General features: G+C 43.7%; 2 protein-coding genes across 2 annotated transcripts in view; both read right to left on the bottom strand.

The window, feature by feature from the left end:
* LOC120929497 (retinol dehydrogenase 16-like) overlaps positions 1–20,104 on the bottom strand; it is a 23,852-nt gene extending 3,748 nt beyond the window's left edge. Inside the window, exons 1-4 of the mRNA XM_040340980.1 lie at positions 19,755–20,104; positions 14,403–14,736; positions 11,158–11,416; positions 3,924–4,087 (exon numbers count right to left, since the gene is read on the bottom strand). Coding sequence (XP_040196914.1) covers positions 3,924–4,087; positions 11,158–11,416; positions 14,403–14,715 — 736 coding nt within the window. The 5' untranslated portion in view covers positions 14,716–14,736; positions 19,755–20,104. The remainder of the gene's footprint in view (positions 1–3,923; positions 4,088–11,157; positions 11,417–14,402; positions 14,737–19,754) is intronic.
* Positions 20,105–43,439: 23,335 nt separating this feature from the next.
* Positions 43,440–53,910, bottom strand: LOC120929496 (retinol dehydrogenase 7-like). Its single transcript, XM_040340979.1, has 4 exons — positions 53,570–53,910; positions 50,467–50,725; positions 45,805–45,968; positions 43,440–43,873 (listed from the first exon to the last, which is right to left on the bottom strand). The coding sequence occupies exons 1-4, from the start codon at positions 53,880–53,882 to the stop codon at positions 43,656–43,658; spliced, it is 954 nt and encodes a 317-aa protein (XP_040196913.1). The 5' UTR covers positions 53,883–53,910; the 3' UTR covers positions 43,440–43,655.
* Between the last annotated feature and the right edge of the window lie 18,179 nt (positions 53,911–72,089).

The raw sequence follows: 72,089 nt of genomic DNA, 5'->3' as shown, positions 1-72,089 counted from the left end.
GTCTTATTTTTAACCTATGGTTAAATAACCTATGGGGCACACACACGATCGTTTTGACCGATGAAAACGGTCCTTCAGACCGTTGTCCTCTGGTTAACCTATCATGTGTACAAGGCCTTACTCTTGTCTTTTCAGCTGTCAGTATTCCTGGTTGATGGAGCAGCATGGCCAGTAGTGAATTTAGGTTTTGTGCTGCCCTAGGCCTGACTAAACTTGTGCACCTCCTAATTTAAATATGACCTGCCCCTTCCTGTCAAGGCCACACCCCTTGCCATGAATATTTCGAGTGGGGACACTAGTTCTGAGGAGGGGGGGCAATGGAGTCCCTTAATTTGAATATGACTATGGTACAGCAGAAAACATATAGCACAGAGAGGAAGGTCTGTTGTTCAGGATGATAGGACAAAATTAACTAACAGTTTAGTGCAAGCCGGCGGGGACTCTTTCCGTGCTGCCCCCCTGCAAAGTGCTGCCCTAGGCCTGGGCCTTGTAGGCCTAGGCCAGGATACAGCATTGAGCACGACTAAATCTATGTTACACCCTACTGATTTAACTCCTACTATTAGGATCTCAACGGTTCCTTTCCATACATATAATCTGTTGATGGATTATTGTGGAACTGTTTTGGCTTTAATATCCATCTTGGCATCAGCTTATTGCCTTCATTGATTTTCTGGACTTCAGCGCTTTTGGTGTTTTTTATTCTTTTTACTTTATGACATCATTTTGGCCTAGGCCAGAAACCAAGAGGGAACTAAAGAAATTTAAAAAACGTTAAAACAAGTAAAGATAATATACCTTCCTATCCACAGTACTTACTGATGCTAGCAGCATATGGATTAAAGATAGTTAAAGTGTTTGTTAACCTCCCTGGCGGTATGATTCTTTCAGTAAAAACATGCTGAAAGCGGTACCATTATTTGCAAGGAAATTTGGCGTTTTATACTGTAGGCCTGTAATTTTTAGGAATAACTCACTTAAATCTGACCAAACAAGATTCTAATAGGCATCCCGGGTATGACATTTTTTTAAAAACAAAATTATAAATTATAATATAATAAATAATTATAAATAATTATAACAAATAATAATATAATTATAATAAAAATTATTCAATAATGTAATCAAATTAAAATCACTGAAATTTGCTCAGTTGCAGAATTGTTGCTGTCATTATTTTTTTTTTTTTTATGACGAATTTCCCCACAAATCGCTATCGCACAATTCTGCAAGTGATTATAATTTATTATCGCTGTTTTTTAGCTGATCTAAAACTATTTTTGACATAAAGGGACACTTTTGGTTGCTATGGACAATCTACAGTTTGCAGGGAGAAAGAAACGTTTTTATTATATAAAATGACATGCATGACACTGGACAGACCACTAGGGACAGGGGGGGTGTGTTTTTTTTACATACAGTACTGTAATCTATAAGATTACAGTATACTGTATGTAAGGTGTTTGTTTACGTTTTTGAATTTGGCGCCGTTCTCCGTCCCCGTGCGTCGTAACGTCGCAGGGAACGGAGATCGGCGTCACACGGAGGCACTATGTGAATCGAGCGAGGTCCCGCTCGCTCACACAGCGCGGTGGCATCGCTGGATCCAGGGACAAGGTAAGTAAAAAGTGCCTGTGGATCTAGCGAGGCAAGCCCGAGACTGACTCGGGGTTACCGCTCGCAGCAGGAAAATCTAACCCAGAGTCAGTCTCGGGAACACCGCCAGGCAGGTTAAGGTAAAAAAAAATGTTTCTATAGTTCCCTCTGATATATAACACTAGGCTCCCCAGTGGATGTCATTTATAAAAATATGCGGTACAATAGCTTTTTTCAGATTGCTGTTCAGTCGACTGCTGGTTTTCCAGCATGCATAAACACGGGCAGAATGTCGGACGTTTTTTTTAACCGCCCGTTGTCTCCCAACATCTGGCCCGTGTGTACCAGTGTGTACCCCATAGAAGTCAATGGAAACAAAGATAATTTGTTCCGCGTTGACTTCTATTGCATGCAATACAGCATGTGGCCAGAGGTGGGGGACAGCTCGGCTGATCTCGGAAAGGCTCGGAAACACTCGGGAACGGAGTGTTTCCAAGTATTTCAGAGTATTTTCAAGTATTTCCGAACGGCTCCGAAACGTTCCCGCACCTCTGTCCAAATGGGGTACTGCACAACCCATTAGCTTGAATTCTTCTTGTTTTGCGAGACAACACTGACAAACTGAGTCAGAATTTTTTTTTTAAGTTTTCGTCTTTCAAAACGCTTGTTAACCGCGTTACTCGTAAATCAAGGTTCCACTGTATTCATAAATACAGAGCTGCAGTGCAGTTCCACCCAAAAATGGAACTTCCACTTTAAGTGTAGGAGACCCCCTGACATGCTACATTTGGCATGTCAGATTTTTTTGGGGGGGGGGGGGGGGGGGTACCCACAGTAACAATGCCGGCGCCGCGGAGAGGAGAGGAGCGGGGCTTTGTGCACCCGCATCGCTGGACCGTGGAACAAGTGAGTGTCTGATTACTAAAAGTCAGCAGCTACTTACCTCCTCTGTGCATATGGTTTTGCACAGAGCAGCCCCGATCCTTCACTTATCAGTTCCGTCTTTGCTGCTCCTAGTCCCTCCCTCCTTTGAGTGCCCCTCAGCCAACAGCTTATTATGGGGAAACCCAAGCCAAGTAAGAACTCTGTGTATCTATTCAGACATGGAGCCCCAACCCCTCTCCCCTGATCGACTAACTGACTTTGATTGACAGCTGCGAAAGCCAATAGCGCCACTGCTCTGTCTCAGCCAATGAGGAGGAGTGTACAGGATGGCTAAAGGGGATTGTGGACATTGCTGGAGAGAGGAGCTCAGGTAGGTAATTGGGGGGTGCTGGGGGCTCTGCTACACACGGAAGGTTTTTAATCTTAATGCATAGAATGCATTACGTTCTAAAACCTTCCGCCTTTACAACTCCTTTAACCCTTTAATCACCCCTTCCCTGCCATTGTCATTTTTACAGTGATCAGTGCATTCTTTTTAGCATTGATCACCGTATCGGTGTCACTGGTCCCCAGAAAGTGTCACTTAGGGTCAAATTTGTCTGCCGCAATGTCACAGTCCTGCTAAAAATCGCATTACCAGTAAAAACAATTAAAAAAAAATAAGTCTATAAATCTAACCCACAGTTTATAGATGCTATAACTTCTGTGCAAACCAATCAATACACGCTTATTGGGATTTTTTTTTACCAATACGTAGAAGAATGCATATTGGCCTAAATTGATGAAGAAATTATTATTTTTTTGTTTGTTTTTTGGATATGTTTTAAAACAGAAAGTAACAAAAGCAGTGCCATATAAAAGTTGAAATAACGCAATGCCATATTGCAACAAATGGCCTGATCAGGAAGGGGATAAACCCTTCCCGGGGCTGAAGTGGGTGAAGTATAATTGATCGTTTTGTTGTCGTGCCTCCTCCCTCCCTCTTTTACAATTGGACATAAAAGTATCTTTTATGTCATTTATCTCTGCTGCAAAGCTACACTTTCGCATTTGTCACCTATATGAGAATTACATTTTTTTCCCCACCTTCCCGCGCATGTGCAGATGTGCTTCAGGGCTTTAGGTTTGAAGTAAGCCCTGTGGCACATCTGTGCATGCGTGGGGTCCCCCATCCATCTGCAGAAGCGTGGGGTTTCCCACTCAAGGGCAAAGATGGTTATTCGTGAAGTCCCAAACCTTAGCCATCTTTGCATATGCATTGGAAATCACCTGCATGTGCGCAGATGTGCCAAAGGGCTCTTTCAGAACCCAAAGGCTGGGCAGAGACATCTGCGCAAACAGCATAATGGCACCACAATTTCCACTAATACTGAATATTATGGAGATTATAGCTTTTTGATTGAAGCTAATGTTCGTGGATTTCAGAGAGTAGTTTCACTCACCTTTTCTAAAATACTCTTCTCCATATGCTTCTCGGACTTCTTCAGAGGCTTTCTCCCAACAGATTTTTATATTTTCTTTTTGTAAATCCGTGTTGGTTATTTGTGTACTGAAAAATCCAGGTTCAATTATGCTCACTTTCACTCCAAATGGATGCATTTCATTCCTAAAAAAAAACAGCATAATAAAAACATTCTACTACTGCACTTCTGGAAAAAGAGCATAGCACTACCCCCGAAGGAGCTGCTGGTTTGTTTTGGGTGGCATGTTACCTCTAATCCTTCGCCATCTAGGGTATACGATGAGAGTTGAGGAAAACTTCAATGTCCACACTTTAGGCTTCTTTTTCTTTGCTTTATTTACCCAACGTGGTAAAAGGAATAAAAGTAGTAGTTGAAGAGTTGGAAGGGTAATAGGTAATAGGTTCAGGTGTGTAACTTTTGTTCGGAAGCACTCCTGCTTCCAGCAACGTGGCTTTCGTCGCCACTCTAGCCAGAGTGGGTACTGTGCACCCAGGTAGGCCTCTCTCACTAACCTAGCAGCCAGGATGTCACACAGAAATTTAGCAAAGTCTCTGCCACAGACCTTGCCAAAGGTGGAGATATATTTGGTCCAGAATCCTCTTAGGACAGGATTAAGCACCCGGCTCTCTCTTGAATAAATTCTTGTGAACTCAGAACTGACAGGCGACCATCACTCAGCCTTTCAGTAATAGTGCATCCTTCGATGAAGTTTAAGGCCTCTCCTGAGATACCAGCCTCGTGCTCGGTGCTCTCCCAGACAGGTTCTTCATCGAGTGGTTTCCTCCCTCGGGACGGACAGCACAGAACCACTCTGCAAACGTAGACCCAGTCTGACTACCAGGCCTACTTAGTAGATCACAACCCCGGACCAACGTAAAAGGGTGAAGAGTATCATAAACATGTTGTCTCTGCATATTGCTCTCACCTTTTGGGCTATGTACCTGCACTTCTCTATGTCTGATTGGGGATGACTAAAAACTAATTTGGAAGAGTGGGGATACAGATATAGGGGGCACTCAGACCAAAGAACCCTGGTAATGCCCAGTAGTGATGAACAAATTTGTCTGGGTTCAGTTCATGGGGTGTTCATCAAAATTTCAAATATAAATCCAAATGTAGCACCCTGGTGTTTAGACAGGGTTGCTAACAAATTTAGTTTGTAAGGAGGTAATTATCCTGGTTAATTGTTAGAGATCAATTGATTCCTCCCTAAATTCTGGAATTGCTGCACCTTTTCTCTTCTGTCACTAGGTGGCACTGTGGCTGGTGACATTAGATTGACGGCTTAGCAAGGTCAGATCATGAATGGATGGGGTGTCTCAGCCAATTGGTAAGAGTTTCTTTAGTCCCTTGGCAGGCTGGAAGAGCCTATTTATTTTAGTGGAGTCAGGTGATCAGGGTTCTGTGCCACCTGGACGGTTGTCTGGGTGGACGTGTGTTATGTCGCCCCGGGCTGGTACTGCAGGATTGGACGGGGAACCAGTTGAGTTCGGAGGTAGAGGGGAAGTTGTTGCCACTAAGGGACCAACCACCTTGTTACTGGAGACTATTGTGTATCTGAGCAGTCTTCTCACCAGCCGGGGACGGTGAAGAAGTGGGAAAGCATCAGCAAGTGCCAAGCCAGGGACCCAGCAAGATAGCGGGGATGATGCTTGAGGAGTGTACAGTAGGATAGCTGTGGAAGAGCTCAGGGAATCCAGTGATAACTGGGATCTGGAAGTCTAGTGAGAGACTGGGAGCTCAGTGAGTGAAGATCTACAGTGAAATACTGTGAGATAAGTAAAGGACTGTTCTGTGTTATCAAGAGTTATGTACAACTACCTTTAGTGACTGTTGCAAGATTAGTTGCCATAGGAGACAGTGGTCCTAACTATACAAAAGTGTTACCCGGCTGGAGACCTTTCACTGTATATAGCCCCTCTACCTATAGAAATCTCGGAGTCTGCCAATTACCATTGCATCTACTCAAGGGTGTTCTGGCCCTAACCCGCACTCCCACAGTTCTGTTAAGAGACAATAAATCTCTTGTTCGCATTCAAAAAGTGACTGGTGAACATCATTCTTCTTGCATCACACCCACCATGCCTGGTCACCCATTCTACAAGGAAGGATGTCAGCTCTCCCTAACCCTTGAGGTCACCATTAGGCCTCTGGGGCCCCAGGATCTTGCTACACGAACCTTGTTGAAGTCTTGAGGGCAAATATTAAAAATCAATTCTGATAATTTTCAAAGCTAATATGAAATATTATCTGCATATGTCAAAAAAGGGCATGAGGGTACTGCCATGGGGGCACATGTACAAATGCAAAAAAGCTGTACAGCGAGTTGAGGGCTTACCTTTTAATGTAACCTCAAGTGTGACATGGAACAGTATAATCCTCATAGCCAGCGTCATTGACACCATATTATGGCATCACATAGTTTGCATGTGTAATTGAGTTTATTTTTTTTACATTACTACTTGGCTTAAATACAACAATGCCGCAATCTGATTCATTAGAGCTTAAAAAGTGGTAGAGAATGATGAGAATCCTGAAGACACCGCTGGTGCGAATGACCCAATTCCACCAGAGGGAGAGGGAACAGACCGCTCCGTGACTCTGCGTTCCCGTATGGAGCAGCGGCTGCATTCTACTCACTTTCGATACATTAATGAACAGCTGTATACATCAGAGAGTCAGGCAGCTGTACACCTCTTCCAGGGTGATCCTGAGGCCTTCACCATCTATCACACGGGATTCTCCCAACAGGTCCAACGCTGGCCCGTCAATCCCATCACCGAGATCATCAAATATGTCAAAAACAGGCCAGCCTCACTGGTGGTGGCAGATTTTGGCTGTGGTGATGCTCAGCTGGCACGCAGTGTTCAAAATAAAGTTCACTCCTTTGATCTGGTGGCTTTGAATGATCTTGTGACTGTGTGTGACATGGCGCAGGTACCGCTGTCAGACGAGATTGTCGATATCGCTGTCTTCTGTCTGTCTCTGATGGGGAAAAATCTCAGCGATTTTCTAAAAGAGGCAAATCGGGTTTTGAAGATGGAGGGAGTGCTATTGGTTGCTGAGGTCAGCAGTCGGTTTGATGACGTCAGGCAGTTTCTTCCTGCCATGTCACAGTTGGGATTCAAGTGCGTGAATAAGAATACAGACAACAGTCACTTCTACCTCTTTGAGTTCAGCAAAAACCGCTTGGCTCGCGATGCTTCCAAACATCCAGGACTGCAGCTCAAACCATGTCTGTACAAGAAGAGGTGATTGGCCAGCACCCCTGGGACACTGGTAGTGATTGGCCATCCCGGACATTCGGGACACTGGAGGTGACTAACTGGGACATTCAGACACCTGACTTGATGTAGCTGGGGCTCCTGCAACACTGAAGATGATTGGATCATTGGATGGGCCCCTAGAGATAACGGAGGCAATTGCCTGTACCCCCAGAAGACTGGAAGCAATTGCCCAGGACCCCCAGAAGACTGGAAGCAATTGCCCAGAACCCCCCAGAAGACTGGAAGCAATTGCCCAGCACCCCCTATTCGACTGGAAGCAATTGCCCAGGACCCCCAGAAGCCTTTAACTGTTTAAATACATTTTATTTTATACAAAAAAAAAAAAAAAGTGGTAGTAAGCCTAAATTGAACAGTGTAAGTAGCAACCACAACAGATTTAAATGCTATGGAAACATAAACAAAAAGCACAAGTCCTCTACAAGCGTCCTGTAAAGTTTTAGGATAAAATGTATACACTGATACAGGCTTAGGAAAAGTAAAACAAAGTGGTTTGACTATAATGCTAGAAAGAAGCATCTACTGTGGGTCAGAAGTTATACCTTCTACAATCTACTCCCTATGTGGCAATACATACTACAGGCAGCATGGGAGGGGCCATATCCAATCACAAAATGCCACGATGATGTCACCCATGTGATAGGTTTAGGAAGAGCTAGACGACAGACAACTTGCTAAAAAAAAAACACCATGAAAGGACAGCATACAGGCGATATTCGAAAAATTTGAATATCGTGCAAAAGTTCATTTATTTCACTAATGCAACTTAAAAGATGAAACTAATATATGAGATAGACTCATTACATGCAAAGCAAGATAGTTCAAGCCGTGATTTGTCATAATTGTGATGATTATGGCTTACAGCTCATGAAAACCCCAAATCCACAATCTCAGAAAATTTGAATATTGTGAAAAGGTGCAATATTCTTGGCTCAAAGTGTCCCACTCTAATCAGCTAATTAAGCCATAACACCTGCAAATGGTCTCTCAGTCTGGTTCAGTAGGAATCCCAATCATGGGAAAGACTGCTAACCTGGCAGTTGTGCAGAAAACCATCATTGACACCCTTCATAAGGAGGGAAAGCCTCAAAAGGTAAATTCAAAAGAAGTTGGATGTTCCCAAAGTGCTGTATCAAAGAACATTAATAAAAAGTTATGTGGAAGGGAAAAGTGTGGAGGAAAAAGGTGCACAAGCAGCAGGGATGACCGCAGCACGGAGAGGACTGTCAGGAAAAGGCCATTCAAAAGTGTTGGGGCCTTTCACAAGAAGTGGACTGAGGCTGGAGTCAGTGCATCAAGAGCCACCACACACAGACGGATCCTGGACATGGGCTTCAAATGTTGTAATTTTCTTTTCAAGCCTCCTGAACAACAAACGTCAGAAGCGTCTTACCTGGGCTAGATAAAAACAGACCTGGTCTGTTGCTCAGTGGTCCAAAGTACTCTTTTCTAATAAGAGAAAATTTTGCATCTCATTTGGAAACTAAGGACCCAGCGTATGGAGGAAGAATGGAGAGGCACACACTGCAAAATGCTTGAAGCCCAGTGTGAAGTTTCCACAGTCTGTGTTGATTTGGGGAGCCATTTTATCCACTGGTGTTGGTCCACTGTGCTTCATTAAGTCCAGGGTCAACGCAGCCGTCTAACAGGAGATTTTGGAGCACTTCATGCTTCATTCCGCAGATGAGCTCTTTGGGGATGCTGACTTCATTTTCCAGCAGGACTTGCCACCTGTCCACACTGCCAATAGCACCAAAACCTGGTTCAATGACCGTGGGATTACTGTGCTTGATTGGCCAGCAAACTCGCCTGACCTGAACCCCATAGAGAATCTATGGGGCATTGTCAAGAGAAAGATGAGAGACATGAGACCGAACAATGCAGAAGAGCTGAAGGCCGCTATTGAAGCATCCTGGTTTTCCATAACACCTCAGCAGTGCCACAGGCTGATAGCTTCCATGCCACGCTGCATTGAGGCAGTAATTGCTGCAAAAGGGGCCCAAACCAAGTACTGAGTACATATGCATGCTTATACTTTTCAGAGGTCCGATATTGTTCTATGTACAATCCTTGTTTTATTGATTGCATGCAATAATCTAATTTTCTGAGATTGTGGATTTGGGGTTTTCATGAGCTGTAAGCCATAATCATCACAATAATGACAAATAACAGCTTGAACTATCTTGCTTTGCATGTAATGAGTCTATCTCATATATTAGTTCCATATAGCCAGATCCATTGGTCTTGTGTTCCAGGAATTGGAATGGAGCTTCTTTGGCGGAAATACCCAACAGGGTGTCCGGAGTCCGTCACCTCTGTCTCAAGTCCGGGACAAACAGGCAGCATCTAATATAAAAATCAAACACTGCAAGTGTCAGATGGGTATGACAGAAGTTCAGATAGGAGGAGGCACCCTCAGAGCTGAGACAGAGAAGGTTGAGGCCATCATGGCCTGGCCTACCCCTCAGACCAAGAAGCAGGTTATGTCATTCTTGGAGACAACATAGAAATATGCACCCATTGACTTACAGCAAAAAAAAAAACTAACATTCAACTGGCAGACATGATGATATTGTTCACAGGGAATACTGCCTTTTAAGTGACAGTAGAGAAATCAATGTCGGTAATGTTTTAGAAAGGCTGTTTCTGAAGCATAAAAAGAATGAGAATGTCGTGGAAAAATGGATGAGTGAGTGAGTGAGTGAGAAACTTATATAGCTCAACACATGCGAACTGAATCGCCTCTGGGCGCTTAGTATCCTTTCCCTACTGTACTTTTGCCCTCAGAAAAGATGGGTTTTGAGTTTTTTTCTGAAGGCCAGGTGATTCACCTCCAACCGGATGCTGGGGGTAGAGCGTTCCATAGTCTAGGTCATGGGTGCTCAACCTGTGGCTCTCCAGCTGTTGCAAAACTACAAGTCCCATCATGCCTCTGCTTTTGGGAGTCATGGTTGTAACTGTCATCCTTGCAATGCCTCATGGGACTTGTAGTTCTGCAACAGCTGGAGAGCCACAGGTTGAGCACCCATGGTCTAGGTCCTTGGATTCCAAATCTTCGTTCTCCTTTGGACTTGTATCTGGCTTTGGGTATCTGGAGTAGATTTTGGTTGGTGGATCGCAGAACGCGATTGGGGTTGTGACATTTTAATTTTTCTCATAGATATTGGGGGGCATTTCCTTGAACACACTTATGTGTCAGACAGAGTGCCTTAAATAGTGGACCCTTGCATTTTGGAGAGGGTTTGTGCCCTTAACAAAGCACAGAGTCTAAGCACAGACACCAGATCTTCACCAGAGCACCTCAAAAGGAGTGATAGATTTTACTAGTGGTTGTATCGGGTTCTGGCTCTCAGACTGACCTGTACAGAAAAAGAATGTAACCAGGTTGTAGTGGAAAAAATGATGGATAGTGGCCCCCCATGGTATCTGCTTGTGGGGAAGGATGTGAGCCCTTAAAATGGTAGCGACACAAAGTCTAAGCACACACACCAGATTTTCACAAAGCTCTGTGATTGGTCGCAGTGATCACACGAAACAGGGCCAATCACAGCAGGCCTGTACCATGTGATAGCTGTGGTCAATTTACGAATGTACGGATTTCGAACAATCGAATTTTCAAATTTACAATGTTACGAACTTTCAAATTCCCGGATTTAGAATTTTTTAAATTTCAAATTTCTGAAATTCATAATTTTTGTTTTTTTAAACTTACAAATTTATGGATTTCTGATTTTGGATTTTCGAATTTAGGAACTTACAAATTTATGAATTTTGATCATAATGAATAACCCCCCCTCAAAAAATGAAATTTTTCGGCAGTGCACATCTAGGAGAATCAGTGATTATATACAGAAAAAAAGAAGGCAGCTTTATATTGATCTACATTCATAAAATGGTGAACAATATTAAAAAAAAGTATAACGTCTCACCGAAGACTGTCTGAAAAGCATTCTATTCCATATTTGGATATGCAGTATCCTCCACCACAGATACTGATTCTACCGGCCACACTGCTTACATTGACAATTCTCCCTCTTGCTTTTCGGATCAAGGGCAAGAAATGAAGTGTTACATCCACGGCACCCAGTAGATTTACATTTATAACCTTCAAGAAATCATCTTTGGAAAGCCATTCATTGGGGCCTGCAGGAATACCAATGCCTGCATTGTTCACCAGGCCCCAGAGACCTGCAAATGAACATTATCAAATATTGAGAACATTAGGCTTATAGTTGTATTTAATTAAGATTTTGAATTGATGATTATACAATTGTTACAGGTAACACTGCTAGACGGAAAGATGGAAGATGGTGGTGTTTTATATACTGTACATGTAAGTGGGTTAGCTTGCTACTTTCATCTTTCTAAAACATAACACCTTCAAAAGTATTTAAATATTTAAAGTTAAGCCTGGTACACATAGGCTGAATATCAGCCAATATCGGCCAGTTCAACAGAAACCAGCCAACATTCAGCCTGCGTGTGCAGCAGCCTGTCGGCTTCTGGGAAATTGCTGTACTAACATCAGAACTAGGACTCAGGAGTCAGTAGGCTACCTTTTAAAAAATAAAAATTTTCCAGGCAACAGAATTATTTAAAATGTTTTGCAGAAATCAAAAACATGATTTTGTTTTATGTGTGTGGTCTGGGTGAGTCTGTCCCTGTTTAGTAGTGAAAGCTACCATTTAACCCAGGGGAGACACTATGGGCCAGATCCACAACCAGCGGGCGCAACGTAACTTTTGTGATTTAAGTTACACCGCCGCAAATTACACAAGTTAGTGCCCGATCCACAAAGCACTTACCTGGAAATTTGCAGCGGTGTAACTTAAATCCGTCTGGTGCAAGGCGGGCCAATTCAAATGGGGCGAGTCCCATTTAAATTAGGCGCGCTCCCGCGCCGGACGTACTGCGCATGCTCTCGACGCTATTTTCCCGACGTGCTTTGCATTACGTTACGTTGCGCCGAGTTTTGTGAATCGCGACGGGTAAAAAAGAGATGCGGCGGGAAAAAAAAGAATTTAAAAAGAAATTTGACAGCGACGCGGGAAAGACAGGTATACTTTTACATGGTGTACTAACTTTACACTTTGTAAAAGCAGCGTTATCTTTGCGACGGCAAACTAACACTTACGGAGACTTAACGAAGGGAAAAAGCTTCGTGGATCTCCGTAAGTGCTAATTTGCATACCCGACGCTGGATTTCGACGAAATACCCCCAGCGGTTGGCCGCGGTACTGCATCCTAAGATCCGACAGTGTAAGTCCATTACACATGTCGGATCTTAGGGATATCTATGCGTAACTGATTCTATGAATCAGCCGCATAGATAGAAACAGGGATACGATGGCGTATCAGCAGATACGCCTGCGTATCCCTTTTGTGGATCTGGCACTATAAGGCTCCAGAGAGAAACATTTTCAAAATCATCAAAATCAAATTTGAATAAATATAAATCATATATACCATTTAGAATATTTATTAAAAAAAATGTAGGGAAGCATGTCAAGAAATCCAAAACTCTTTTTAACCCATATTTCTATTGCCCAAATGCTTTTCTACTCCATTAATGCCCCATACACATGAGCAGGTCATGTGTAGCCCCATCAGAGTTTTGTCATCGAAAATTCCAATGAATTCCATCGGAGTTTAGATATAGATGTAGCGGGGTCATTCTGTCAGAAACTAAGGACAGGCCTGAATCCCCGCTAGAACTTTATCCACGCTTGTAAATATGTATGATACCTCTAAGAAGTTATGCATTGTGGGACTAGAAGTAGCGGGAGATATGGATTCCATTGACTCTTCAGAGAAACAGACTACGCTTCCCACAATGCCCTGCATTATTGGAACATGTGACACCTCCGCACAGACTTATGGGGAAGGTTACTTAAGGGAAAGGAGGGGCTGATCTCGCTCTCTCTGGACCTGCATCTTCTCCTCTGCGGAGCTGTGGAGAACAGCACAGCCGTGTTGCTAGGCCTGAAGCCTGGGCCTTGATCCACCTGGAGACCCACCACCTGGAGGGAAGCAAGACCATAGTACCTAGCCCGTGTTTTAGGAGACCGGAGAACCGTCCAGCTGATAACTGACACAGTGGAGAGTCTGATGCCGGGAACCCTCGTGCTGTGGAGCAGTGATCCATCAACGTGCCTTTGAGAAGAAGTCAGGCGGGTCGGGCCTGTCTGGGTGAGAGAGCACCTGCTCAACTTCCACCTCCCCCTTTAGACAGACAATTTAGTGCCACCCTACAAGCCGGAGACACATGTTTGGGCCTCTAGCTAAATGTATAGGCCCACTAGTTGGATAGTTGTTACACAGATGTGGCTGTCGCTGACAAGCGATCAATTCACCAACGCTGTTATTCAGAAATAGCTTGTTTGACTAACCTTATTCTATCGCTTACCACTTGTGGATTACAAATCTAAAGTGCAACAACGGCCGCAACGTGGTTTTGTTCTCGAGAGGATCTTTCGATAGCTGTTCTGCAGGACTGCCCGCTAGGGGGAGCTCGCGAACATAGACTGCCTATATTAGTTTAACTGAATGGTACCATTCCTTAGCTTAGATCTTTTCCTTATCATTATTTACTGACCCTCGCAAGGGCCCTTGCAGAGTCATTGTGTGTCATTGCATAACAGTTGTTGACTTGTAATTTAAACCCATGTTTGCTTTCTCTAGTCCACTTAAAGTAAACTCATTCTCTTTGGTTTAAATATATTAACTGTGTGAAGTGTATCTTCTCATCTGGAGGAGACACCCATCAAAGCAGGTAATACTGTTGTCATATTGTCATTATACACTATATGCCTGCTATTGTGACCCCAGCCAAGCAGAGGTCCCAATACACTCACTAGACATCCGATGTGTCAAGGGAGGGTTCGAGCCAGTTAAATAGGGGTGAGTCAAGCAAAGAGAGTAGATCCCAAATCTAATCAGCGGCTCCTCCGGGGGTAGTGCTACACAGAACATGTTCTATATTTTTCCGATTGAATTCCGTCGGAATTCCGATGTGATTTGGCCGGGCAAAAGCCTGATAATGTGTACGCGGCATTAGATTTCCACTGCATTTGGGCAAACCCAGCTGCTAACTAGAAAAAATGTGCACAATTATCAAAGCGGATGAGAAAAATATGCAAAATGAAAATACAAATGCTGGAAATGCACTAAGCACCTTTTTCTTTAATAATAGTGGAAGCCCACTTGGCAGCAGAATTGACACTTTCGCTGTCAGTGACATCCAGTATTACTGTTTGAAGTCTACTGGAGGCCTCTTTCTCTAGGTTCTGTGTCCCCTTCTCTGTCAAACAAGCAGCCAGAACATTTATTCCCTGACTGTCCAGTTGTTTTGCCAACAGGTTGCCAAATCCGGTGTCACATCCAGTAATAAAGACATATTTATCTGAAAGATCCTCCAGTATCTGACTCTGTCTATGCCACCTGTATAGGAAGATCAGACCCAACACCACTAGCAGAGGAAGCCACATAACAGCAGTAGGATGGAGTCACTGTAACAGAAACAAAAATACAGTGGCATGTTAGGAAGGTACCACACAATTAGTCTCGATACACATATGTATCCTATACATGTTTAAGGTTTCTAGAATGTTAGTTTTTTCCAGAAATTGCAAGCAGTAACCTCAAGTAAGTACAATTCAGAAATCAAATCCTCAGTAAGAATATGCTGTTAAAGCAGCATCATTTGATCACTTGTGATCACATTACTGTATCATATGTTAGGCTCTGTAACTACTACTACATCATGTAAACAAAATTTAGACATGTTGGATCTTTAGGATTTGGCTATACACTATGAAGCAGATGTATGCAAAGTGTGCTAAAGAATTTAGGTATAAGTAATGTTTAACACAACTCTTCATGTAAACCTTTGTAAAGACTTGTGTGAAGCTCTTTTGCATAAACCTATTGAAAACGTTTTGTGGCCTGCTATCCGCCCGCTCCACTGATTGTGGCCCACGACCAGTTACCAAGTCGCTTAAGTGGCCCTCGCTCTTCAAGAGATTGGGCACCCCTGCTGTAAAGCTTGCAACTGGAATACCAATGTCTCGTAACTTTTTAGCCAGGATTAGGTCTATACAAGGTGCTATTATACATAGATCCTTCTGTTAATCCGTGGTATGTTTTTAAGTGGCCGCAAGGTCAAATTTGTAAGCATATTACACTTAATAAAAATTTAAGTGAAAGACAATTGTGCTAAAAGGGAAAAAGAACAATTTTTACCCATACATCTTCCTTCCTTAAAGTGGAGTGGAAAAGAGATGCCCCAAGGGGATAGTGTGGATGAGAACTGAACCCAGGATGACAATAAGGTGCTAAAAAAATATCAGTTTTATTGGTAGAAAATGTATGCTATAATAAAAACAATCATAACAATAGAAAAGCATGATCATACAGAAATACAGCTGCTTGGTTGTTGCACTATACAAAAATGTTTACAGACAGGTGTCAAAACACAGAAAAATGCAGAGGCAACAGAAAAAACCCTACATGTTTCGGAAAAGATATAACAGGGAAGTCAATTAACCACTTAAGAACCGGACCATATTGCTGCCTAAAGACCCAAGGTGTTTTTACAGTTTGGGACTGCGTCGCTTTAACAGACAATTGCGCGGTCGTGCGACGTGGCTCCTAAACAAAATTGGCGTCCTTTTTTCCCCACAAATAGAGCTTTCTTTTGGTGGTATTTGATCACCTCGGCGGTTTTTATTTTTTGCGCTATAAACAAAAATAGAGCGACAATTTTGAAAAAAATTCAATATTTTTTACTTTTTGCTATAATAAATATCCCCCAAAAACATATATAACATTTTTTTTTTTCCTCAGTTTAGGGCGATACGTATTCTTGTACCTATTTTTGGTAAAAAAAATCGCAATAAGCGTTTATCGATTGGTTTGCGCAAAATTTATAGCGTTTACAAAATAGGGGATAGTTTTATTGCATTTTTATTATTTTTTTATTTTTTTACTACTAATGGCGGCGATCAGCGATTTTTTTCGTGACTGCGACATTATGGCGGACACTTCGGACAATTTTGACACATTTTTTGGGATTTTTGTCATTTTCACAGCAAAAAATGCATTTAAATTGCATTCTTTATTGTGAAAATGACAGTTGCAGTTTGGGAGTTAACCACAGGGGGCGCTGTAGGATTTGGTGTACACTGTGTGTGTGTTTACAACTGTAGGGGGGTGTGGCTGTAGGAATGACGTCATCGATCGAGTCTCCCTATATAAGGGATCACTTGATCGATGCAGCGCCATAGTGAAGCACGGGGAAGCCGTGTTTACACACGGCTCTCCCCGTTCTTCAGCTCCGGGGAGCGATCGCGACGGAGCGGCTAAAAACAAATAGCCGCGCCGTCGTCCCGGATCGCTCCCCGAGGGGACCCGACCGCCGCAAGTCGCGGGGGGGGGGGGGGGTCCCGATCGGACCCCCGACCCACGTCTAGGCAGGGATGTACAGGTACGCCAATGTGCCTGTACGTGCCATTCTGCCGACGTATATGTACATGCGGCGGTCGGGAAGCGGTTAAATACACTGCAAAGGTTTTCGAAAAAGCACTTTAAAATCGGAAATGATGCTGAGCAACAAAAAACAAATGGCCCCTTTCACACGGGCTGTTAGATCAGGTCCGCCTGTCAGTTTTCCAGGCATGAAAATAAATAAATATAGTGATAACTCTCCTCACAAGTGTATCAAACAAATATTAACAGCGCTAACGAGGAAAAATTAAATCCTCCTAAGTGAATAATATGCAAATTATGTGGATAATTACCATATAAATACACATGCAGAAATTGTGAAAAAAATACAAGTGTGTATAAATAAATCACCTTTGCATAAGTAAACAGTTAATTATCTAAACAAGATCCGTGCACACTAAATCATGTGACAAGTATTTGAAATAAAGTTCATAAATAAATAAATAGGTGATCCAGAAATCTTCATAAGCTGCCACCACATCACAAGTGTTCAGTGCTTCCGTCACCCATCAAAATGAACACTCACCAAAATGATATGCCTCACACTCTCGTGCTTTGGCAACCAAGCTTTTTAAAAAACACTCCCAACGTGTTAATCGAAATTCAAATTCCAAAGAATCGTTCCATGTGGTTCCATATAAAGGATAAGAACAGAAGGAAAAAAAGTGCACAATAGCGTGATACTGTATAACAGTTTTAATACAACACCATGTACAAGCTATAAAAAATACACTCACAAACACCGTAGTAAAATCAGCATTAAATCACAGCAATTCCCAGTATTCCTTTAAATTCCTCCTTTTTTTAAAAACCTTAGTAATCTGAGATTTTGACGAATTGGTGGTTGGACACAACACGGACAACCGAATAGAGTCCGGTACAGGAAGACTGAACAGCGGTGCTTCGTCACATATGGCTACCCATTACATTTGGCTACCCGCTGGAGTGCGCATGCACGACACCGCCATATGCGTTCCAAATGTGATGGGCAGCCGAATGTGATGAAGAATATAGCTAGAGAATTTAGCTGAAAGGAATTTGTGAACGTTTTAGTAATTGCTTTTATTAGCATTTTTAAAAGTGTTGGAACGCATATGGCAGCGTCACACATGCGCATTCCAGCGGGTAGCCAAATGTAATGGGTCGCCATAAGTGACGAAACACTGGCTAACGAGAATCGCTGCATCGGAGGTGGCCATTTTGTTGGCTAGTATTGGAGCGGAGTACGAATCTCCGCTCATAATATCCTGCACCGGACTCTATTCGGTTGCCAGTGTTGTGTCCAACCACCAATTTGTCAAAAACTCCAATTACTGCTGGTTTTAAATAAACCCGAGGTTAAGCGGTTGGAGTTACTGATGGGTAGGAGAACTTGACAGAACAGTGGCATCATCAATCACAAAACGCACAAATTTTCTGATTTTCAAAAGAAAATTCTTTCGAAATACGAAAAAGAAAGAAGGATGCGCCAATCTAAGTGCAGTAGAATAAGAAATTTTAATAAAATTGTGTAAACATACAGCCAAATGGCTACTCACAAAATATAGGAAGTATAAGACATATATATAGCTGTGGTCTGTAGTCACTTAGGTGCCTGGCAAGTCCTGGTCCCCAGCAGAGTCTTCAGCGAACGGGGGAGCTGATGGTAAAGCGTTCCAATATCCTGGACTACCATAGGGGAAGTGCACGCCGTCGTACGAGACGGCGTGCGTCTCAGGGTGGACCGTCGCACCGGAAGTGACGTGGAGTAAGGGAACGAACCAATCGGATCCAATCGCTGAAGACTCTGCTGCTATTCTACTGCACTTAGATTGGCGCATCCTTCTTTCTTTTTTGTACACATTTTCAGAGCCTGCTTCTGCTTTGGGATTGCTGCCGCTAGTATTACCTTGGACTATATTGAATTTCTCTGGAATATGGACTAATATTATTAATTAATTTTTATATTATTACCTCATTAATTATATACTTAACATTTATGGGCCATTGTTATCTATACTCTGATAATCTTGCGCTATCTAACAATTTTTTTTGAAATTCTACCATATATGGCCAGCCTAACTCTCATAACACTGATCTTTGTGAACTGGTCTTGTTCTAATTAATTGTTTCAGGTCAGTGCCTTAAAAAAAAAGGCTAATGGATAATTATGACAACCAGGCAACTGTCATGTTCAAAATACATTTTCTACCACCACGTTACGCCAATGGCTTGTGGAGGTGGATCGTATCTACTATATGGAAAACAGTACGCTCACATTGAGAAATAAATCCTTTTTTACAAACAAGATGTGGTCTTGCTGATATTATGGCCCAATAAGGACATTTGAGAAAAGTAAACAGGCACTTAAGATGTTATCCTGTAGAGGCTGGTCAACTCTCCCCCCCCCCCCCCCCATCTCTCTTTCTTCTCTTTTCATGTTTTTTCTTTCCTCTTTTCTTTTTATTGACGCACAGTTTTTATTTGGTAACTGGAGGTTTTGTTGGGTATGTAGCCCCCGGATGTTCTATTTATATTGTCTAGTGGCCCCACTCCTAAGCCATAGATTTTCAGTGGCCCAGAAGTAATGACTGTCCCTTAATCAAGATGTTAGTTAAGAGTATTTCAGATGGTTTCGTGAGTGGCCCTTGCCACACGATAAGATATACTTTCATTGTATTTGTCATGTGGGGATAATATACCTCTTTCAGTTTTTCTCTTACTGTAAAATGTTATATACCTTCTAATAAAAACGTATTGAACAAAAAAAATACATATTCTGCCGGCAAAACGGCTGCAACCTGGGCACAACATACATCCCAACATTTTGCAAGGTTGCTTACAATCTAATAACATGAAATACAGATAGCTATCAGAAGGACCATCTACAATTCTGTAAATGAAATGCAAGCATAGAAAAAGAAACAGCAAGCATGTATAAAAATGAAATTCACATCAAAAAGTACCGTAACATAATAAGAAGTAACTCAAAATTATAGATTCAATTTAAATTAGCTAGATTCTAACTCCTTTCAGTTTTTACCTTAATTCTGGTCTGTAGATAACATAGAGAAGGGACTGAGGGGAGCTCTCCCCATGATGCCTCAGACAGCAACAGAAAACTGACAGCCTGAAAGCTACTAAGTAAGTTCTAGCTGAATTGACATTGATTGGGATTTATAAAAAAAAAAAAAAGTATTTAATCTGCTGAGGAGTGTCTTTATATTGAACACTGGGAGTCGTGATCAGCATAGCAATGTGGCTTGTTATTTTACCTTATCTGGGTCAGCTTGTTCTATTTCCTTTTATGATTCCGTTGAATGAGTCTCAATGAAAACAACAAACTGTGACAATAGGTTGGCAGTAGTACATTTTAGGACTGGTTCAGATGCCCAGTTGCATTTTTATTAATTAGAAAGGGAAGACTTTGCAAAGCAATGATAGGCTGAACATGTTAACCTGGAGCATCAGCGGGACAGGGAGGGATAAAGAAAGGAGTGGATAACAGCAAGAACTGGTATTACCTGAAGATACTTTATTGCACTGAACTCAGTAACTATCCATCCCACATTGCTCAAAAACCATCTTCAGTGACTTAGTGAGCTACTGGTGTCTCTTTCCAAGGATTAAACTGTAATGACAAATATGCAGGATGGGAATATATATATATATATATATATATATATATATATATATATATATATATATATATATATATATATACAGTATATATACTAAATATAGCTGTAACTAGAAAGGGACAGATTTCCATATGTAATTGGAGGGCCAACAGATAAAACCTCAAAGAAAAAAATCCAGAGAGAGGGTGATCTGGCACACTTGTTTCTATGAATTCCCTCTCCGCATTTGCCCGATACCTGATGTGCTGCACATGAGGATTTTAGCAATTGGCATTTACCCTCTACACCCACTAATGCAGTGGAGTTTGTTGGCCTACGCCGACAAGGCCCAGGCCTAGGTCGGCACTTTGCAGGGGGGGCAAAAAGCCACCCCTGCAAGGAAAAAAGCTCCCCCAGACCCGTCTTCCTGAGTCCCGGCTCCTGCGGCCGCCTCTGCACAAATACAGCGGCCGACTTGCTATAGCACAGAACTTGTAAATAATATTATGGGCAGTTTGCAGTGCTTGGCCAAAGGGGGGCAGAGTGACTAACCAGAACAGCTGCACACAATCTGACTGGTGGAGGGGGAGCCTTAAGCTCTGCCCAATGCTCGACCTACCCTCCTTTGTGCGGCTTTCTACACTGTATTGTCTTCCCATCCTGGGGTATGGTCTGTCAAGGAGGATCTCATCATCATCATCTCCCTAATTATCCCAGGGAGGGCCGAGATGACCCAGAATCGAGGTTGTTCCCAGCGCTGGGCGCAGGGTGTGGCCTGTGAAATCAGCAAAGCTAAAATCTTCGGATGAGGTCCAGAGATGGCTCGTCTCACTGCAGGCTGTACAAGGCTCTCAGGATACGCCTCTGATCGGGTAAATGGACATCACCCCCATACATAGAATGCTCTCTAAATAGTCATTGTTCCACCATACATTAACCCCCCCCCCCCCACACACACACACATACACACGCACACATATATATTTGAAGCTCTCATATAAACTGCCCCCCTCCATGCAGTCATACATTACTTCCCCCCTATATATTTGAGGCTCTCCCATACACTACCCCTCCATGCAGTCATACATTGCCCCTCCCCCATACACTCGGTGCCCCCGGTTCCTCTCACCGGCTCCTTGTGGTGACAAATCCCCCGCGGTTTCTGACTTTTGTAATGGCAGCCAAGCAGCCAATCACATAAAAGTGCTCAATATGGAAATGAATATACAGATCTTGTTGCAATAAAGTGATCTGTGCTGCAAACTCATTAAACAGTCTCATTCAGTGAAAGTTCATGTACAGCAAAGATTGGATTGATTTCAGCATGCATGGAGCACTTTGCACATGCTGAAATCAATGCAAACTTTGCAGTACATGAACTTTCACTGAATGAGGACTGTTTATTAAGTATTGAGTTTGTATTGATTTTAGCATGTGCAAAGTGCTCCATGCATGCTGAAATCAATGCAAACTCATTAAAGAGGAGGTCCAGGCCCCCACCTCCCATGAGAAATTAAAAGTCAGCAGCTACAAATACTGTAGGTACTGACATTTAATATTAGGACACTTACGTGTCCAGGGAGCCTGTGATGTCGGCACCCCTGCCGATTTTTGGATCAGCTCTCGGGTGCAGCCGCCATCATTCATGTTAAGGGAAACCAGCAGTGAAGCTTCACAGTCGGTTACATATTGCACATGTGCAAAGCAGGCTGTGCTTTCTGAATGGCCTGGCAGCGGAGAAAGGAGGGCCGAACTTCCAAGTGATGGTGCCGTATCCCGGAAGTGGGAAAGGGTACCTGTCAAAAACAGTCCAAAACTTCACCCCTGAAAGGTGCTAAATGTGGCACTGGAAGGGGGAGTGAGCAGATAAGCAGAGCTTCCAAGTTTGTGTGGAACTCCACTTTAAACAGTCCACATTCAGCATTCAGTGAAAATTCATGTACGGCAAAGTGCCCTGTGCGATAAGCAATACCTAATTCATATACACTAATATGCTGTGATATTATGAAACTGATGAGGCTGCACTGATTGCCACTGATGAGGCAGCACTCTTAACCTGCACTGATAAGTCAGCACTGATATGCTGCACTGAAGGATACTGTTAGGCGGCACTGGTGGCCCCTGATGAGGCTGCACTGATGGACACTGATAAGCTGCACCATTGGGCTGGGCACTGATGAGGCAGTGCTGCACTGATGGGACTTTACTGATAGGCTGCACTGATGGGCACCTATTGGTGGCACTGATGGGCACCGATACCCACCATTGAGGCGGCACTCTTAGGCTGCACTGATAGGCACTGATAAGCTGCACTGATGGCCCCTGGTGAGGCCGTACTGATAGTCTGCAGTGATGGGCACTGATAAGGCTGCACTGATAAGGCTGCACTGATGAGGCTGCACTCTTAAGCTGCACCGATAAGGCAGCACTGATATAAGGCACTGAAGAGGTGTGATTTACAGATGGCAGGGTGGGTATTAAACAGGAAGGGTGTGGCCTTGAAAAGAAGGGGTGGGTCATATTTAAATTAGGGGTGCACACATTTAGTCAGGCCTAGGGCAGCACAAAACCTAAATACACCATTGCACTGTTGAGGTAGATTTAAATTTTCCTGAAAGGTCAGGCCATTTGACAGTAAATGCAAGAGAATCTAGGTCCTGTGACTGAAATCACCTACTAATAAAGTATATTTCCCTAAATTTACCATGATGTAATGTTCTTTGACATTGCAAGGAATAAAAATAATACACTAAAAAGCCAGCCAGTGCCAGGACAAGGTCCTCTAGCAACCAGGACGAGGAGGCCAGACCGTGCCCCCGACCAAGATGTGTAAGCACCATCTGTCAGAAAATCCCCCCCCCCCCCCACACACACAAAATAAAAAAATAACTAATCTGCATGTTCACACCCCTAAGCAAAAGTTATTACCAAACTAATATTCTCTGCCCTCCCAGATCAAATCCTCTCCCCCTCCAGCACAAATACCCCCCACCCCAATCACTCCTCTTAGCACAAATCCTCTAGCCCTTAAAATTCCCCCTGTGAGCTCAAATCCTCTTCCCCCTCCAAAATTCCCTCTTCCAGTACAATTCCCCCCCCAATCACCCCCACTAGCACAAATACCCCATCACAAATCCTTCCCACAAATCCCCCCCAATTTGCTCAAATCCTCTTCCCCCATACCCCTACCTTATATAAACCGTCCGAACACCCCCCCAAAATCCACCCCAGCACAAATCCTCTCAACCCCCCTAAATGTCCACTCCTAGAACACATTTACATTTGCAACCAGTTGAACTGAATTAGGATGGTGTCACATTGCCACTCTGTAGTTTGGCCACAGAATATGTGCAGTGCAGTGTAGGTTTACCTGTGGTTTCCCATAGACTTCGTTAGTCTATTAGTTTGGGCGTTTTTAGTGCATTTTCTGAAAGTGCACCAAATATGCATCATGCATATCTAGAAGTCTATGAGAAACTGTGGGTAACCTGCATGAAAGCTATGGGTATACTGCACTGAACCCGCTATGCAGCCAAACCGCTGTGCAGCAGTGTGAAACCGACATCAGGCGTGGGAGAACAGAAGATTTTACATTACACCAGACATGTATCAGTCATCTATTGTAGTCCTAATCAATTTGTCTGTGAAACCCTAATATATTACAAATAACACTTTATTCTCAAGTTTGGTTTTAAAATAACTAAATGCTTGGCCCTTTGATAGCTGCATGTGAGAGCTTGAATGTTGTTAGGTAGCTCGCTGCGCCCCTCTCCTCACATGATACCACGGCACCCAGGGCACCATCCCCTCTGCCCACCCCTTGTCCCAGTCCTGAAGCCAGCATTTGCTATATGCAAGTGTACCCTCAAGTGTGTGCTAAAAGTGAGTGTAGGCAAACCATTCTCTGACTCACATTTAAAGTGGTTGTACACTCTGTACAACCACTTTTCCCTACAGGTAAGCCTATAATAAGGCTTACCTGTAGGTACTAGAAATACTTCCTCTACGGCTTAGGAGATATTTGCCATCTCTGCGCTGGTAGAAGTTGCAGAACACTGCCCCTAGTGGTCAGTGCGCTGGTACTACCAGAATAAGGCAGTCCATGGCTCTATTAACCACTTGACGACCGCCGCATGTATATGTACGTCCACAGAATGGCACGTACAGATGGGGACCCCCCCCCCGCTACATGCGGCGGTCGGATTCCCGCGGGGAGCGTTCCGGGACGACGGCGCGGCTATTCGTTAATAGCCGCCCCGTCGCGATCGCTCCCTGGAGCTGAAGAACGGGGAGAGCCGTGTGTAAACACGGCTTCCCCGTGCTTCACTGTGGCGGCTGCATCGATCGAGTGATCCCTTTTATAGGGAGACTCGATCGATGACGTCAGTCCTACAGTCCTACAGTTCTATTTTTGTTTATAGCGCAAAAAATAAAAACCGCAGAGGTGATCAAATACCACCAAAAGAAAGCTCTATTTGTGGGGAAAAAAGGACGGCAATTTTGTTTGGGAGTCACGTCGCACGACCGCACAATTGTCTGTTAAAGCGACGCAGTGCTGAATTGTAAAAACGCCTCTGGACATTTAGCAGCATATTGGTCCGGGGCTTAACCGGTTGAAGCAATCAGAAGAAAAAGAGAAATAACATAAAACCTTTTCTTCTCCTTGCTGATGACAAGTTGCTGTGGCACTCTCTTACTAACTGTTATCCCCCCAAAGTTCTGCACAAATGTTCCGATGTGGATCCGGCAAGGATAAAACAAAACTGGAAAGGGGCTGAATCCCCCTCAGGACTTCTTCAAAGCAACAGCTGAAAACAAATAGCACTTGTGGGCAAGTGTCCTACTTGTAGAACCTTGGATCAGGCAAAGTGATGATGTCCTCTTGCTAAATGTAGTGGTAACTAGTGTTGAGCGGAATACGCCATATTCGATTTCGCGATATATCACGAATATATAGCCGAATATTCGTGAAATATTCGCTAAAATCGAATATTCGTGATATTTTAGCAAAAAAAATTTTTTGCGAAATTTCGCTAATGCTAATGCGAAACTGATTGCGAAATTTCGCTAATGCGAATGCGAAATTGATTGCGAAATTTTGAAACATTCAATTTCACCTGCCCTTTGGAAAAAGTGTGGTTTTACGTAATGGACCCTGCAACTAACAAGGTATTAATAAAATAAATACATTATTATATAGATTTGAGGGTTTACTTTGACCAATTTGTATATTGATTAGTTTAATAAATATTGAATGACCATAGATTTGGAAAATACAAGTAAACCGTTTACGTTGACATCTCTTAAATGTCTTTATGTTAAACAGTTATTATTCTCATTAAAGAGGTGAAATGCAAATGATGATGACACGGGACAAAAGATGGAAAATTCTTTAAAGATGTGATACACTGGAAAAACGCACAGAAACACTCCACTCTCTCCTATGACAACTGTGGTAGGAGAACTCTGATTGGCTCTGATGCAAAAGAAGGGCGGAGAAAGTATTCGCGAATATTCGGGAATCTAATATTCGCGATTGCGAATATTCGGCAACATAAAAGGATCGCCTCAGCTTAGCTACTCGGCCCAGGGTCTCTAATCATACCAGCAATGCTTTTAGACGTCGATGGAGATCACTAGGATGTGATCTGTTTTAAAAATAAAATTGAAAAAATACGAATATTCGGAATAGCGTGAGCAACACTAGTGGTAACAGGGAAAACTTGATCCACTTTCCCGGGACATTTAAGAACCATTCTGTTGCTGAAAATGTACAGACCAGGGCTCCAGTCCCTCAAGCAGCCTTCAAACCGTTGGCCCACGCAGATGAATGCATACTCTGTATTGTGGTCAGTCTTTGGTACATTTAAATGCTCCCAGATAGCGTCCTTGTACCATTCCTCTCTCATCTTCTCAATTTGGGGCATGAGAGCTGGAGGCACATAGGGAAACTCCCACCTGTAGTCCATTGCCACTTTCTCATCAGGATGCGTTGCAGGCGGGCCAGTTTCGGCAAGGTACGGCGGTGTCCAAGTCCCTAGAGGACGATAGCGTCAGGCGCCCTTTTCAACACGGGCAAAAGAGCAGTCATGGGGTTAACAACACTGGTACTTGGCACCTTCCCATGTCAGCTGCGGGACATCCGCATGTGGCGCGGCATCTCCGGAGTATCTTTTGTGCTTGCGGGGCTTGGCAGCCCAGGAGTTTTTACCCCGTTGTGACTCGGGAAACACCGGCTCAAACCATTTGTCATCTCCAGCATCAGATAATGAGTCCAGGTCAGAAATGTCATACTCCTCAGCAGGCAAACACACACGCTCTCCAGCAAAGGTACTGACCTTGTCATGTTTGCAAAAGGGCAGGCCTCTACCACAGCCGTGGGAGACCTGAGCAGGGCCCATCTTTCCAATAGCGTGCCAAACAGAGACCACATTGGTAAGCACTGTCTCCGTTACGGCATCTGCTTCCACAGTAGGCACACATTCTTTATCATCCGCATCGCTTACCTCCGGTGACACAATCGGGGTAACGGCCGATGGCAGAGTCAGTGTAGACGAGACAGTCACTATCTCTGGAATAAACGATCACTGTAGTTGAAGAGGGTTCCGGCCATGGGGCCTCTTCTTCCTCGGTCACGGTTCACAGTCCACCTTGTATTCCTGGGGAGACTCAGTCAGTGGCTCCACTTGAAACAAATAGTCCCGGCACTTCTTGCACTGGGCATAAGGCAAAATGCGGATGGCCAGCTCCGAACAGCGGGGGAAGAACAGTCCTAGGGCCTCCACGCTACCGCTGGAAAACAGGACGAACTTCCCCTGGGTCCGCATTCGAATTCCGGTATCTGTCAGGGGGACTCCAGCAGCAGCAGACATCGCGTTGACTCCTGAAACGGACATCGGGGGTCGCAGCCTTTCAAATGGCGTTGATGGCACAGACATGCTTGCACGACTCTCTCTCGTGGGTGGGCAATCACTCTGTCCTTTGGCGCCAAACTCACTCTACGTCTCGCGCAGGGGTGGGTGACTCCTCCCACCTGAGTTATTTTTCTTACACGTTGCAGGCGCACGTGGCTTCGCCGCACGTGGCGACGTTAACTCCTTCCTCACCAGGCACAATTTAACACACGATAATTCCTTGAATTAATAGCGGATTAAACTGAATTCGGGTATTCAAGGTAACAGCCTATCCCCGACGAGCCCCCACGTGTAGAACTACCCCCGGAGGAGCTGCTGGTTGTTTTGGGTGGCACATTTACCTTGTGGCTCTTCCAAATTCCTAGGGGTGCATGATGCATTTAGTAGAAGTAAAGGAATGTCCGCAACAGGTGCTTTTTGCTGTGCTCTTTATTACCCAGCCGGGTAAAAACAATAAAACTTGTGGTGAGGAAAGTAAAGTCTCTGCCATAGACCCTCCTTGGTGAACGTCAGGGAGAAACCTCTGCCACAGGCCCTCTCTGATTGTAGTTACAGAGGCAATCCTCCTTAGGTGAATTACGCCTGGATCTCCCTCAACTTGTCGCCCAGGTACCGAATGACAGGTGATCAATCCTTCAGTGTCCAGCTGCCTTGATCCCCGGTGGTTTGTCGAGGCCCTTTTTGGATCGCCAGCCTCTCAACGGTGCTCCTCAGACGGACTCCCCACCGAACAGCACTACCGCTTGGGATCCTCAAAGGTGGGAACCCAGTCGCTCACTGGGTCCCCGTCGCTGCTCAGATGTTCCAGACCAACATGGCCCCGGAACCAGGAACACTGCGTGGCACGCACGCCCCGGCCAGGTAGGCCATAACGCCGGGGCACCGTGATGTGGCCACCCTAAAGGTGGGTGCCACACTGGATGAAGGAGAACCCAGAACTAATGGCGTCTGCCCCATAAATACCCTCCCCCAGCATGCACAGCGAGGCTCAACCCTCCTGATTGGCTGCTGGGGAAGAGCACCCAAACCTTGACCCCACTGCTGCCATCTACTGCACAGGGGTGGGAAGAACACCCCAGCACAACAGAATGAGCCCACATTACAGCCAAGCTGAGACAGAGACCCTGTTTTGCACATAACAATTTGGATCAGATCTCCCTCTAAATTTAAACAGCACCGGTACTTAAAGTAACCAGGCACTACACTCCCATCCTTATCCATGTATTAACCCTCTAATAAATAAACAAAATCAAAGCCACAGGCTGTTCTTTGACTCTGGGTGCTTGTGAAAATTTGGTGTACCTGGCTGCGCACAAGTGTGGGGGATCCCTTTCATCTGTGACTCCTATCATACCTCCTAACTTTCTGAAATAAAGGACACATCCCTACCACAGTCCCAATGACATAGACCACAAAGATCTAACTGCAGTCATCCCATTGCAGCAAATGATTGGCTAGACCACAGAAGTGCATTTTTTACCTATATTTTCCAGACACCAACATGGCAGCATTCATGTGACATAGCTCTGCTTATCTACACCCACAGGACCTGTTTAACTACTGCAGTTGTCCATCGGCTGTTTGAAGTGGAATACCGTTGTCATGGTAGCAGATAGCTGCCATAACCCCGGTATCTTCAACAGCAGGCAGTCTGCTTTCAGATAAAAGTGGTCTCAGTGACAGATTCAACGAAAGATGACTTTTATCGGGGGCGGGAGAGAGCCCGGCCCCCTCGGTGGTCTCCGCCGCTTACCGGAGCCGTCGGTAGTGGCGGAGACGATCTGGTCCTCTCCCCTCAGTAACATGAAGCCGAGTGAGGAAAAGATGGCCCCCACTCGGTTCCACACCATTGGATGGCGGAAGTGATGTCAAATGTCACTTCCGCAAAATGTTCTTAAAGGGGGAATTTCTGCAAAAAAAAAAATGTATTGCATTTTAGTGTAAATGTTAGATCTGAGGCTTTTTTTTACTCCAGATCTCACATTTAAGAGGTTTCTGTCATGCTTTTTTTCACAAGGGATGTTGACATTCCTTGTAATAGGAATAAAAGTGACCCAAATTTGTTTTTGAAAAGGACAGTGTCAAAATAAAATATATATATATTTTTTTTAAATGCCCTGTTCTCCGTGTTTACGTGCAGAAGTGAACATGTAAGTCGTGCATGCATATGAAAACGGTCGTTAGAGCGAGAGCAATAATTCTAGCACTAGACCTCCTCTGTAACTCAAACCTGGTAACCTACAGACATTTTTAAACGTCGCCTATGGAGATTTTAAAGGGTCAAAGTTTGTCACTATTCCATGAGTGGGCGCAATTTTGAAACGTGACATGTTGGGCATCAATTTACTCGGCGTAAAAAAAAAAACTGGGCTACCTTTACTGATGTCTTATTTTTTTATTTAAAAAAGTGTATTTTTTTCCCCCAAAAATTGCACTTGTAATTTTATTTCTACCTTTAAGGTCTTTCACACGACAGAGACAGAATGGCGAAGGTAGACTTTGCACAGTCCCCATCCCTCCCCTCTCTTTCTCTCCCCTTCCCCCCAATCTCTCTCCCCTCTCTCTCTCTCTCTCTCTCTCTCACTCTCCCCCTCCTTCTCTTTCCCTCTGTCTCCCTCTGCCCCTCTCTCTCTCTCCCTCCCCCTCCCCTCTCAATCTCCCCCTCCTTCTCTCTCCCTCCCTCTGTCCCCCCTCTCTCTCTTCCACTCTCTTTTTCCCTCCATCCCCTCTCTCTCTCCCTTCCCCCTTTCCCCTTTCTCTCTCCCTCTCCACCCCCCCCTTCTCTCTCTCCCTCTCCACCCCCCTCTCTTTCTCTCACTCTCCCTCTCCACCTCATTCTCTCTCTGTCTCTCTTCTTCCCTCCCTCTCACTCCTTCTCCACCTCCCTCTCTCTGTCTCTCCCTCACTCTCCATCACATTCTTTCTCTCCCTCTCCCTCTCCACCTCCCTCTGTCTCTCTCCCTCCCTCTCACCCCTCCACCTCCCTCTCTCTGTCTCTCTCTCCCTCACTCTCCATCACATTCTTTCTCTCCCTCTCCCTTACTGTCTCTCCCCCCTCCTCCGCCCTCTCTCTCTCTCCCTTTGTCATTGTTAATTTTCTTTTGTAGATCACCTCTGGACTTTTGAGAAAAAAGGTGAAAGAAAGCACAGAAAAACTTAATTAAAGGTATTTGAATATATTTCAATGTAAAGGAAAAGTAAACCTAACAATTATATTTTAACACAGATTCCCAGGACATCTCAAACTGTTGTTGAGCTCAGTTGGGCAAACAGAAAACAACAAATAAGTATAACAACAATTGCGTCATCCTAACTTTAAATTTTGAATACTGAGATGTATTCATTTTTTAAGAAGTGGCCGTATGTGAGGCAAGATTAACCCTTCACATTGGACTAGGGGAGTGCAGTCCTAACAGGATAATCTGTAAAAAAATAATAGATTGGTAAGTAAAAATCACTGCATTCATGACACCCAAAAGTAGTGTAGTGCAAAACATTAACCATTTCCTCTTTCTAAGAGCCGGTTCACACAGGGATGACACGACTCTGGCCGCGACTTTGCAAGGCGACCTGAAAACGACCTGAGCGCGCACCACAGCGCGACATGGGGCGACTTACAAGGCAACTTCAAGTCGCCTCCAGGACAGGAGGCTTTCCAGTGGCCAGTCAAACAAGAATCAGCTCTGTGGGAGGGAGGAGGGAGGGGTTTGCCTGAGAAATATATGTTAAGACAGTGATCTGACTTCTGAGGCGACTTCCATTGAAATCAATGGGTACAAGTCGCCTAGAAGTCGGATTGAAGTAGTACAGGAACCTTTTCTGAAGTTGGAGCGACTTCAGTAATGTACATTAAGACGGCTATATTCACTTCAATTGCCTTTCTCAACAGCGCGACTTGGGGGCGACTTCAATTCGGATCCCAAGTCGCTCCTGTGTGAACCGGCTCTTATGCCGCATACACACCATCACTTTATGTGATGAAAAAAAAAACGACATTTTCTGTGAAGTAAAAAATGACGTTTTTGAAACTTCAATTTTCAAAGACGAAGTTGCCTACACACCATAGTTTTTCTCACAATGTTCTAGCAAAGCGAGGTTACGTTCCACCATGTTTTTCCATTGAAGCTCGCTTCATAAGTAGCTTCTGGGCATGCGCGGATGAAAAAACGTCGTTTTAAACAACGTTTTTGCTACACACGGTCAATTTCTGTGAAGTAAAAAGTGCACTTTTGAAAAACGACACATAAAATTGAAGCATGCTTCAATTTTTTTTGGTCGTTTTTTAGAAGACATAAAACGACGTTTTCCCCCACACACGGTCAATTAAAGTGACGTTTTTAAAAACGTCATTTTTTTTCATCACATAAAGTGATGGTGTGTACGCGGCATTAGAGTTATGGAAGCATAACTATCAACAATAGTGAAGGCAGCAGCACAGAAATTGATAGTCTTGTTTACCCTTGTGTTCAGTGCAGAGGAGAGGGGCAGCCAATCGGCTTCTCTCTTTAGTGTACAAAGAGAAAATTGTATTGTACACTGAAGCCTATTGGCTGCAGGGATTGGCGACCCCTCCCCGCTCTCCACTGAACACAAGAATGTGATCATCCTCCACCCGCCGCCACCAACCCTTGGCCCCCCGTGTGTCCGACGAGTGGGGACACTGATGGAAGGACCGGGGCTCCGCTGGCTGGTGACACTGATGGTCCTGACTCCCCCCTTTCACAAGGCTCCATTTCGGAAAAGACCCCTCGGAGCCCCAGCTTGGCCTAGGTTGGCCCCACATCCTCACGCATGGCAGGTACCATCTTCTGGACACGACTCTGTTGGGTATTGTAGTGTAGTATATTTTAGTGGGCTGTGTAGTGGATAGTGTAGTAATCAGTGTAGTGTAGTAATTAGTGTAGTGTAATCAGTGTAGTGTAGTGTAGTAATCAGTTTAGTGTAGTAGTAATCAGTGTTGTGTAGTGGTCATCAGTGTAGTGTAGTAATCAGTGTAGTAGTAATCAGTGTAGTGTAGTGTAGTAATCAGTGTAGTAGGTGTTGTGGTAATTAGTGTAGTGTAGTGCGTGTTGTAGTAATTAGTGTAGTGTAGTGGGTGTTGTGGTAATTAGTGTAGTGTTAATCAGTGTAGTGTAGGGTGACCACGTGTCCCGGATTGCCTGGGACAGTCCCGCATTTTGCAGGTCTGTCCCGGGCACCTTCATTCCAGGACAATACAGTGTCCCAGAATGAAACTGACACAGACACCCCCCCCCCCCGGGCCAATTTGATGCCCCCAAAAAAGGCTGCCACATCACTGCTTTACTCACTGACAGTACTTGTCCTGGCCGGGAATGCCTGGAGAAGCACAATCCCCGCCCCCTGCTTGTGATTGGAGGAATCATAAATCCCACCTCTTGTGTCCAATCACTGTGTTGTGATTCGTTACAACACAAGCTGATTTTTGAGAAGGGGGGGTGTCCCTGAATGGCAGTTTAGAAATGTGGTCACCCTAGTGTAGTGTAGTGTAGTAATCAGTGTAGTGGGTGCTGTGGTAATTAGTGTAGTGTAATGGGTGTTGTGGTAATTAGTGTAGTGTAGTGTAGTGGGTGTTGTGGTAATCAGTGTAGTGGGTGTTGTAGTAATCAGTGTAGTGGGTGGTGTAGTAACCAGTGTAGTGTAGTGGTAATCAGTGTAGCAAGGACAGACTCTGCTGGGGAGGCACCTGATGCAAGGACAGACTCTGCTGGGGAGGCACCTGATACAAGGACGGACTACTGGGGAGGCACCTGATGCAAGGACGGACTGCTGGGGAGGCACCTGATACAAGGACGGACTGCTGGGGAGGCACCTGATGCAAGGACGGACTGCTGGGGCACCTGATGCAAGGACAGACTCTGCTGGGGAGGCACCTGATGCAAGGACAGACTCTGCTGGGGAGGCACCTGATACAAGGACGGACTGCAGGGGGCACCTGATGCAAGGATGGACTCTGCTGGGGGCACCTGATAGCATCTGGTGGCAGGCGACGTGGCAGGTGACACGCTCAGGGCTTCCACTAATTCTGCATTATGGTGAGTTGAATGATTTAATTTTATATTACAATGTAATAATAGAAATAATGCGCTTCAATCGCCCTGACACCATAACAACCATGGCAGGAACAAAAAGTGTTTCTGGACAGCCGCACTATGAACAATGGTAGCCTTTATTAAAATAAGGACAGCACTACAAGTCACAGCAACAAAATAAAAATAAAAACCTTGGTAACTGACGCGTTTCTCACTGGATCTAGTGCTTAGTCATAGCTTGCCTGCACCTGAGATACCTGCTACAGTAGATTTTCATTTAGGTTCCCACCTGGAGCACCATAACAATCATGGTGCCGGGCTGATTGAAGCGCTAACCCCAGGTGTTTGGAATATCTTTATCTGCCGATTTGTTAAACTTTGTGGAATACACATATTTCTATTGTGGTGTAGGATCTGGGCTTTCTTTCTTTCTCCCTCCATCCATCATTCATCTCAGACTTTAACCACACCCTCTTTTGAGCCACGCCCATTTAAGCCACACCTACCATTCAATAGACAATGGATGAGAACTGATGTGGCACTGATGAGAACTGATGTGGCATGGATGTCGCACGGATGAGAACTGATGTGGCATCGATGCGGCACGGATGGAGCACAGCTGAGGCTTGGATAAAAAGAGAAAAAAGCGGCGCCTTCTAAGCGTAGCAATAAGATAGTTTAATAAAAGATTTTTAACAGGTAATAAGAATCACACTCACAAAGGAGCGATAAAAGTAGACTTACCTGTAATGTTTGTCATCCGCGCTGTCCCAGGAGCTTAAACCAGATGTCAGTGGTGTGAAATGTCTATGTATCCTCCTCACTGTGATAACGGTGTTGGAACCCAGCGCTGTCAGCAGGAACGCAGCGCTGTCTCCTGTACTTGTGTTTCAGATTCTCCTCTATCTGCAAGCTAGCAGCCATCTCTGTGATTAGCATTTTGTAGCAAATATATGGACTAATTGTCATAGATAAATAAACTGCCCCCTCTGAACAGTCAGACTGATCCCCTTTCCCCATATATACTTTGCTTCATGCATCATTACCCGGAGTGCGCTCAATTAACCCTTTGTATAGTATGAGGCTTGGATAAACATGAATGAACCGTGGATGGGGATTGATGAGCACGGATGGAGCATGGAGGAGCATTGATGATCCAGGGATGGATGAAGCACGGATGGAGCACAGGTGGAGCACGGATGAGCCAGGGATGGATGGAGCACGGATGAGCCAGGGATGGCTGGAGCACGGAAGAGCACATATGGAACACGGATGAGCACATATACAGCATGGATGAGCACAGATGGTATGGGCATATATGCAGCACAGATGGTATGGGCACATATACAGCACGGATGGTATGGGCACATATACAGCACGGATGGTATGGGCACATATACAGCACGGATGGTATGGGCACATATACAGCACGGATGGTATGGGCACATATACAGCACGGATGGGCACATATACAGCACGGATGGGCACATATACAGCACGGATGGGCACATATACAGCACGGATGGGCACATATACAGCACGGATGGTATGGGCACATATACAGCATGGATGGTATGGGCACATATACAGCATGGATAGTATGGGCACATATCAGCACTGTGGGCACTCCAGAGACAGCCCACAGCGCTGCTGCACCTGGCTCCCTCCTCTCCTCACACACTGTACCAATTGATGAGCGAAGAGGGAAGGCGCTGCACTGGACATGGTCGTTGACAAGTGATCGCTCCATCATTTGACGGAGCGATCATGTGGTAAGGGGCCACTTTCATTGGCCCTTTACCCCGTTCCGTGAAGTGCCGGGTCTGGAGGACCCGATGGTCACGGACATTCCCAGGTGCGCGCCCCAGAACGCCCGCCCATGGACGCCCTCCCAGCATAAGCCGACTGCGCTGTAGCCATCTTTCGGCTATGGTCCCGTCGGCATGTGGTTAAAATGCTGGTTGGTAATCCTGTGTCTTTTTTATGTGGAACTTGTTTTTGACTGAAAAGTGCTGTGAAGCTGCTGTTGCTCCTTTTCAAAATGTCATTACTTTATCCTCCCATACATTCATAAAAAAAAAGTTTTTTTCTATATGTATGGCCTACTAGAGTAGTTTGATCTGCTCTTTACTGGACTGTTCTCTGATTTTGGCCCAATTTTTTGATTTTTAGATTTTCTAGCCAAGTGTAACTTGTTCAAATGCTCTGTATAACCTAAAGTATTACACTGGCCACTTCAAGAGGTCAAATTTAGCTGGAGTAATTGTCATGTTTGACGTACTCCATTACAGTTTCACTATTGTAAACAACGTTTACTGATTTTTTTATTATTATTTTTATTAAAAAAATGATAATGTTCAATTTCAGCTGATGTTTGAAATATATTTGCACTGCATGTCATGCCTTTTGGTTTAATTTTAAGTTACAATACTTGTTTACTCTGGATGTATAATGCCACATTTCTGTATGTCTTCTGTATCTTCTGTATGTCTTTCTGTTGGTAGTGTAGCAATATGTACTACAACTGCAGAGTACAGTACTCCGGCATTTCCATGCATCGCATGTCCCTCTAGTGCCCAGTGTTATCAACTGACATCATATTTATGAGCCAAACCAAAGGGATCGTGGGATGAGTAGTTCCTCAGACTGATAATTGCTTTGCATATCCCAAGGATTTTTGCTGGGAGTAGCTATAAAAGAAGCCAAAGCCCATGCGGAGCTCTCTTCCTCCTGGGACTGATGTGAGACGGACCTCTCCAGGCATGGAGAGAGGGGTCACGGCCTACCACGCGGGGTAACACATTGCAACCTGGATGAGAGGGACGTAGCTCTGTCTGCTGTTCGTCCGACATCCATCCAGTACCACTTCAGTCGCCTGCCAACCTGAGTCCTGAGCTTCACATAGGGAGATCAATACGGAGGATCCGCTGCACGAGTGTCGCTACATTACCTATTTTCCGGAAGGCATTGAACCGGCCTGGTCATTGGTGAGAGGGCAATCGCCCACCTTTACAAATCCTTTCTAACGGTTACATTGTGACACTTTGCACAGACATCTCTACCTTAGGAATACTTTACGGAACCTACTTTGAACACTGTGCATAGACACCTTTAGCTTCTATCATTTCAAGAAACCTTATTGCTTTCTGCTACACCTTATTGCATAAAGTTAATGAGCTCCTACTGCAAATGAAGACTATCAGATCTGCAACGGGACATTGATGTCATTACTGTTATAAGGGCCCTTATACCATTGCCATTAATTCTGACCTCTAATTATGGTTAACGGGTAATAGGCTGGTCAAGGTTTCCCCCTTTAGAAGTCTGTCAGTCTAACCAATTAACTGTGTTCATCCTTCCAGGTGCAAGTAGTACTCTATTGTGCAAGTGTATATAATAGACTGTTTACCTGCACATATCTTGTCTTGTGTTATTCAGAGGAATTCCTTTGCTGAGTTGTTGCTGTTGCCCAAAACTCTGCAGATCTATTACCTCCTCTTGTGACAACATCTGTTTTGAATTGTTCTAGTAAACATTATCAGATCATAAACACACAGAGTTGTCTGACCTATTACTTTAAGGTGGGACAAAGATGTCGGAACCCAGAGTATCAGGTTGGTTGGAATGTTCATCGGGTCATGGCAGTGCAGATGATCAGGTAATTCTAAGCAGCCCCTTAGGGGGTTGTGCTACAGTAGTATTGTACCCCTTTCTGTTAATCTTCTGTGGGTGGAATAGTGTCTATCTGTGGGTCTTCTGTGGGTAGAATTAGGCCCCTTTCAGTGGGTCTTCTGTGGGTGGAATAGTGCTTCTTTCTGTGGGTATTCTGTGGGTAGAATTAGCCCACTTTCAGTGGGGTTTCTGTGGGTAGATTGGTGCCCCTTTGAAAAGTATTGTACCAATTTCTGGGTAGAATTATGCCCCTTTCAGTGGGTCTTCTGTGGGTGGAATAGTGGTAATTTCTGTGGGTCTTTTGTAGATTGAATTAGGCACATTTCAGTGGGTCTTCTGTGGGTGGAATAGTGCCCCTTTTTGTGAGTTTTCTGTGGATAGACTGGTGCCCCTTTCATTGGGTAGTTTATTACCCCTTTCTGTGGGTGAAATATTGCCCCTTCATGTGGGTCTTCTGTTGGTAGAATTAGGCACCTTTCAGTGAGTCTTTTGTGGGTGGAAGAGTGCCCTTTTCTTTGGGTAGTATTGTACCCCTTAATTGGCGGTAAAGTGCCCCTTCCTATGGGTCTTCTGTGGGTAAAATTAGGCCCCTTTCAGCAGGTCTTCTGTGGGTGGAATAGTGCACCTTTCTGTGGCTCTTCTGTGGATTGAATTAGACTCCTTTTAGTGGGTCTTCTCTGGGTGGAATAGTGCCCCTTTCTGCGGGTGCTCTGTGGGTAGAATAGTGCCCCTTTCTTAGGGTAGTATTTTACCCCTTTCTGTGGGTGGAATATTCCCCCCTCCTGTGGGTCTTCTGTGGGTAAAATTAGGTCCCTTTCAGTGGGTCTTCTGTTGGTGGAATAGTGCCCCTTTTTGCGGGTGTTCTGTGGGTAGAATTAGACCCCTTTAAGTGGGTCTTCTGTGGGTTGACTAGTTTCCCTTCCTGTGGGTCTTCTGTGGGTAGAATTAGGCCCCTTTCAGTGGGTCTTCTGTATGTGAAATAGTGCCTCTTATTGTGGGTGTTATGTGGGTAGAATAGTGACCCTTTCTTTAGGTAGTATTGTACCCCTTTCTGTGGGTGGAATAGTGCCCCCTTCCTGTGGGTTTTCTGTCGATGGATTGGTGCCCTTTGCTGTGGGTGTTCTGTGGGTAGAATTATGACCCTTTCAGTGGGTCTTCTGTGGGTGGAATACTGAGATATTGAGAATACTCTCAATATCCTGTATATATTGGAATACTATTAGTGCCTTAAAAGTCCACCCAGGGGAACCCCCTTTTTCTTTTCTCATATATACTGGATGTGGCTCAAGCATACATTTGCCATTCACTCCCCCCTTTTTTTTTTTTGGTAGTATTATACCCCTTTCTGTTGGTGGAATAATGACTCTTCCTGTGGGTCTTCTGTGGGTGGAATAGTACCGCTTTCTGTGGGTCTTCTGTGGGTAGAACTAGGCCCCTTTCTGTAGGTAGTACTGTGCCCTCTTCTTCAGGTAGAATAGTGTCCCATTTGTGTGGGTCTATTTAGGATGAACATTGCCCAATGTTTGCGGATCTCCTTGGGTGGGATAGTGTGTGTCTTTGGGTGATATAGTGCATTATTTCTGTGGGTGTCCTTAGGAGGAATAGTTCCCATTTAGGTGGGTGTCCTTAGGAGGAATAGTGCCCATTTGTGTGGGTGTCATTAGGAGGAATAAGTGCCAATTTGTTTGGGTGTCCTTGGAAGGAATAGTGCGTTATGTGGGTGTAGAGGGGTTGAATAATGTCCATTTGTGTGTGTGTCCTTGGGAAGAATAGTGCCCATTTGCGTGGGTGTCCAGGGGTGAAAGAGTGCCCCTTTTTGAACATGTTGTGTGTAAAATGTTGCTGCAAAGTTCCTTTCAAAGATGATACACATAACTGCTATGTAAAGACCACTGTGTTAATTTTTTTTGTATGTTTGTTTCATGTCACATGCTGTTAAAATTGTTAAAATGGCTGAAAACTAATAATAAAAAATATATATTATTTTGACCTTTTCATTGTCTTCTATTAAATAATTTATTAAGTGTACTTTGCTATTTTTTAGCTGTGTTCTGTGTAATAATGGTTGTTGGCATCAGAACATCAGACAGAAAAGCTGAGTCAGTGTGCTACTAATAACCATTGTCATAACCAAACCACCGTCCCAACCCACCAAACCAAAAACAAAAACGAAATCATGTGCCCATGTGCATTCTATGAAAAGGTACACAGGGGTAAGTTTGAAGCTTTAAACAGACATGTCATATCTAAAATGTAACTCACCAGGTGAAGTACTGCTGATACGCATTGACTCAAGGATTCTGAGACAGTTCAGGTATGAAAACGTCCTCTTCATCCTCCATGAGCTCTACGTCAATGTCCTGCAGCAGTCCAGCATGCAGGGCAATGTTGTGGCAGATGCAGCAGGCCAGGAACATGTCCTCAGCTCTCTCCAGAGCATATCTCAGTAGCCCTTCAAAAAGCGAAATGCACTGGAACCTTCTCTGCAGCTCACCGAAGGTCTGTCCATTGACGATTCTGGTTCTGGAGTGGGCTGCATTGTACCTCGATTGGGCACGAGAGGTGCAATATGAGATGGGTGTAAACAGCCAGGGCAAGCAAGGGTATCTGGAATCACCTAAGTGAAAAAAAAGGTTGATGTTGCATTACATTTGTTTGCCAAAACACATATAGCATAGAAATAAAAATAAAATAGAGAGTTTGGGGGATTTGGAAAGATGTGCACATTACTGAAGAATCACAAGTAAGAGTGTTGCAGAGGTGAGACATGCAATGATCTTACAGGTATGTAAACAATAATCATGCATGCATGAAAACATATACAGTGGAACCTTGGATTACGAGCATAATCCGTTCCAGGAGAATGCTTGTAATCCAAAGTACTCGCATATCAAAGCGAGTTTCTCCATTGAATTTAATGGAAATTAAAATAATTTGGTCTGCTTTGACTTCAATGGCATGCAATACTGCATGTGGACAGAGGCAGGGGGTGTTGGAGAGCCTCGGCTGAACTCAGAAAACCTCGGAACGGAGTATTTCTGAGATTTTACGAGCATTTCCAAACGGCTCCAACTCCGATCAGCGCCGTTCAGCTCTGCTCATCTCACCACCTCAGGTCAAACGCGGTATTGCACACTGTTTGGCTTGAATCCTGCTTGTTTTGCGAGACAACACTCGCAAACCAAGTCCTGTTCGTATTGTGAAACGCTCGTTAACCGCGTTACTTGCAATCTGAGGTTCCACTGTATAAGGATTTTACACTACTTACCAAGCAGCTACCCACGACTGAATGTTTCCTTTTCAAAATTCTCAAAGAGCTGAGACTGGCGAAGAATATGGACATCATGGACTGAGCCTGGGAATCCAGGTACCACATCCCGGATCAACAACTGGCTGTCACACACTACCTGGATGTTCATCGGATGGTATCCCTTGCGGTTCCTGTAGATATGATCCTTGTGGCTGGATGGAAAGAGATGGACATGGGTGCAATCGATAACACCCATTGCATCGGGGATGGATGCCATACTGTAGAATCCACTTTAATCCGATCCCACTCCTGACGAGACAATGGCATGTAGATGTAGGTGGATGCAATCGCACGGAATCCCTGCGGCACTCCTCCGAGGGTATGGTAAAAGGATGCCTACGACATGCCAACAACATCCCCAGCACACCATTTGATAGGAAGTCTTGCCAAGAAAATTGAGCACGGTGAGCAACTTTGTCATGCCCAGGAAAACATGACTCCTCTGGGTGGTGGTCTCCAAGTACTAGCTGCAGTCTCACATAAAGCATAACTATCAGCTCCTTGGTCAGCTGGAACTTCCTAAGAGCTTCGCCCTTTGTAAAGTAATCCAGAAGGGTCCTCTCCACAAAATATTGTGGGGCCATCAAAACAACCCTTCTCCTCCTTCTATGATGCCTTCTGAGCATGTTAAACTGCAATAAATTGCATTCAAAGACCTCCGTCGCTGGTAGAGCTGCTAAGCCAATTCTCTCTCTCTCTCAAGCAGGAAATACCGCAGTGGTTACTGCCAGCAAAATCCTGGTGTTAAATATCGCAGTTTTTTACTTTCTGTTTTGTTTGTGAATTGAATTTAACAGCTTACCGCACAATTCTTTGCGATAATTACCGCCAATTTTCTTTTCAAATGTCGTCCGTCTAACGAAAAATCATAACATTTTTAATTAGACTTTATTTACTGTATGCGATAATTTCTGCAAATGTGTCATGTGACCACATTACCCATGCTGTAAACGTAATTGAATTGACCCCTGTGTCTCAGTTGGAAATGGACATTTTCAGTTCATGTGCCTTCCTTTCAGGGTTCTCCACCTTACTGATGACCTGTACAGAGTTCCTAATCTCTGTGTAGCCTCTCTGATAATATGGGGGTGCTTCGAATCCATAATTTCTTTAGATGGTTTTCTATTGTTGACCCAGAGTCCAGATCACCTACTACTTCAAAGGGGTTTCATCTGGCCAGCCATACGGATGCTCAAGGGAGTATTTTGCTTCTCCTTAAAATGGTTCAAGCAGCAAGGAGAGTCTTCAGAATGTGTTATCTCTATTAGTGTTGTCAGCTTCCCAATGCAGGGGTCTAATGGAAACGATGGTGTCTTTCATCCCTATGCTACCCTGGGCACAGTGCACGCTGAATTCTCTGGACGTTTCAAAGGCGACAGGTTCCCATAGAAGTGGAACTATCAATTCTCTGACCGAATGTTATCTTCATGGGCTATGGGCATTGTACCTTCTGGGTGCACAGGATGTTGAAAGGGACTGTCACCACAGGTATTGTTGGTTCCCAATGAATGGGTCCTTAATCGGAACATATTGCCCATATCACTCAAGTATGGGGCCTCCCTCAGCTGAACTTGTCTGCATCACCATCCATTCACCCGTTAGTGGAGGAAGTGGATGCTGTCACTGACCCAGTGATAAGTCACCTAGCAGATGACTCTTTTCCACTGTCTTTGGTCATGAAGTTCCAGAGGAGACTATTGTCAGAGAGTCTCACTGGGATAGAAGCAAGACCAATTGGCCAATTGGTCCGCAGGCCTTGAGTTTACCCTAGCAACAAAACTCAGTCTGGACCAAGCACTTTGGCTATCAGTTTTTCCACAACACCTGTCTTAGGATGGACTGGAAATTTAAAGGGAAGAATTGGAGGACTTGGGCCATCCTCTGGCAGTGGTAAACCCTGGTAGAGTTCCAGGAAAGACGCCAACAAACGCGGCCAGGCAAGAGCCTCTAGAAGTGGTAAAGTCTTATTCAGCTAGGTCCATCTCTACATCTTTAAGTTCGGGGCAGAGCATGTAAAATGTCTATGGAGACATCTGCAAAGCAGCAGGCTGGTTGCCACAGTGCACCTCCCTCAGGCACTACAGTAAAGATCCAAGAGCTTGTACGTCAGTGGACTTCGACAGAATGATGGTTCAGGCTTCCATGTCCTTTGCAATAAAGTTTGATTATACATTTAAGCCCTCCCAGCTTGTTAACACGTGTATGCTGCCATGTTGGCATCAGGAAAATTGTATCAATAATTACTGTACTTTTATTTTCCTGACGCCAATCCATGGCAGGATACGAACCCTGATGACGCTGATGAAGTCCTGCTCCTTGGGATGATACGCGTGCGCGAGGGATTGACGTCACCTGCAGTCATCTCCTCATGCTGAATTCATGTGGTTTTATGTGACAGAAAGCTTTTTTGCTGGCACTTAATGGAATTGCCTTGTATGTAAGTGCGATTCCTTCCTTCATATTAAACATGCCAGCAGAGAGCACTAGATATTTCCTGTTTTATTTGCATATATTGGGACACTAATGATCTTATGCTGCGATCCCCTGTATATGAGCTAATATGGTGATCCATGTGCTTTGCACTCTGAAGAGGTTTATCGCTACTCTACAGGATTTTGCCCATAAGGGAAAGCCTTTTTGACCCTTTGTTGACTCAGGGGTCCTATCATTGAGGTGAGCGGCAAAGAGTGTCCTATGGGGGAGGTCAAACTTCTGGCCCAGATTTTCAGTCTTCATTAATGCACATTGTCACTTTTTGGAATCCTGATTTCTATATGAACTTTCCTTAACTTTTTATGATTTTTCCTTTCCAATAACTATATCTTTCATGTATTGATTTATTGGATGAGAAGATGTATTATTGTGTTATTTAGCGCTGCACTATTCTTTGTACTATTATTGCCTGGGATTTTTTCGTAAAGTTGCCTTGAGTGTTTAGCAGCTGTTTATATTTTAAAATTTTTTTTTGCACTGGTATAATTTGATTCCATTAATTCCTCCCTTTTATGACCTGGTTATTTTTATTGAGAATGAGGGAGGTTGCTCGAGTTTCCCTTTTATAGATTTATAAAGGTAGGTGGAGATAGGGGCGAAGCTATATGACATGTATGCCGCCATGGATTGGTGTCAGGAAAGGAAAATTACTGTAAATATTTGACACAATTTTCTAATTATTTGACACAAGTTTTTATGCATATGTGCAGTCATTCTAAAACAGGTTAGCATAATACAGATAAAAGGAGAGTACACATTAACAGACAATAAACACAGGTACATAACTCCCATCACATATTTATTGCTAAATATTGTATTTTATTTGAAGATCTCTCTGTAAAGTGAGGAGATTCATGCAGGAGATAAAAACAATTGAAAGGAGAATCAGATTGCCTGGGCTGGTTTAGGCTGTCCGATAGTGAGAACAAGGTCCAAGATGGCTGCAGGTAGATAGGAAAAAGGCACTAAGAAGTATTTGGCATCACAGCCTGCAGAGTAACGTGTCCAGGGGTGAACCGCTGTCAGTGCATGTTCCATGCAATCTGTCACACGAGAAAGTTTGGTGGACCAGAACCATGACATAATATCAACGGAGGTGTAAGCTGCAACATAAAATATACAGTGTAAAAAAGGGAACCTATGGTATCTCTTTATTAAAAAAATGCTTGTGAACGTTTCAAACATTTGCACAGCCGTCACAAATGATCACTGCAGTGTGTCTAATTGTAATAATGTTTTTCTGAATACTCTATGGAGTAGATGGTCATAGGAAATAAGCATATAAGACACATTTCAGTGATTATTTGTGGCAAATACTTGAGACCCGACTTTAGAAGTATTAATGAGCAAATAAGGTTTGCGACAAGGGAAAATCATCAGACTGTGAATATTTCTATTTGGCTGAATACATATACAGAGGAACCTCGGGTTAAGAACATAATCTGTTCCAGGAGTATGCTTGTAATCCAAAGTACTGGCATATCAAAGCGAGTTTCCCCATTGAAGTCAATGGAAACGAAAATAAGGGCAACACAGGCCTAAGGGCAACACAGCAGATGACATACAGACCACTTCCTGGGTCAGGAATCAGTGAGTCAGGGCCGATTGACTCATCTTGACAGCTACTGTGGTGCCTCTGCCTGGTCTTCAAGATTGTGGAAACTTCTGTAGCTAGTGGGTGGAGGGTGCGGGGGCACAGGTGACACTCGGAGCCGTTTAGATGCACTCGGAAAGCATGCATCCGAGCAGTCTCTGAGTATTTCCGAGTCTCTCTGGCACCCCCCACATCTGGCCACATGCAGTACTGCATACAATAGAAGTCAATGTGGAACAAATTTTCTTTGTTTCCATTGACTTCTATGGGGAAAATTGCTTTGATATGCGAGTGCTTTGGATTACAAGCATTCTCCTGGAACGGATTATGCTTGTAATTCCAGGTTCCACTGTATTAGCAAATTGACCTCCTTGTACTTTTCAAGTAGTTACTAAATTACATTTTTTATTTCCTTTCCAAGTCTCCCAATTTTTTTAAAGGGCAGATCTTATAAACTGGTAGGCATGGCTGTCTCATGAGAGACCTTGTGATTGACTTTGCAGGCACTGAGCATTGCAGTGTAGGTCCTCTTTATTGTTTAGCTTTTTATATTTTTAAAATAAATTTTTGTGTAAAAAATCATATACATTTTTTAAAGCCCAGCTTTACCCAAAAAAGATTTGTTGTCTGTTTCTCCCACCCCCCCTCACAACATTTATTGATTGAGTTGTTGCTATTCTGCCTCTTTTTGTGTGTGTACATTTCAGCTTGAGCTATTGAGCTCTGTAAACAGGGTTCTTACTGCAGGAAGTAAAGAAACACTGGAAAATATGTAACAAGTCTCAACTATTGGCTGCAAAAAAACCTGAACATTTATATAGGGTATTTTATACCGTATTTGCCGGCGTATAAGACGACTCGGCATATAAGACGACCCCATAATATTCTGCTGAAAACTGTGGTTTTGTGGTCTACTAGACGACCCCCTTGTGCGGTAGTAATGTGTTTTAATTAAACGAAGAGGCCGCAGCCCGCCGGGTGCTCTGAAAAGCTGTATGTAGTCTGTATATGCGCCGCTCAGCCAATCCCGATGCACTCTGTTGATGACAGAGCATGCTAAGCCTGCTCGGATTGGAGTAACGACCCTGCTCGGATTGGCAGAGGTTATTACTCCAATCCGAGCAGGCTTAGCAGACTCTAGTCATCAACAGAGTGCATCGCCCGCCGGGATTGGCTGAGCGGCGCATATACAGAATACATACAGCCTTACAGAGCACCCGGCGGGCTGATATCGATCGAGCAGCTGCTTTACCCGGCGTATAAGACGACGCCCGGTTTTTAGCTGTGTAATTCCGGTGTAAAAGGTCGTCTTATACGCCGGAAAATACGGTATTTATTTGACAAAAAAATACTCTTTTATTGATATATTTTATTGTGCAATCATGCTTAATCAATGCATGTTTGTTACTATTAACTATAAATTACGGTAGTTTCACTCACTTTTACCAAAGTACTCCACTCCGTAAGCTTTCCGAACCTCTTCTGAGGTTTTCTCCCAGCAGCGCTTTAGACTTTCTTTATGTGATTTGCCGTCATTCATTTGCGTACTGTAAAAGCCGCTCTCAATTATGCACACCTTCACTCCGAATGGATTCATTTCATGCCTGAAAAGCACACATATGATCATATAATGTAGCTACATAGGTTAACCTTTTCCCTTTCAGTGCTGGGCTCAGTTTTTACCACTGACCTTTACCTTGGTTGATCTAGTATGTGTGTGTTACATAGAAGGCCCCACTTTGGAAGAGATTACATTTATTAGTGTCATGTACACACATAAAATACAAAACTGCATTTTACTGAAACTATAAAATCTAATTTTAGTAAAGGTAAATGCCTTCTCGTTCTTGTTTGTTTCACCTTTATCCTACAAATACTGATGAAATTGGTTTATCCACACTACTCCTGTTTAGGAACAGGACTAACTGGTTGGAGTCTAACATCCCAATGAGCTGATATGGTTTAAAAACTCTATTCCCCAGAACTTCATACAATTAGGGTTCTTATCACGTACCTCCCTAAAGTGCTTTGAGACACTGTGTTCCCGTTTACCTATTTTAATATAATTTATATGTTCTCTGACTCTACCAGCAGGGGTCTGGATGTGCAACCCACATACTGTAATTTACAGGGGCACTCAAGTACATATACCACCCCTTCTGATGAACAGAATACTAATGATGCCTAATGCATTTGTCACCATAATGATTATGTATGTATATGCGCTTATGCATGTTATGTTGAATAAATACAATTTTAGAATGTATCCAAGCATATACAGATGAAGTCAGAAGTGAGCTATGTGTGCCATATATTGTAGCAAATGGGACAGAGAGGGGGGAGTATGAAGGGATTGATGAGAGTCGTATACGTAGGTCCCGTCGCCCAGATGAGGTGGGCGGGTACACATAAGTTCAGGACTTCAGAGGAGATGCCAGTTAGGTTGCCATGATGATGACAACTGATAAAAGGGCTGGGGTGATTGGGCTGCTTCATCCTACTGAAGAAGCTAATGGAAAAAATTGTCAGATGGCGCAAGATTAGGCAGATTACAGACAACAGTGGCCTATGAATATAAATAGGATGATTCTTGATAAGGAAATTGTATAAATAATTAATAATTAATAATTGATAAGTGGTGATAGTCCTTATTCCAGAAAGAAATATATCAATAAAGTTCATGAATATAGTCCAAAGCTCTTAGCGGCAGCAATCCCAAAAGCAGAAGCACGCTCTGAAAAATGTACACAAAGAAAAGACAAGGATGCGCCAATCTAAGTGCAGTATGAAAAGGGATTTTAATAAAATAGAAGAAACACACAGCCAAATGGCTACTCACAATTGGTCCGTTCCCGTACTCCACGTCACTTCCGATGCGACGACCCTGTTTGCGGTCCACCCTGAGACGCATGCCGTCCTGTACGGCATCCTGCACGGCTCGCTGCTCTTCCTAATGGTTGCTTAGGCACCATATTGTTCCACCTACAGCTCCCCCGTTTTTTCAGACCTCACTGAGGACCAGGACACATCTGACACCAGTGACAACGGACCTAAGTTATCTGAAATGCCTGTAATCTCATATCAATTGTGAGTAGCCATTTGGCTGGTGTGTTTCTTCTATTTTATTAAAATCCCTTTTCATACTGCACTTAGATTGGTGCATCCTTGTCTTTTTTTTGTGTACTGAAGAAGCTATCCTATTGGCGACACGCGTATAGAAGGGGGGAGCCCAGCCCTGAATCGTTACATGATCACCGAGAGCCTGAGTGTTGTGGTGATGATCGAGATATTAAAGCGGAGCTCCACCCTAAAGTATAACTTCCGCTCATCGGAAACCCTCCTCCCCTCTGGTGTCACATTTGACACCTTTCAGGGGGGGGGGTGCAGATACCTGTCTAAGACAGGTATTTGCACCCACTTCCGGGAGTCCTGTCTGTGGGTATTCTGTGGGTAGAGCGTCACTTCCCACCCCCGCTCGTTGTCTTCTGGGAAACACACGGCTCCCAGAACCCAGCGGGGACCAGTGAGGATGGCGCTGCGCGACTTGCGCTGTAGGGAATGGGGCAGTGAAGCCGTAACGCTTCACTTCCTGATTCCCTCACCAAGGATGGCGGTTGGGGCAGCAGATAGACGAGCGATTACTGCAGACCTCGCCGGACTCCAGGACAGGTAAGTGTCCATATATTAAAAGTCAGCAGCTGCAGTATTTAATATTTTTTTAATGGCGGAGCTCCGCTTTAAGAAATTCCGTTTTTTATTTAACTTCTTGTAAGTGCCATTTTATGGGGGTATTTTAATAAACGATTTATACAGAAAGCACTATGCAGTTGCCTTTCTATTTCATGTGGTCCATGTGAAAAGCTTTTGAGAGAGGAAAACCATATCCAAGGATAAGAGAGGAAATGCTTGCTTTACATGAGAAGATTGTTGAGGAGCATAGCGTTGGATTAATACACATTACAAAGACTTTGTTTATATGTTTATTTTATTGTACTTTTCAATTTTAGTTTTATTAGGTGACAGATTCATTTAGTGTGATACATTGTATGCACAGTGGAGCGAATTGTATGAGAATAGCGCTGCTTCATTTATATATGCAATTTTCTATTTGTATGGTGTAGTAAATCACTGATAGGTGTACAGCAGCTATTTCATATTTTTTAGATTTCATATTCATTATTATTCATTAATAATATTTAAATTAATATTATTGAAATGTACTTTGTTTGTGTTTTAGGATACCAGGTAGCGCTGATTGGTTCACTTTATTTATATTCATGATGCTCTTAAAGGGCCTAACTGATGGCAGATGGCAGAACAACATCTCAAAGGACTGCCCCTGCCATAATTTTTCTGCAAGCCCCTTTTCTTCCCCTGACCCCTCCTCTACCATCCTCCTTTTCTTTTAAACAGTGCATACCGAGTCAGCCTCGCAATATCATTGCCACCATAAATGCACTGGCTGCATAGTTCCAGCACTCGGTAGATTAAACTTTACTACTGCTAACTGCTGCACTTGAAGTGGCCTTGCTACTGTTTTTGGTGACCTGGACGCCAAATGTCATCTTATGCCTAGTCCCTACTTTTAATCACTTTGTATGCTGAATTGTGTTATTACTATTGTTAACCGCTTGCTGCCCGTTAACAGTATATACTACTAGCAGGTGGCACAGCCAGACCAAGTACGTACTAGTTTGTCGCGCGGTACATATGCACTAACGTGCACAATGGTGTGATCCCATGACTATTTTGAGCGGTCAGGTTATAATGTGATTGCTATGATTGGTCATAGCGATCACATAATTACAATGTCATAAATCCTTTCCATTTATGACTACTACTACTGACACCATGTGGTTAGCTGTAGCCAAAAGCAAGCTGTCATGAATAAAAAGCTATTCATGACAGTTAACTATTGCTTATAACAGTGAACATCACTGTTATAAGCAATAACAGTGTAAAAAAAAAAAAATCCATGATCGGATGACAATGATGACACTGAACTACTCTAATAAAAGTATGCAAAATGCATGGTATTTGTGCAGTGGTTTTTCAAACGCAATTTTTGAGAAAAAAATACACCTTTTTGAATTTTAACAAAAAAACACAATACATAACGCCATCTTTTGTAAAATATATAAAATGATCTTACACTGAGTAAATAGATACCAAACATATTATATGATGCCTTAAAATCGTGCAAACTTGTGCAACAGTAACAAACAACATTAATAGTCAGTGCTTTAAAAGCATTTACAGGTTACCATTTTAGATTTACACAGGTGGTCTAATTACTGTACATCATCTGACGTTCATGGCTATACCTTACACATGTGGGGCGATTGCTGTTTATGTGAGTGTGGGACCGACACAAATGCGTTTTCCTAGCACGGGGGGATGAGGGCAGTTACATTTTTTTTATAATTAATAATTTATTTAATTATTTTATTTTTACACTGTTGTTTTCATTTATAATTTTTTTATCACTTTTATTGCTGTCACAAGGAATGTAAACATTTTTTGTGACAGTAATAGGCACATACCAGGCACATTTTATGTAGGGATCTGGGGTCTATAATACCCCAAATCCTTCCTTTGCTGTTAAAAGCATTCAAAACACCAAAATCTGGGTTTTTGAATACTTTAGATCTTTTCTTAAATGGTGCTTCTGACATCTGGGTAAACTGGAAGTGATGTCATTGCTTCCAGGTTACCATACTGGAGTCCTAATCAAAGCCAATCCTGGCTTTGTCTGGGTGTCCAACTAGCCGGCAGACATTTCAGAAGGTAGCTCAGGTCTTCTGGTGGGACAACAGAGCTCGAGCAAGCCACAGAAGGTGTCAGGAGGGGAGAGGTCACCCCCTCCTGCTGCTTGCAATAGTAATTGAGCGGCTAGTTAGCTGCTGTGATTGATATTACAAGAGAGACGATTGTTGGCTCTAAAAAACAGTAGGCATTACCCCAATACAACCACTTGAAGTCCAATGACGTACCAGGTACATGATTTGGCGGCAAGTGGTTAAAACAAAAATGCATCTTTAATTGTGTAAATATGCTTCTAAAGGTAAGATCTATGATAACTTGATCACCCTACCAACTCACCGAAGACTATCAGAGAATGACTCTACTCCATATTTAGACATACAATATCCTCCACCACACATTGTGAGTCTACCAGCCACACTGGCTACATTTACTACACGTCCTCTAGCTTTCCGAATCAGTGGCAAAAGATGAATTGTCACATCAACAACACCGAGCAGATTTACATTGAGAATCTTCAAGAAATCTTCCTTAGTTAGCCATTCATTGTTACAGCTTGGGACTTCTATTCCTGCATTGTTTACCAGGCCCCAAAGTCCTGTAGTGAAATGGGAAAAAGAATGGCATTAAAATGAGCATAACCACAAAGATATTCCTTTAACCACTTGCCCACTGGGCACATAAACCCCCTTCCTAACCAGGCCAATTTTCAGCTTTCAGTGCTCTCACACTTTAAATGACAATTACTAAGTCATGCAACACTGTTGTTTTCCCCCCACACAAATAGAGCTTTGTTTTCGCAAGTGATTTTTAATGACTTTTTTCCTTCAGAAATTACACTTTGTGCAGAGACAGTTCTAAGCACGGGAAACAAGCGCTACTTCACAGGCATACTATACACACCTCCTAGGTACGAAAACAAATTATATTTCACTTTTATTGTTTCACTTTAAGCATTATTAAATTCACTGCTCCCGAAAAAACTTCAGTTTTTAAAACTTTTTTTTGCATTGATACATGTCCCCCTGGGGCAGGACCCAGGTCCCCAAACCCTTTTTAGGACAATAACTTGCATATTAGCCTTTAAAATTAGCACTTTAGATTTCTCCCTTTTACAGGGTGTTCAGGGGCTTTTCGAATTTGCCGCGAACACCTCAAATTGTTCGCTGTTCGAACATGAGCTTGACTCGAACTCGAAGCTCATCCCTAATCTTTGGTAAAAAAAAACAAATCAGTGTATGTTATTCTTTGTGAAGCTATGGTGCCAATCATTAAAAATTAATCACACCTGATGTACTGATGGCCTATCTCATTTATTGAGATACTAGCTTAGGTTCACACTTGTGCGATGTGGGAACCAGCGCGATTACAGCGACGGTTCCTGCATCGCATCTCTCCCGCAGGCAGTTCACACTCTTTCGCATGCAGCACTCTTTAAAATAAATAAAAGTAAAAAAAAAATAAAAAAACCTATCCCAGACATTTTTAAAATCGTTAGTGCTTTAAGGCTGGCAGCAGGGCTTCAGCTCATCATAAAATAAACTGCTAGACAGGAGCCCTAACAGTCTCCACCCCATGCCCCTGCATAGATCCTGGCATTGCATTAGCTGGGGTCACCCAAGGCAAGGAGACACGGCTGGACATGTACTCACAGTGTGGATACACAGTGCAGTGGCAGCAGAGGTAGAAGAAAGCCGGCCGTGCAAGTGCCAGCAAGACTGTTAGGGGGAAGAAATACACCAAACCAAATCGCCAGCCAGCTTCATTACAGTCATTTAGACTGTATCAAAAACCGGGAAAAAACCTGCACTGGAAATCGAATTGGAAATCGAGGGAGATTTACAGAGATTATTTAGAGCTGTGTGTAACAAGGAAGAAAAAAGAACATTTCCTATGGGAGACTAGGGTTGTCACCTTTTTTTCAAGTCAAACTCGAACACTTTAGCAACGCACAGCAATTTATTTTTATTTTTGTATAGTAAAAACTATACATACTGTATATTTTGCAATTAAATAACACTTCCAATCATATGAAGTTAATCACAAGAGTTCCCCTTTTATATCTGAATCCACAGAGTTCCCCATATAATCAAAATTCACAGAGTTCCCTTACACTGTGGGGGGGGGGGGGGGGGGGGGCGACTCTGCGGACTGTGATGAAAGGGAGAACTCTGGGGACTCTAACATAAGGGATGCACTGGGAACTCTGATGTAAAGGGGAACTCTGATGTAAGGGGTGCTCTGAGAACCCTGATTTACCTTAGAGTACTCACTCAAAGGCAGGAGAGAGAAGGGGAAGACTTCAGTCAGACAGGGATGGATGGTGAGCTCACTCACCCCTTGGCCGTCAGCATCTCTCATCCAGATGTATCTGGGGCTGCTGGACTTCAAATTTCTGACCCCCACTTTCCTTTTCTGAGGCACAGCACCAGGGATTGGAGTGTGGGCAGACACAGAGGGATAGGGGTGGGAGGAAGAGGAGTAGATCTCCTCTCCCCTCTGTGTGTGTGGGAGGGAATTGTTAGTGCTGGCTTAGTGCAGCAACCCTGCTGGGAAGCCATAGTTCGGTCTGAATAATGTGTCCGGGTTTCAGGGGGCCCCACTCACGCCCATAAAATAATTCAAGGACAAGAGCCTCTTCCCCACAACCCTGGCCGGTGGTTGTGGAGGTTTGTGGGCAGGGGGCTTTTTGGAATCTGGAAGCCCCCTTTAACAAGGCGGCGCCCAGATCCTGCTTTTTAATAACTAAGGGGCGGGAGCCACCTGGTGATGTCACCTGGTGAACCCGCCCCCTTGAGACATCATTGACTGAGGGCATGCTCGGTCATTGAAGTCACAAGGGGTGGTGTCACCGATATTAACTGGTTGTTTGGACGCTGGCGGGCCTCGCTCCTGAGTAAGAGCTCTTAATGCTGCCCGAGCACAGCAGCGTTAAGGTCCCCTGGCCCTCAAAACTGAGGTAATGCATTGGGTAAGTTAGGCGGCCGCGAGGCCCCTGTGAGAGCAAGGTCTTAAGCGACCGCCTAATTTGCCTAATTAAAGAGCCGCCTCTGTCCAAACCCGAACTGTTTGGAGACAGTTGCACTTTATAGGCTAGTTAGAGGTTGTCCTAGAGGGGTCAGAGGGGCGGAGCTGACCCGTAGTAGGCTGACATGAGGAGGTCCAGGAAAACTTTCTTGCTGTTTGTTCATGAACTTGGAGGTAATAAAAAGCTGTTCTATTTTTTGAAGCAGAATGGCTAAGCTTTTCAGTACTTGAGTAAAATGGAGAAGCTCCATGGGTTGGAAGTGACAAATGCTTCGTCCAATAAAGCAAATAAGTGTTATGCAGAAATCAAACACTTTGGCCTGATTTGCTTATTTCTCTGTGCGTAGAATTAGCAGTAATGATTCATGGAACTGTGAATAATGTTCAAAAAAGGTGTAACAAAGACATCCCTTACCTTCATCTTTTACAATGGATGAAACCCACTTGGCAGCAGAACCAACATTCTGGCTATCAGTGACATCCAAGATTACAGTTTGAATTCTATTGGAGGTCTCTTTCTTCAGGTTTTCCACCCCGGCTTCTGTCAGACAAGCGGCTAAAACCTTCATTCCACGTCTGTCCAGCTGCTTCGCCAGCAGGTTGCCGAATCCAGAATCACATCCAGTTATAAAGACATATTTATTGGTAACATTCTCCATAATCAGGCTCTGTCTGTGCCATCTGTACAGATAAATTATACCCAGTACCGCCAGCAGAGGGAGCCACATATCTACAAAAGGATGGAATTACTGCAGTGGAAACACAAATACAAAGCATGTACAGAATCAGGTAAATAGTTTCTTGTACTATATATGGGAATTGTTGCTTAAATAGAAAAAAGCTAAAAAAATCAACCAAGCCAAAGTCACCATGACTTGATGCTTATGCCATTTACCTTCATCCAATTTAAAACGTATATATTATTAATTGGAATGATAGCCCTTTGTACAGATTTGCTTTATTTATAGTGATGAATTTTTTTTTTTTTTTTTTTAATAATTAAATGTAATATACAGCATATAAATATTTTTCCAGCCAACAGGTGGAGCTCCAAGGCTTTTTAAACTACTTAAAAAGGGGCTAAAGTGCCACTTTCACCCCTTCAAGCCCAGGCCATTTTTCAGTTTTCAGTGTTGTAACAATTTGAATCACAATTGCCCGATTATGAAGCATTGTACCCAAATTATATTTTAATCATTTTTTTCACATAAATATAGCTTTCTTTTGGTGGTATTTAATCACTGCTGGTTTTTATTTATTTTTTACCACAAAAAAATACAAAAGACAGAAAAATTTGAAAAAAAATCCCCCAAATAAGTAATTTTTCTCCTTCATTGATGTGCGATGATGATGCTGCACTGATAGGCTGCACTGATGAGGTGCCGTTTATGGGCACTGATGAGGAAGCACTTATGGGCACTGATTAGGTGGCACTGATATGCCGCACAGATATGGGGCACTGATAGGCGTCACTGGTGGGCACTGATAGGCAGCACGAATAGGCACTGATGGGGGCGGCACTGATGGGCACTGCTGGGGCTTTACTGCAATCGGGTGTACTCACTTTTCTGAGATACTGTAACATTAATATTTAAAATATATAAAATATTGGCATAAAAACATGTAAATTTTAAAAATCTTAGAATACTTTCCTTCACCGGTTGACTGGACCCATTTAGCTGTATTTAAATGAGAATCACAAAATTAAAATAGTTGCAAACCTCAGACATGAAATATTAACAAAGCATATCTCTCTATGGTGTGTACTTGCCTCAATCGTGTCCCTGACATCCTTGGACAGCTCTTCGGTCTTGGCCATGGTGGGGTGATTGGAATCTGATTGATTGTTTGCTTCTGTGGACAGGTGTCTTTTATACAGGTAGCAAGCTGAGATTAGGAGCACTCCATTTAAGAGAGTGCTCCTAATCTCAGCTCGTTACCTGTATAGGAGACATCTGGGAGACAGAAATCCTACTGATTGATAGGGGATCAAATACTTACTTCACTCATTAAAATGCAAATCAATTTATAACTTTTTTGAAATGCGTTTTTCTGGATATTTTTGTTCTGTCTCTCACTGTTAAAATAAACCTACCATTAAAATTATAGACTGATCATTTCTTTGTCAGTGGGCAAAACGTACAAAATCAGCAGAGGATCAAATCCTTTTTACCTCACAGTATATATTGTATGTAAAGAGCTGCGTAAATTGAAGGTGCTGTAATAAATAACAGCAACATTGTTCCTGGCATATAGGTGTCGTAGAAACATATAAAAGTGACGGCAGAAAAAAGACTGAGTAGTCCATCGAGTCTTCCATTTTGTTTTTTCTCTCTTTTTTTTTATTTGCTTTTTTGTCTGAGTATAGGTCTATGTTTTGTCCCAAGCATGTTTGAAGCAATTTACTGTTGACTATCTTCAGTTATTGACTCCAGCCACAGAGCTCAGAGATACTTGTTCAGCTGTTACCTGTGACCCAGATTGACAGACGAATGATGAAAATAAATGGTTTTGCTTTTATTTTTTATTTTTTTACAGGGATCCTTTTTAAGAGTTTTTACATTATTAAATACATAAAGCAATTTTTGTTATTAATATGATTTTCTTACAATTTATTATATTCATCAACGTGGAAGGGTTTATACATAAAACACAATACTGTACATAAATCAGCATTAGTATAGCACAATGTTGAGGTAGTGATACAGAAAAATACTACGATAGATATCTGTATAAAATCTCACGTTGGTGCTTAGTAGATAATACACAGTAAGGGGTTGTTTACACCAGGGGTGCCCAACCTTTTGAAGAGCGAGGGCCACTTAAGCGACTTGGTAACTGGTCACGGGCCACAATCAGTGGAGCGGGCGGATGGCAGGTCAATGTCCGCTCTGCATATGTAGAGCGGACACGAACACAGCCGAATCGGATTGGAGGTAGGACACAAGTCTGGTTTACACCATAGGTGCGTCCGAGCGCCGTTTGTGTGTTTTTGGTCAGCCCTTTAATTTCAATGAAATTACACACACAAAATAGGTGCCATCACAATTTTATAAATCACAAAAGACTTGGTAGTCCAATATCATGCATTTTGGTAGACGTGAACACATGCGCATTTCCTAGACTGACATTTATTCTTAAAGGGGTGGTTCACCCTAAAAACTACTTTTTCTAATTCCACTGCCCCCCCACATTACAATCCGATTAAGGCTCTTATTTTTTTTTCATGCTGTACATACATTAGTACAGCATATTCACCCGTGCATCCGGGTTGCGAGTCCCGCGGGAGTGGGCGTTCCTCACATGTGTGTGATTGACGTTTTGCCCAAAAACGAGCTCCCCCCCGTCGCGTAAGCGGTTGGCGAAAGGAGCCGAACGGCGAGTCGGCGCTATACTGCGCATGCGCATCGCCGTTCGGCTCCTTTCGCCTATCGTGACCCGGCTTACGCGACGGGGGGAGCTCGTTTTTGGGCAAAACGTCAATCACACACATGTGAGGAACGCCCACTCCTGCGGGACTCGCAACCCGGATGCACGGGTGAATATGCTGTACTAAGGTATGTACAGCATGAAAAAAATAATAAGAGCCTTAATCGGATTGTAATGTGGGGGGGCAGTGGAATTAGAAAAAGTCGCTCTGGAAATGTATGGGCTATGAGTGGCCTTTGGATGGTCTGCCAAATTTAATCCTCTACAAAATTTGTGAAGTAGGACTAATATCAACATGGAAAAATGTGCAAGCATCAGACAAACGTGATCTGACCAACAGGTGCCATTACTTTTTCGAGAACTCGTAATAAAGGTTCCTATCTCTTTTTGAATCGCGAACAGTGTTCTAGTTAGATTAAAAGGTTCTAGTTTCAATCATCCCCACTGAAGACATAATAGCAAAATGCTGGGATACTACAGTACACGAGTCAATCATCCTTCTTTATTTGTATTGTGAAGTGGCCATGTTGCCTTTTCTATGTAGGAGAAACAACACAAAAAGTAAAAACAAGGTTGTGATACATACAGTAAGGGCCAGATTCACGTACGACTTACGCCGACGTATCTTCTGATACGCCGCGTAAGTTCTATGATGCGCCGTCGTATCTATGCGCCTTATTCTTGAAACAAGATACGCCTGAATTTTGGCTTGATCCAACCGACGTAAGTCTCCTATGCCGTCGTATCTTGGGTGCATATTTACGCTGGGCGCTAGGGGCGCTTCCATTGAATTACGCGTCGAATATGTAAATGACCTAGATACGCCGATTCACGAACGTACTTGCGCCCGTCGCAGTAAGCTACGCCGTTTACGTAAGGCGTACGTCTGGCGTAGAGTTATCCCACCTAAAGCAGGGGTAAGTCATGTTAGGGTATGGACGTCGGAACAGCCGTCGTATTTTACGACGTTTGCGTAAGTCGTACATGAATGTGGCTGGGCGTAGGTTACGTTCACGTCATACGCATTGAGCCGTCGTTTCTTAGGGAGTATATGCGACGTGATTCTGAGCATGCGTGCGCATGCGCCGTTCGTTCGGCCATTCATTTACATGGGGTCACGGTTAATTTTAATACAACACGCCCACTACCTTCCTAATTTGAATTAGGCGGGCTTACGCCGACCCATTTACGCTACGCCGCCGTAACTTAGGGAGCAAGTGCTTTGTGAATACTGGTCTTGCCTCTCTATGTTACGTTGGCGTAGCGCATATGAGATGTGCTATGCCCGCTCAAAGATACGCCGCTGTACGTGAATCTGGCCCCAAGTATTCAATTAGGGCCAGTTCACACCTGAGGGCACTAACCTACAGATATTTGTACCCTGCATGCTCGAGACTGGTGACCTCCCTGACCATCTCTAGTCATGCAGCATGTTGATGTCTTGAGATGTCTACCTTACATGTATCCAGTAACACACACAGTGTAGGGCATTGGCAATAGAGTAGTAATATTATACAACAATACATTTAATAGTCGCGCACACTACCCATAGTGGACTGGTAGACGCACAGCCGCTGATTTAATAATGTATTTATGAATATTCTTCACTCAATAAGTTGAGTCCATATTTGCTTTAATTATTCAGTCAAATACAGTAAAAATAAAATTATTTTTTATTTATTTAATTTGCACATAGACAGACGGAAGCTCTAATTCCTGAAAAGCTCATGGCTGATCACCTGTGAATTCAGTGATTGTAGAGGTCAGTGAACTCTAGTTCATCACTCTCCTGCATCCTCCCTGTGACCCTGAATATCCAAAGATACCTTTGCTCTTCTGAGAGGCCTGGTCCTCTACTGCTGCAGCCACCAGTGACAAGGGGAACAAGAACTAGTATCTGCCGAGGAGGTTGGTGAAAAAGACCTCACTGATCTCCTCCTGCCTGCTATTTTGAATCCAGCAGCTGCGTTTCTTGAGTTCCCAAGAAAGAAATGTAAGTGGACAGCATCAACCCTGAATACCAAAATGCCACAATAGAAGTTGCTGGCTTCACAGGAAGGGAATGTGAACCAAGGACCACTAGAGGAGTGGGAGTAAGGAAAGGCGAGAAGTAGAAGAACCAGTGGCAGAATCTTCTTCTATTTAAAGCAGACGTTTTATTTGAAATTATATTTAGGTATCCATGCCCATAGGTTTAATGTGAGGGGGCGCTATTGTGAGGACTGTGGTCCAATAATAAAGTGCAAATGCTTGTGCAATTAAAAATAAAGTGTGGTAGATGTGTTGTATACAAAGAATAACACTATAACAGTATTTATGTGCAATGTGCCATAATGTGGAATACATCTTCAATATATATTAAACATCTTGTAGTGAATTCAGAGAAATAGCTGTGTAGAGCTAAAAATAGCCACTGATGACTGTATAGATGTCACTGGCAGAGAAGGGGTTAACACTAGGGGGCGATCAAGGGGTTAAATGTGTGTCCTAGGGAGTGTTTCTAACTGTGGGGGGTGGGACTGTCTGGGGGAGGAGACTGATTGCTGTTCCTAAGCAGTAGGAACAACAGATCAGTCTCCTCACCCCTGGCAGATTGGAGATCTGTCTGTTTACATTGACAGATCTCCGCTCTGTCAGGAGCGATCACAGGTGCCGGCGGACATTGCGAATGCCGGGCACATACACGCGCTCCCTAGTGATTTAAAAGCGGCTGACGTACAGCTATGATGGCTTGCCCAGGGGAGCCAACCTGCTGTAGTATAACTGCGGTGGCTGGTCCTCAAGTGGTTAAAGTAACACAGTGCTGTATCTCGAAAAATGGCACGGTCATGAAAGGGGGTAAATCTTCCGGATGTCAAGTGGTCAACTCATAATGCAGAAACGTTTTGCTGCAGAGGAATAGTGACAAGTTATACAGTCTTTTTACCCTCAAAAATCCCTTAAAAGATATCTAGGAATCCCGGAAATAATTTTTTCACTTACAGCTTGCAGTACATTAGTCTGATCAGTGAGGAATAAATATGTAGATATAACAAACACTAATAAACTATAAAATAGAATCGAATACTAAAGCTGGCCATATACAGATCAAAATTTCATCCGTTCAGCAGGGACTGGCTGATTTTTATCTGTTGAGCAGGGACGGCCACACATTGAAGTTGATCAAATAATGGAAAGGTTGGAAAATGATATTGATCAGAGCCTGCAGCCAATTATCTGCAGCACTTATCTATGTATCCTGACAGCTGCAGGTACTATCAAAATCCAATGCCCTGGCTGGGGGATTCTTCTATCCACCCCGTTGGCTGAATGAATAAAAAACATAGTGTAGCCAACTCTAATCTAAATGACAAATAACACTATTGGTGCTAAATCACAACACTAGCTTTTCAGCACTCACTGCAAAATTTTTACTTTATATAAGTGTTCAGTGCAAACCTTAAAGGGTAACTCCACTTTCGTGGGTGAGAAAAAATAGCAAATAAAGAAAAAATAATATAGCACATATAATTGCATTGTAATATGACTACCTGGAGTTGTTCTGTACACAGAGTGTGTACTAACCACTCCCTGGAAACATAGGGCCAGATTCTCGTACCTGCGGCGCAGCGTAACGTAACCCGTTTACGTTACACCGCCGCTAGTTTTCAGTCTAAGTGCCCGATCCACAAAGCACTTACCTGGAAACTTGCAGCGGTGTATCGTAAACATGTCCGGTGCAAGGCGGCCCAATTCAAATGGGGCGGGTACCATTTAAATTAGGCGCGCTCCCGCGCCGGACGTACTGCGCATGCTCCGTTCGCAAGTTTCCCGACGTGCTTTGCGCGAAATTACGACGCGCCGACGTGTTGAGAATCGCGACGTGCGTAACGTACTTACGCCGGGAAAACAAAAAAATTCAAAAGCAACGCGGGAAAGACGGGCATACTTTAACATGGTGGAGTAATTTTCCACCATGTTAAGAGCAGCCCTATCTTTGCGACGGGAATCTAACACTTGCGCCGACGTAACGCCGGGAAAAACCTTAGTGGATCGCCGTAACTGCTAATTTGCATACCCGACGCTGGTTTACGACGCGAACTCCCCCCAGCGGCGGCCGAAGTATTGCATCCTAGGATCCGACGGTGTAATTCAATTACACCTGTGGGATCTTAGGGCTAGCTATGCGTAACTGATTCCATGAATCAGTCGCATAGTTAGAACGGCCCTAAAACAGAGATACGACAGCGTATCAGGAGATACGCCATCGTATCTCTTTTGTGAATCTGGCCCATAATTTCCTGCTTCTGTGATTGGCTCACCATTTTTCCCAGAAGTCTACCTAAGATACAAGTCAGATTTCAGGCATCCCTTGCAACAAAAATTTCATTTTTGGAGAGATACTTTCAATAGGAACACATCTAAAGGGATGCAGGCCCAGCAGATTTCCTCATTAGTGCTCTGTAGTTGCACACCTGACAGTTAATTATGAAACCAATCCCATTAGACCTGCTCAGAACAGAGGGACAGAGAAACACAGAGGGATTTCTTCAGAATAACAAAAAGTAGGAATCTGCAACATAGTTTGTTATAATCCTTGCAATGCACATAGATCACCCAAAGGGGAATGTTTTTTTCTTGACAAAAGTGGATTCCCAGGTAAAAAAAAATCCTTTGCATTGCTGCTCAGAGTAAAATGTTAACTGTTAACTTTTTATTAGTGATCAGGGAGAAACTTTGAGGTGACACAATCCTTATTCTCCAAAAATAATCTGTACGCATTAAATACTTAATGTGTTACTAAACCCAGGACCCTGCAATCACTATAGCTGGTCTCCCACAGTACACAGAACATGGAATAGCAATTACTGTAGTAAATATAAACTGCTAAATACCTTTTATCATCAGCAGTATATAACAGTCTTGCGACTTCTATCAATGTCTGGTTAAAGCTTGTAGGATGAGTTTTCACTCTACTCTGACTGTCCTATAAGGTTGCATGACCACTGACATTCTGGGGGTTATTTACAAAAGGCAAATCCACTTTGCACTACAAGTACAAACTACAAGTGCAATGTGCACTTGAAATTGCACTGAAAGTGCACTTCAAAGTGCAGTCGTTCTAGATCTGTGGGGAACATGCAAGGAAAATAAAAAACAACATTTTAGCTGGCACATGATTGGAAGATAAAATCAGCAGAGCTTCCCCTCATTTCAGATCTACCCCTCAGATTTACAGTGACTTCCAAGTGCACTTTCAGTGCAATTTCAATTGCACTTTCCACTTGTAGTTTGCACTTGTAGTGCAAAGTGGATTTGCCTTTCGTAAATAACCCCCTATGTCACAAAGCTCAAATCCTCTCAAACTGGTTTCTTGAAAATGACAATTAGTTCACTGTACTCCAATGACCTCCACAGTCACCAGATCTTCAATAGAGCACCTTTTGGAATGTGGTGGAATGGGAAATTTGCATCATGGATGTGCAGTCAACAAATCTGAAGCAACTGCGTGATGCTATCATGACATTATGGACCAAAATCTTGGTTTTCAACACCTTGCTGAATCTATGCCACGAAGAATTAAGTTGGTTTAAGCGCCAGTTCACACCAGACTCAGTTTCTGCACCAGAAACTGACTGCATGGTGTGAACTATAGCCAACTAGAGCCATTGGAATACATGGAAAACCCTGTGCATGCATTTTTAGTGCAGAAAAAATGCACACAAAACTTTACGGAACTGCTTCTGGTGTGAACTGGCCCTTAAAGGCAAAAGCGGGTCCAACACGGTACTAGCAAGGTGTACCTAATAAAGTGGCAGGTGAGTGTAAATCCACTCCTAATAGCAGCAGAACCCCTTAAGACCTCTCTTGGAGATTGAGAAATCCTTTTAGAAAGTAACATGAAAAAGGAAGAGGATGAAAAGGGGAAACATTAAGAAACAGTTCCGTTTGTTGTAGGTAGATTACCGTATTTATCGGCGTATACCGCACACTTTTTTCCCCATAAAATCGGGGGAAAATCGTGGGTGCGCGATATACGCCGATAGCATACCTCGGAGGGGAAGGAGGGGGACGAGCGCCCGCCGGAAATCACTGAGCCGTCATCTCCTCTCGGCTCTCACTCGGCTGTCACGTCACACACGCACAGTCCCGCCTCTGCCACCAGCATTGGACCAGTGTTCTGTCTGTCACAGGAGATGGTCCAATGCCGATGGCATAGGCGGGACTGTGCATGTGTGACGTGACAGCCAAGATGGCTCGGTGATTTTTCCGGCGGGCGCTCGTCCCCCTCCTTCACCTCTGAGGTATGTGTTACTTCTTTCTATTACTTAACAATTTTCTCTGTCATTCCAGGTGTCTATGCACCTTAAGTCATCAGGGTGTACATACAGATATCTGCAGCCAACATTCCCTGCTTAGCCATGTGTGTAATTGTGTTCTTTTTGCAGAGCCCTGGGCAGAGAAAAGGACACCCAACGCATCAAGGGGCTCATTTGTGGGTAAACGCTACATTATCAATAGATTATACTGGTAACTGCCTTCTTATTTATTTACTTTGGTCATACACTGAGCCACTCATGATGATCATCACACACCCTTTCATGGGCACTGACCCTTAGATTACTTCTTCAAAGTTGTTTATTTAAAAAATCATTTTTTTTTATAGAAAATTCCCTCTTAAAATTGGGGTGTGCGTTATACACCGGCGCGCGTTATACGCCGATAAATACGGTATTCAGCGGAAATAAAAATGAGGAATACTCTGAGCGTTTCTGAAATTTTGGATTATACACTGCTGACTAATTTAATTATTTATCATAAGCTCTAAAAAAATAAATCAGTGGAAGTACATTAACCCCCTCATTGCTGAATACCATTAAAAACATCAGACAGTTAACACAGCTAAGCCACTGTGATACAACACTGCCTTAGGTAGGTTAGGTTTTTAGCCTCTGCAAACTTACTTACTTACTCCCCCCCCCTCAGTACAGATCCCCTCCCCTCACAGTACAGATCCCCCCCCCATTCAGTACAGACCCCCCCATTCAGTACAAACCCCCCCTTCAGTACAAAGCCCTCCCCCTTCAGTACAAATACCTCCCCCTTCAGTACAAAGCCCTCCCCCTTCAGTACAAATGCCCTCCCCCTTCAGTACAAATGCCCTCCTCTTTCAGTACAAAGCCCTCCCCCTTCAGTACATATCACCCCCCATTCAGTACATATCACCCCCCATTCAGTACATATCACCCTTCAGTACAGATTCCCCCCTTCAGTACAGATTCCCCCCTCCCACAGTACAGATTTCCCCCCCCACAGATTTTCCCCCTTCAGTACAGACCCCCACAGTACAGATTTTCCCCCTTCAGTACAGACCCCCCACAGTTCAGATTTCCCCCCTTCAGTACAGATTTCCCCCCTTCAGTACAGACCCCCCACAGTACAGATTTCCCCCCTTCAGTACAGACCCCCCACAGTACAGATTTCCCCCCTTCAGTACAGACCCCCCACAGTACAGATTTCCCCCCTTCAGTACAGACCCCCCACAGTACAGATTTCCCCCCTTCAGTACAGACCCCCCAAGGTACAGATTTCCCCCCTTCAGTACAGACCCCCACAGTAAAGATTTTCCCCCTTCAGTACAGATTTCCCCCCTTCAGTACAGATTTCCCCCCTTCAGTACAGATTTCCCCATTCAGTACCATAATGTACCTCAGATGATCCTGACATGCACGGACAGCACTAGTGGACTGGTCGGGTCCCCTGTGTAGGCATGCAGGAGGAGGGGGAGGCATCACTCTGCTCGTGCCAAAACTGATCAGAGCCGCGACCACGGAGAGCAGGGCAGGACCTGACGGGTGTCACTCCAGTGTGGCTCGCACCCCCCCCCCCCCCCCCGCAAAGCCACTACCTCAGGTTCCTCTCTCTGTGAGTCTTCTGAAATTGCGCGCCGCTGTCTAATCCCGCCCGCTGTCTCTGAACCCGCCCGCTCAGCCTCGCTTACGCTTCAGTGAGGGGGGGGGATGCCTGCTGCTCCGCTGCCTAATCCCGCCCGTTGTCTCTGAACCCGCCCGCTCAGCCTCGCTTACGCTTCAGTGAGGGGGGGGATGCCTGCTGCTCCGCTGCCTAATCCCACCCGTTGTCTCTGAACCCGCCCGCTCTGCCTCACTGCCTCTTCAGTGGGTAGACGCCTGCTGCTCCGCTGCCTAAACCCGCCCGCTGCCTAATCCTAATCTCTGCTCGAGTCCTGCAAAGGGAACGCGCGTTCCTGCTGTAAAAAAAGTGCAGGGAAGCCGTTCCCACGCGTTCCCGCAGGACTCGAGCCCTGGTGCACACCCTATGACTTAAAGTGTTCGTCAACCCAACACTTCACATTCCTCATATATGGCTGCTGTACCATGTACTTGTATGAGAAAGTATCCTGTTCTCTTTGTATTGCTTCCTTTACAGTATGTGAAATCCCTGGTGTTCCTGCTATACCCCTTGCTTTCCTATTAAAAACTGACCACACTAAGCAGGAGAACACAATGTGGTCAGTTCCCTAGCTATACTGGAAAATCAACCTGCTCTCTTCCAATAATCAAACTTGTCCGGACACGCCCCCTACTGCACAGCCATTTACTGGAAAGCTCAGTGTACTGCTGCTTATCCTCCCCCAGCTCTTATGCAGCTTAGAACAGAGGGAATGTGATCATTTATAAAAAAAAAAAGGGAAAAAAGGTTTTTATAACTTTTTTATATACCTATACGCAAATGTTTTGCCTTTCATTTCTATTTTAAATGGAATGAGATGTTTTACAAGGTGATCATTTAAAATCACTTTAGGAATACTTTCTGAAATAGAAGTATTAATAGTTCATTTTTTATCAATTAACAAAATGGAAAGTAAATGAACAGAAGAGGAATCCACATTAAATCAATATTTGGTGTGACCCCCCCCCCCCCTTTGCCTTCAAAACAGCATCAGTTCTTCTAGGTGCATTTGCACGCAGTTTTTGAAGAAACTCAGCAGGAAGATTGTTCCAAACATCTTGGAGAACTAACTACAGATATTCTGTGGGTGTAGGCTGCCTCAAATTCTTCCATCTCTTTATCTAGTCACAGACGGGCTCAATGATGTTGAAGTCAGGGATCTGTGGGGGCCAAATCATCACTTCTAGGACTTGTTCTTCTTTACACTGAATTAGTTTGTAATGACATCATTGGCTGTATGTTTTAGGTCATTGTCCTGTTGCAGAATAAATTTGGGGCCAATCACACACCTCTCTGATGGTATAGCATGATGGATAAGTTTATTACCCTATGTTGTAGGAAAATACTTTATTGCTAAAACTTTGGGCCAAACAACCAAAATGTAGTCTCACAGTATTTACTATGAACCTGCAGTGTACATTTATATGTGCATATTATGATTTTCTTTAATGTTAGTAAAGTCAATATAACTGCCATTTTTCAGGTGTCTCTATGCCGGCCCGGACTGGCCATAGGGCACACCGGGCATTTGCCCGGTGGGCCGCGGGCCACCACGGGCCACCGGGCCCCATGGTCTTGTAGGGCCAAGGCAACGGAGCTGCTCCTCTCCGAGGCTGGCTGGCGGGCTGTCTGACCGGCCGCCATTACAGTTCGGCCGTCGGACTGGAGGGCGGAGACTTCAGGTCACGTTACCTGTGACTGTGAGGAGGAAGGGGATCTACATGAGACGCGGCCGCCGGTGTTCATGTGAGTGTCTCTATGTGTGCGCCTGGATAGGAGAAGCCGCTGCAGTGCCCTAGAGCCCTAGTGCTCTCCACCCCCATGCTCTTCACCTCCTCTGCTCTCTGGCCCCCTTAGTGCTCTCCACACTCCCCCGTGTTCTCCACCCCACCCACATTCTCCGCCCCCCTTCCCATGCTCTCCGTGCCTCCCGGTAAATTAGCCATGGGCTGCTCAGTCTAAAATGCCCGGGCCTAATTTTTGTCCCAGTCCCGGCCTGTCTCTATGGGATGGGATACTATGAGAGGCACACTCCATGAAGTGTGCATTCATATAACTAAAGATATCTGTAAAAATCCAACAAAAAGCCAAATTCAATAGAGCACATTTTGATGGAGGTACTACAGTGAACAAGCACATATAGGGGATTATTTACGAAAGGAAAATCCGCTTTGCACTACAAGTGAAAACTACAAGTGCAAAGTGCACTTAAAATTGCACTGAAAGTGCACTTGGAAGTGCAGTCGCTGTAGATCCGAGGGGAACATGCAGGAAAAATAAAAAACAGCATTTTAGCTTGCACATGATTGGATAATAAAATCAGCAGAGCTTCCCCTCATTTCAGATCTACACCTCAGATTTGCAGCTTGTAGTTTGCACTTGTAGTGCAAAGTGGATTTCCCTTTTGTAAATAGCCCCCATAGTGTATGCTCACTGTGGCCATGTCAAGTGCAAGTTTAATTTTACAACTCAAAGTATGTTTTTTTTTTTCTTTAGCTCCTTTCTTGATTGGAATGTTCACATTTGGTACTTTATTGAGCAACTCTGTTGCATCTTTTTGCTATAGAAAACACAAGAACTGATATTTTTATTATGTTTAATTCATAGTAGTGCAAACTAGGAGCATACTATATGTGTTGAACATCTGTGTGTGTTTTGCTAGATATTGTATGATAAAAGGCTTTTCAATGTGTGACATGCCATCTGTGCAATTATATTTGCAGTCCTATGCAATCATGCCCTGCGCCTGTTTATTTTTCCTTTAGTAAATTAGGCTGTTTCCCTGTGGTTATTTTTTGGGCAATAATAAACTGCATATTCCCCTTTAAAGTACTTGGTTAAACACTTTCTACTTAGGGCCCTTTCACACCAGCGGACCGTATGTCCGTATTGTATGTCCGTATTTCATCCATCCACTTTCAGATGAAATACAGACATACATGTCTCCCTATGGCAGGGATAAGCAATTAGCGGACCTCCAGCTGTTGCCAAACTACAAGTCCCATCATGCCTCTGCCTCTGGGTGTCATGCTTGATGCTTTCAGAGTCTCCCTATGCCTCATGGGACTTGTAGTTTGGCAACATCTGGAGGTCCGCTAATTGCTTATCCCTGCCCTATGGGATAGTGGTTGTCAGCGGATGAACATCCGCTGACACCCGATCTCATTGGTCCCCGCTATGTTCCGATTCTGCAGACGGATGAAAATTCTATTTTTCCATCCATCTGCGGATCAGATCGGATGAACACAGACAGACCGTGTTCATCCGATCCCCCCATAGAGGGGGTCGGAGATCTGACAGGGCGGTCCCTGCACAGTGTGCGGGGACCGCCATGTCATCCGCCGGCTCAGCGGGAATCAACGGAGCGATCCCCGCTGAGCAAGCAGATGAGAAAGGTACGGATCCTCACGGGATACATACGTGTGAGCGGGCCCTTAGACAACTCTCCAGTTGAGGTAGTTCTAACTTATTTGTTATGCCGCGTACACACGGTCGTTTTTTGTGATGAAATAAAACAACGTTTTTTATCATGAAACAAAACAACGTTTTTCAAACTTCATTTTAAAAAACGACGTTGCCTACACACCATCGTTTTTTATAATGCTCTAGCAAAGCGTGGTTACGTTCAGCACATCCGACGGCACTCTGTTCCATTCAAGCTCGTGTCATAACTTGCTTCTGAGCATGCGCGGGTTTAAAAACATTGTTTTAAACGTCGTTTTCCCCACACACTATCATTTTAGATGACACAAAAAACAACGTTTTGAAAAACGACATAAAAAATTGAAGCATGCTCAAATTTTTTTTTTGTCGTTTTTCAGAAGACATAAAACGACGGTTTCCCCACACACGGTCATTTTAAATGACGTTTTTAAAAATGTCGTTTTTTTTCATCACAAAAAACAACCGTGTGTACGCGGCATTATACTTTATTTGGCTATAGTTTTACATTTGTATTCATTGTGTATTTTGGAGGTTCTTTTTTGACTGTTTCCTTTTGGCTGTGTAATTTATTAACTTGTTGGACTCTTTCCCTTTAGGACAATGTGCATAAAGGTGTTCTGCTGAGTTTGCAATACAACAGGCTTAGACCTTGACACTGCTCTGTAGTTATCTTTTAGATTTTTATTGTATGCTGTGCCCAGAGAAGAAAGAAAAATAAATCGATTGAAATTCTGACGTTTAGCCATACTGTATCTGCACTTAAATGGACTCTGGCCGAGCTGATAAAAAAGTGCAAAAAGAATGACCTGCAAAAGAAGAGACTTAACACTCACCTGTCTCACTGTTCACCCCTCTGATTTTACTCTATTCAGGAGACAAAGGCACCTGAGGGATCCTCAAATTCCACCCTTCCCAGCTGAATTGTATCCCTGGGTCCTCACTGTGGTTCCTTCTATCACCCCTTTGTCACTTCTCTCTCCTGTAGTGATGTAGCGACCAGCAGAAGAAAACACCTAGTGCAGCAGGGTTTCAGGACCTAGGCCAACCCATCGTAATGTATTCTCATAGTATGTATATGGGGGTTATTTACGAAAGGAAAATCCACTTTACACTACAAGTGCACTTGGAAGTGCAGTCGCTGTAGACAGGGCCGTCTTTAATATGGTTTGGGCCCTGGGCAAACATTTTTTTTTGGGCCCCCCTAAAGCTTATTTTGGGCCTGGCTGGTTCACATGTATGTTTTGGCGGTCCTCATTTGTGCAGGCACAGCAGCCCATTGATTTGAATGGACTGCCATGCCTTTGTTTCCTGCAGAAAAAAGGTGCATTCAGCATTTTAAAAATACAGTTGCCTTGAAATCCATTTTGCTTTTGCACCATGCTACTTACCTGCAGTCCTTGCACACACAAACGCACTGTTTTTAAAAGCGTGACCTAAACGTCTAAAAATGCAGCAAGTTTGACAGTGCGGGAACTGCAGATAAGTCACAGCAGACAGCATAATGGACAGACAGTGCTGTATTTCAGTGCTTGATGGGCATAGGCGTGCCGTGTGCGCAGCCTATTACATGAGGAATGCGCTTTTCTTTGCAGGAAATGCAGGCATGGCAGCCCATTCAAATGAATGGGCTGCTGTGCTTGCGCAAATGTGGGCCGCCAAAACACATACATGTGAACCAGCCAGGCCCAAAATAAGCCCATCAAGCAGTTAAATACAGACAGTAATGCCATGTGCTCTGAGGCCTTACTCAGCCTGGACTGCAGGTCTGGTCTGTGATTTAAAGAGTTCCTCTATTTTACACATGGAATGGCATGGGGGTCCCATGGTGCTAAAGCAGAATGGACAGACGGTGCTGTGACCCCCATGCCATGCCATGTGTAAAATAGAGGAACTTTTTAAAACACTGACCAGACCTGCAGTGAATCATCAAATATTATAAAGACTTTGGGCACACTCTACAGAAAACTTCTATATACAATATAGATTAGCAAACAGTGACATACCTTGAGGAGCAGGACATGAAGAAGTCAGCCTCGGGAAGAGAAAACTGGGGATGTTATAAAATCACATTCTAATTCACTTTTATATACAAGCAGCACCCAGTGGCAGGAAGGGAGAAGTGCACGTCTAAAGGGAAGCCAGGGGTGCTGTAAATTTTAAAACACTGGGAAGGGAAGCAGTACTGTCACTGGCTGTGTGCCGCTGATGATTTTCAGCCTGATTTGTGAGCAGCACAGGGGCTTAACGGGCGGCAGGGATCAGGAATTATGGGGCCACTTACACAGCTTCAGGCATGGGCCCAATGGAGCAGAGAACCGGGGGGGGGGGGGGCTGCCGCCTGAAATTGAGAAGCAGGGGGGGGGGGGGCTGCCGCGAATTTAGAAGCGGGGGGCCCTTTACAAAAAAAGAAATAAAGAAAGAAATAAAGAAAAATATAAAAAAAAAGGGGTGTAGCCATCCGGGGCCCTGGGGACCTCTGGGCCCTTTAATAAAAAGAAAAAAAGAAATAAAAAATATATATAAAAAATATATATATGTTTTTTTAAAAAGGGGGTTGCCATCTGGGGCCCTGGGGACCTCTGGATCCTTTAATAATTTTTTTTAATAAAAATAAATTACAAAAAAAGGGGGTTGCCATCCGGGACCTCTGGGCCCTTTAATAAAAAAAATAAAAAATATATATATAAAAAAGAAACATTTATATAAAAAAAGGGGGGTTGCCATCCAGGGCCCTGGGGACCTCTGGGCCATTTAATAAAAAAAATATATAAACAAAAATAAAAAAATAAACATTTATAAAAAAAAATAAAAAAGGGTGTTTGCCACATGGGGCCCTGGGGACCTCTGAGCCCTTTAATAATAATAATTATATATATATATATATATATATATATATATATATATATATATATAAGAAAGAAAAAGAAAAAAAAGAAATAAAATAATATGAAAACAATTGTTTTTATAAAAAAAAGGGGGGTTGCCATCCGGGGCCCCGGGGACCTCTGGGTCCTTTAATAATAATAATAATATATTAAATATATTATATATATATATATATATATATATATATATATATAAAAAAATAAAAGAAATATATAAAAAAAGTTTTTTTTTTATAAAAAAGGGGGGTTGTCATCCGGGGAACTACGGGCCCCTGGGGACCCCCAGACCTCTAAAAAAGAAATTGGCCCTTTAATTAAAAATAAAATAAAAATATATTAAAAAAAATATATATATATTTTTTATTTAAAAATAAATAAAAAAAGGGGGGTTGCCATCTGGGGGCCTCCGGGCCCCTGGGGACCCCTAAAAAAAGTGTCCCTTTAATAAAAAAAAACCCTAAAAAAAAAATTGGCCCTTTAATAAAAAATAAAATAAAAATATATTAAAAAAATATATTTTTTTTTATTTAAAAATAAATAAAAAAAGGGGTTGCCATCTGGGGCCATGGGGGCCTCCGGGCCCCTGGGGACCTCCGGACCCCTAAAAAAAAAAAAAAAAAAGTTTTTTTTTTTAAAGGGGGTTGCTTTGGGCCCCCAACAGTGACAGGGCCCTGGGCAGCTGCCCCATTTGCCCTGTGGTAAAGACGGCCCTGGCTGTAGATCCGAGAGGGACATGCAAGGAAAATAAAATAAAGCATTTTAGCTTGCATATGATTGGATCATAAAATCAGCAGAGCTTCCCCTCATTTCAGATCTACCCCTCAGATTTACAGCGACTGCACTTCCAAGTGCACTTTCAAGTGAACTTTGTAGTGCAAAGTGGATTTGCCTTTCGTAAATAACCCCTTAGGGTCAATCTCCCAATACTAGAAGACATGAAGGTTATTGTTGCTATCAGTGGTCTAATCTACAGGTCCCTATGTTTAGGGTGTAGCTTTTTCTGGAAAGCTTGGACAGCAGTGAGTTTAGGAAAAATGCTGCCATGGCTGAAGAGCTTCCCAAATAGATCAGCACATGCTCATTGAAGGTTTTGATATAGTTTTTTACCTGCTGCCGTATTTGGGTCAGGGCTGTTTTGGATTTAGAATTTTAAATCTGTGACTGCTTTACCAGATGTTGTTCCCTATAAACTTAGCAAATAAATTAGGGAAAACAAGGAAATTAGGG

Source organism: Rana temporaria, chromosome 2 (assembly GCF_905171775.1).
Source record: "Rana temporaria chromosome 2, aRanTem1.1, whole genome shotgun sequence".
In the NCBI taxonomy this organism is placed as follows: Eukaryota; Metazoa; Chordata; class Amphibia; order Anura; family Ranidae; genus Rana; species Rana temporaria.
The sequence above is the reverse complement of the archived record's forward strand: the minus strand, read 5'-3'. Positions and strand labels throughout refer to the sequence as shown.

Bases quoted from the DNA above. Each gene is read 5' to 3' on its own strand.
- LOC120929496 (XM_040340979.1), bottom strand. From the start codon at position 53,882: ATGTGGCTCCCTCTGCTGGCGGTACTGGGTATAATTTATCTGTACAGA. The intron at 50,726-53,569 runs GTAAGGGATGTC...ATTTCACTACAG, and splicing joins ATCCATTGTAAAAGATGAAG to GACTTTGGGGCCTGGTAAAC. The intron at 43,874-45,804 runs GTGAGTGAAACT...TTTATGTTGCAG, and splicing joins AGTGGAGTACTTTGGTAAAA to CTTACACCTCCGTTGATATT.